This window comes from Eubalaena glacialis, chromosome 19 (genome assembly GCF_028564815.1).
Source record: "Eubalaena glacialis isolate mEubGla1 chromosome 19, mEubGla1.1.hap2.+ XY, whole genome shotgun sequence".
NCBI classification, from domain to species: Eukaryota; Metazoa; Chordata; class Mammalia; order Artiodactyla; family Balaenidae; genus Eubalaena; species Eubalaena glacialis.
Window position 1 is genome coordinate 38,202,270 of NC_083734.1, and position 60,948 is coordinate 38,263,217.

The window sequence follows — 60,948 nt, forward strand, 5'->3', positions numbered from 1 at the left end:
GCAGTTTTAAAATTGTATCTTTGTATATGTTATGGCAAGAGATTCCATAGCTTTTATCAGATTCTCGAAGGGTCTATGACCCTAACAAAGTTATTTTTTTAAAAAATAAAAAATAAAAATAAAAACCTGCTCTAAACCTGTCCCTTCAGGTAAGTCTTTGAGAAGGAGATAGACTGAAAAGTCAACTGAATCTTTCCAGTGAGCCAGAAGAGAGAGCTAGGCAGAGAAGGGGGGGATCCAGAGATTCAGATGATAGGACAACTGGATAGCTGGCCCCAGCCTAGAGGCTGGTCCACACTTTGAGCAGAGAGCAGGCTGGAAGCACCAGCTGTGTTCAGTCACCCCATGTAGTGTTCTGAGGTCCTGCCTCCCAGAAGCTCTTCCCTGGGGCCTCCTCTCTCAGCTGTGCCCCTGGCCTGCTGGAGGGGAGCATTCCAACCCAAACTAGAGTTGGGGACCATGACCACAGGTAGTCTTAGAGCCTACTCCCTACATGGGGATGGTGGTCAGCCTCCCAGCTGCTTTTACTCCAACTGAAGGAAGAAGGGCAGACCAGTGAGAGTCCTCTCTGCCTGGATGGAGGGATCCTCTGAAGGCCTCCGGGCTCCTTGTGACTTCCGGGCTCCCCTCCCGGGGCCCAGCCCTCCATGCGGCCCCATTCCTTCAGTGTGCCGGAGGTCGCAGTAGTGGTCTCCTCAGCATCCCCCCCTGGACTGGCCCCAGCCAGGGAAGGGTGCTGGGCATGCGCGCTCCCCTCCCATCCAGGTTTACTTGTTTGGAGGCCGGGTTGGTGGCGGTCTTGCATGTCTGCCTTTGTTTCTGTCGCCAGCTCTGCATGCTCTTGCCTCTCGCTCGCTCGCCTGCTGATTCCCCCTGCATTTCTACCCTCTTATCTTTCGTTTGGAAGGATATTTTCTCCTGTTTCAGTCTCAGCTCCTGGATCAGCTGCCTGCCCAGTGAGGAACAGTCATGTAGGTTAGGGATGGGCTGGGAATGTGGACACTCTCCTTGAGGGCAATGGGACGCCCTGCCCTGCCCACCTCATAGGGTGGAGTGGCGGGCTGCACCCCGCTCACCACACCCCACCTCTCTCCTCACTTCCCAGTAGGCCAGATCCCACAACTGGCAGGTGCTGGGAAGAAGGTCTGGGTAGGACGCTAAAGTTAGGGGCTCCCACGTTGGACCCCTTCATATGCTGGGCCTCTCTGGCCAATGATGTGACGGAAATAACTCAGTCACATGGCTCAGGAGACAGGGGTTCCAGAGCCTCTTCTGTGGTTATCTGCTGTACGATCCTTTTTCTGCTCCATGAAATGAGGTGGAGGGCGGGGAATGGACCGGATGGGATGAGCCCCTTCCGGCCCTTAGATTTGACACCTGCATGAATCCAGGAGGCAGCCCTGAGGGGCTGGGCATTCTGGAGTGGGGTGGGGGTGCCTGTCTCATGGGTGAGTTTCTAGAAACAGCCTCATATCCACTTAACAACATCCCACACCAAAGAATCTTACGATTCCTGGTCCTTGCGAGACCAAAGCAACTTCAAGGCTGCTCCAAGGTTACCCCGCAGGTCAAGCAAACCCCTCTTCCCCCAACACCCTGCTCCCCTAGGCCCAGGAGCCTTCCTACCGGGCATACACCTCCCGAGCCCTGGAGGCAACTGTATTCTGGAAGAGGGAGTTGTTGTCCTGGAAAAACTTCTCATACTTCTCCGAATTCACACTGGGATAAATCAGGCGGAAGCCTCCACAGTTTTCCTTTTCATACTTCTCAGTTTTCTCTAGAAGCATGGCCTGAAAGCCCTTGACTTCCTCCTTCCTGTTGGGAAGCAGAACACAGGGCTGCAGTTGGGGTTTCCTGGGACCAAGCTTGGAGAGGACATAGCCTTTCCAAGGACATGGATGTCACCTAGGGCCAGACGGAGGCCTCGCATGCCAACAGTGGTCAGTCAGCATTTCCTAAATAAATGAACGCATGAACGTTTCCCTGAAAGGAGATTCTAGCCCTCCCGGGACAGCAAGTGTCATAATGCACTGAGAGCTGGTTGGAACGGTCTTCCTGACAGCTCACCAAATTCTCTCCCATTACAAGTAGAGCCTATTTCCCTCTTGGCTTTGTTCTGACGAGGCAGACTGTCGCCATCTTCCCAATCACAGCCCCTGCTACCCTACTCTGGCGAACTGGCAGCTTGTGTTTTGCTAAATTTGAGGGCTTCATGGATGAGCTTGATGAGCTTTTATGAGCTGTGATGATCTCATTCTTCCTCACAGCCCCCCGGGGAGGTGGATGTCAGGGAGGGAGGAATGATAAGCCCCTTTTACAGCAGGGAAACTAGGAGCCCCTGAGCCACCCAGGGCCAAGTCATGACGAGGACACTGATCCAGAGGAGGGCCCTGGCCACCCCTTAGCTGACGCTGCCTCCTTCTCCAGGAGTTTAATGGAAGGCAGCCTGGAATGCCAGGCAGCCCACCCACCAGGCTCTGTGTCCAGACCTGCCACTTACCAGCGAGGTGACCTGTACAAGGCAGTTCCCCTTCCAGAGTCTTGGTCTTCTTAGCTCCAAAAACAGGACCATACAACACCCCATGCTACCACCTACCCATCCCCCTTCCAGGGAAGACAGTGCACATGAACACGCTCTGAGAAACACAGTGCCATCCAAACAGAGATGCCATGCCCCGGTTCCAGAAGCTCAGTCCCGAAGGATCAGGCTGGCTCTGCTCATGAGGAGGACAGCGGGCCACCGTGGGATCTCAAAAGCAACAAAGCCATCTCCTTGACCAGGCTCTGGGTCTTCCTTCTTGCTCTACAGAGGAAGGCCTCTGTTAAAAGGCAAATGCTACCCAGCAGGGAGCAGGGCGACACAGGCTCCCGCCAACACAGTGGCAAGGGGAGGATGGACAAATCTTCCTTTTTGTATAGATAAATGGTTTTACTTTTGAATTGGTAATCCCTGGATCTTCATATGATATTAATAAACTCATATCCATCACATGTATTTATGTCTATAACTTAATCTCCTATTTTTAGGAACAAAGGAATAGCCACAGTAAAACTGTTCAAACTGCCACATCCTGCCAATATATATTAATTTTCCACATAGGATTATCATTTGTTAGAATTGACCCATTACTGTACCTGGTCTCCCGAGAACGACACTGCTGCAGGAACCGTGCCCGTTGTCTCTCCTCCTCCAAGACTTTCTTTTTGTCACAGCTTCTCAGGTTGATCAGGACCAAAGTGTCATACAGCAGACTGTTCTTTACCTCTTTATCCAACCATGAGTCAGTGGAGAAGCTCGGAGAGTGGTTGACCTGTGAGGGCAAGACGGCAGCTGGGGAGGCTGGGCAGGGTGCAAGCAGGGCGTGAGGCGAAACGGCCCCTCCAGGGAACCACCCGAGCCCACCTCGGTCGGGGCCCTGGCTGCCAAGATGAGTGGAAAGGAGAGGGAGAGAGGGTCTAGACTGGAGCCACAGTGAAGAAAGGAGGAAGCAGAACCCCCTCCAGTTTAACTAGCTTTCATTTTAGTCCTGTCTTCCTGACAAGCATGGCAGGGGGCGGGGGGGCTGTCTTTGGTTCCCCCTCCACCGGGTGTGCGTGTGCCCCGTCCCGTGCACTGTGCATCCCAGAGAGCAGATGGAAGGGGACAGTCCAAAGGGCCAGGCTGGGAGGTGGGGAGGGGAAAGGAGTGATGCATTTGGGATCCTGACCGGGGTTGACGGGGAGACTGGTGGGAGGACGGAGAGGACTCATTTCTGCCCACAGAAGAGTCTATGTTGTTCAGAGGCACTGTGTGACATTTGAAGGTTTCCAGCAGTTTCTGAAGGCCTGCTCCTGGTGGCTTATTCTGCTCTTCGGGTGAGAGCTCCAAACGGCCATATTCTCCTTCCCACCCACACTTGGGAATAAGGGCTGGGAATGGAGGAAAGGCAAGGCCCCAGGAATCTGATCTGTAAATCTGGGTCTTGCGCTCTGAGGGCTGACTCTGTGTCACTGGCAGCTGTCACCATCACCTCTGACTTGTACCGCAGCCCCACTCCCGCCCCCACTCCCGGTGTGCACCCTGAATGGCCACGGGAAAGGGCTGCTTGCACAGGTCCAATCGGGAAGAGAAGAGGCCACCCAGGAGCTTCTCTTCCTCCTCTTCCCACCACCCCATGGGTCTGAGGGAGGCAAGAAACTCACTGAGTGGCTCCCCACCCATTCCCGTGCCCACAGACACCAGGCTGCTCTCCGTTGGTGCTTGGAACTGAGTGGTCCAGGCCCCTGAGAACCAAGCCTGGCGGCTCCTGTCTGATCTTGAGCATCCTCCACCCAGCTTTGGCGAAGAACCACCCCTTTCTGGGAGATGACTCTGTTATGAAAGGTAGAGCTGTCTTTAGAATCACTCTGGGCCTGAGATCAGAGCTTCTAAGTCTGTGTGGACCTCAAGAAGGCACAAGGAATTCTCTAATTCCCGGCCGTCTACCTCCCTCTGGTGGCCACTTTTCAGCAAAGGGAGAAGCCCCAGGCAGCAAGCGCCTCGGGGGACGGTGGCTTGGGAAGTGGATTACAACCTCCTGGCTGAGCAGGAGGGCGGAAGGATGGGCCCTGCTGGCTGACCCTGGTAACAGGCACCAGTTTCACCCCTCGCCCCAAGCCTGCACCTCCAGCAGCCAGGGCTTGAGTTTGTGATCCAGCAAAATGTCGAAGCCCAGGATTTCAAAGCAGGCGCTGTTGAGTGTGTGATTGGGGAAGCAGGTGTGGTAGTTATGCTTGATGATGGGGTGAGCCGAGATGAGCGTCTTGATGATGATGTCCTCGATATCTCTCCAGATCTGCCCCACGTTGTAGCCGTGGCTCTCCATGTACACGTTGAAGGTGGAGAGCTTCCTGGAAGGGAACCACGGGCCATGAGGCAGGGCAGCCCACCTCTGGTCATCTAAGGCCATGGCACGCTGGAAACCAGAAACTTCTGGAGAAGATAAGGCCCCAAAGCCAGTGGGGAGGGACACCCAGGAGCCAGGGTGATACCAGGGCTGTGTCGGCTCAGGAGGACCTTGCAGGAGCCACAGGGCCATACTGCTCAAGCCTCCACAGTCCTGGAGTGGGCAAAGATATACTGACATGTAAGCCCTGGCCTGGGCACTTTCACTGTAACATAGAAAGCACCTGTGGGCTGGGGCAGGGATTCGGTATCCCAGGTGGAAAGCGGAATGGATGAATAAAAAATCTTTTTAAAAAACACCCTACATCATGGTTTTGCTTTGGTGGTAATGGTTTCTCAGCCTGTGGTGTTCATTAGAAGCACTTAAGGAGCCTTTAAAGGCCACCGATACCTGGGTTCCACCTCAGCTATCTGAGGGGATATTCTGGGGACACTAAAGACTCAGAAATTTTGTTAATTTTGTTCATTGTTAACCCCCTAAAGGGCTGACCAGAGGGAAAAGGAAACCCCAGGGCATCTCCACAGATAGGGTTACCAACTGTCCCAGGGCAAACCAGACAGTCTGATTTTAGAGCTGAAAGTCCCACATCCCAGGAAACCCCTCAGTCACAGGCAAACCTAGATGGCTGGTCACCCTATCACAGAAATCAGAGGATATCTACCCTATGCGGAGAGGTTTGTGAGGAAACATCTGAGGAAATGCTCCAGTCAGCTCTGAGCTGGGCAGTACAGAGACAGGGCGAATCTGACAGGTCCAAAAGGCAATGGCGGGGACAGACACTCACCCCCTCACATGCACACATGTGTGCACAGAGAGCCAAAGTGGGAAGTGGAAATATTGGAGGAGGAAATACGGGCGATACAGGGGAATGAAGAACAAAGAGAAGAATGAGAAGACAGGAAACACGGCTCACCCAGGCCATCCAAAGAGCTAGATGGACTCCCGTCAATGGAGCCAATGCACATTTGCTAAGGGCCTGCTGTGTGTGCAAAACTCATGCAATGAGGGGATCCCAAGAAACCAGCACCTCTCTTGTGGGAAGCCTAAGGACCATTTGAGGAGTCAGCACACACGAGACAACCAAAGATGCATTTATATCACGACAGATAAACAGAGGCCACTCAATATAGAGGCACATATTTTCTACCTGCCATTGTGAAGGATGGAGTGTTGTGCGTACATGAATTTTCCAGATCGCTTGAAACCAACTCTTTCAAGTGCAAAAAAAAAAAAAAACTGTTTAATTTGCCTAACTGGGAAATAAATTTTCCCAAAGTAGATTATACACTCCTCTACCTTCTTATAACAGATGTTATGAATCATAACATAACCTCTTCTTGATGACTCAGGCACATCACAATGAATACACATAATTGTGCAATTTCATAACGTCCAGTGGCTAGTCCATTCAATTTAACACACCAGCTATGTGCCAGGCACCCTGAAAGACGAAGAGGACCCGGTATCTGCCCCAGAGGCCTGCCAGGTTTCCAGTTTTTCTTCTCCTTCATTGCTCCTACTGAGTTTGCAGCCTGGCGGGGATTTACTGCCGGTACAGCTGGCCTCAGGCTAGGGAGGGGGGAATTTGGGGTAGGGGAGGGACTCGTAGGAGAAGCAGATTGTCTCAAAAGATGGGGAGGAGGAAGATGAGGAAAGGTGAAAGCAAACAGGAGGGAGAAAAGGAAAGGACTCTGCCCTGCAACATGGGAGGCACCTAGAAGGCCAGGGCACCATTCTAACCATCAAGGAACTTAAGTACAATTGGGGACACAAGGAAAACAGGTGCCCCAAGCACAGAGAAGTTACGGGCTACAGCTGATGCTGACTGTGAGGGTGGTGGGAGTCCAGAGATAGAGCGGTTACTGTGGGTGGTTAGATGCAGATTCCATAGGCTTGTCCTTAGAGATGGAAGCCAATCCTCTCGTCTGACAGGTGAGGAATCAGAGGCCCACAGAGAAGACGGGTTTCACCCACACTGCAGTGGTTATATGGCTGAACCAGCACCTAGAACCAGGTCAGAGAAGGCAACATGGAAGCTTAGTTTGACCAAAGGGCCTTCAAGGATGTTCTCCCATGTTTTCAGTTGGAGCTGAGCAAAGGCAGAGAGGTGGGAATGAGCAAGGCCTGTGTATCAGAAATGAGCAAAAGAGTATCCTGGGAGAACACCGTGGAGAGGATGGCACAGGCAGTACCGCTAGTGGTTAAGGGCACAGACTCCAGAGTTAATTCCAGCTCTGCCACTTCCCAGCTGTGCGAACTTGGGCAAGTTTCTTAACCTTTTTACACCTGTTCCCCAATATGCAAAATCGGGGTGATAATAATCACACCAACTTTATAGTGTTGTTGTGAGGATTAAATAGGTTGAGGAATGTAAATTTCTTAGAGCAGTGCCTGGCAGGCAGGAAGCGCTCAACAAATAAAATGGTAACTATTAATGTAGTAACAATAATAGTGGGAAATGGGGTCTGGTCAAAGCATACAGCAAGCAGAGGAGTTTGAATTGGATGCTCTAGGCACCTGGGAGCCACACTGGTTACCTGAGAGCAGAAGTAATGAGTATACGGAATGTGTAATAATAACAGCACCCACTTGCATAGGGGGTATTGTTTTTGAGGCCTATTCATACACATCATCTCAATAGGTCCTTACGGCATATTTGCGAGGCTGGCCAGCCGGGATTCACGTTTATTGCGTCATTTAATTTATTTATTTATTTTTGGGCTGCGCTGTGCAGCTTGCGGGATCTTAGTTCCCCGACCAGGGATCAAACCCGGCCCCCCTGCAGTGGACGTGCAGAGTCCTAACCACTGGACTGCCTGGGAATTCCTTACTGCGTCATTTTAGAGAGGAGAAATCAGAGGTACAGAAAGGTTAAGCAGAGGTGGCTGGAGCTAAGAAGAGTGAGGAGGCCACGCAGCTGTTGAGGATGAGGCTGAAGCTAAGTCTGGTGGGAAGGAAGGGACGGAGGGACCTTTGAAGGAGGAAACTTCAGAATTCAATGACGTGCTGGAAAAGGAAACATCTAAGATGACACCAAACTCTCCAGTCCTGTGGGTTAGAAGTGAGAGAGGGGGAAGCTTGGACTGCTGAGGTGGAAGTGACGTGAGAGAACACGTGACATTGGGAAATGCTGAGCTGGAAGCAACGGGGAGAAATCCAGGTGCAGCTGAGGAGAGATGGGCCTGGAGCACTGCAGGGGGACAGGTGGGGGGTACTTCAGGGGCAGGGGAAGGGGGGGCAGGCGACAGCTCCAGCAGAGAGGGGGGATGGAGAAGAGCAGGGGGATGAGGCCAGGCCCGGGTGAGCTAGGCGAGGAGAAGGAAGGGGAAGGAGGGAGGGGGAACTAGGGTAGCAGAACAATACTCCACACCCGCACCTTAGCCCTGGCACCACATAACACTCCCCCATCACAGCCTGAGGGCCCAAAGCCTGTTAGTGGGGTGTCCATTCTCATAAGAGGAGGGAGATGAGGGCCCTTTGATGACATGTCTTTAGACGAAGGAGAAATCACAGTAACTACAAGCAATATCCGTGCTCTGTCACAGGTCACTTGAGTCTCAGAGTGAACCTACGAGGTGGGCAGGGCAGGGCGTCTCATTGTCCTATCCTACAGACCAAGAAATGGAAGCTCAGAGAGGTGAAGGGACTTGCTCCAGCTGACTCAGCTGGCGAGGGTCAGAGCGGGGCTGGAAGCCGGGCCTCACCGAGCCCCGATGTTCAACATGCAACTGTGCAGGAGGCCAGAGGGTGCCCACAGACCAGGTGGGCGAAGAGGAAGTGGGGGAGCCGTGGGTAAAGTCGGGTGGCCAGCGCCCTCCGACAAGGGGGAGATTGCCTCCTGCCAGCCCAACACGTCCCCTTCCAGCAGGCTTAACCTAGTGATTTTCCATTTGCTTTTTGGAACTCTGCTACCAAGGGAGTCGTGAAATTTCCTGTGCTTCTCTGATGCTCTGAAGCCAAACAGACTGCCTGTTTATCAGTCCTTTAAGTCTGATGCAAGAGAAAGAGCAGGGGTGTCGTGACACATCACTTGAGAACCTCTGTTGGAGCAACACCCCAGGGAACCGCAGGCCTGGCAGGTCCTTCTCCGGTGTCAGACCAGCAATCGAGAAATATCTGTTGGTCTAGAAATGTCAGAAGGGCCAACTGTAATAAGAGTATGTTTTGGTGTGTGCATGTGTGTATCCTGCTGAGGAAACAGTTCGTGTTTATCTCTCCTCCTCCCAACCTCCTAGGGTTTATGATGTGGCCTTCTTTTAATGATTAACAGCCAGAGGGCAGAGACTAAGGAGTCTCTTCTGGGCTTAGAGGCAAAGAAATATTTTCTGACACCGTGTGACCCAAGATGGAAACACTGATGGCGACTGACAGGGTTTGGATAGAATCTCAGAGAGCAGCTCGGAGCCCAGCAGGGAAAGAAAAGAGAAGGGAAGCCGCTTCCTTACCTCTTGCTGCCAGAGTGAGCATCTCGAAGGAAATTGGAACTGTGCTTATTAATGGAATAATTAGTCAGGTGCATGCAGATATCGTCCTGGGGAAAGAGACACAAGTCTGTGGGGTCAGGAGGAAGGGCAGCATTCCACTTCCTCTCTGTGCCCTTCCATGGCCCCTGGGGCTTAAAGAGATGGAAAAGAAAGGGGGCGTCTTAGGGCTTACTTACACTGGCAAAACAGAGGAAGTAAGAAGGGGTATCCTACAGCCTGGAGCATAAGAAACTCCCACTCCTCCTGAGGTTGGGAGGCGCACTGCTGAGGGGGGACTTCAGGAGCCCTGAGGGCCTGGGGATGTTGGGGGAGGGCTGGGGGCTTGCCCACATCCTTCTTTCCTTGAGCACCACGGAATTGTGGCTTTGCAGTCAGGCCACGAGTCCCCACCTCACCTCTTCCTAGTTCTGTGACCTTGGACAAGTCCCTTATAACTGGATTTTAATTTCCTTATCTGTAAACTGGAGATGATAATCCCTACCTCTGAGGGCTCTTGGGAGTGTTAAATGAAAGAAGAGATACAGCCTGGCACATAGTAAACCACAGTTCAGCAAGTGACAGCCACGTCCACCATGCCTTGAGAAGGTAGGTGTAACTAGGATTTTTTACCAGCTAAGAGAGGAGGGGGAGGCAGCGTGTCCCCCAGCTCACCAGGTTGTCTGGGCAGGGGTGGGAGTAGGAGGTGGTGGCAAAGCGCGCCAGTCCTTCGTTGTACACAAAAATCCTGAGAGGGTCACAGGATGTCATGAGCACGTAAATCCGCAGGTCAAACTTGAACCCGTCGATGATAAAGGGCTGGGAGGAGAGAACAGAAGCTACACGGCGTCAGAGGAGGAACCCAGACTTGAAGCCCATTAGCACCCTGTCTTGTTTTCGTGGCTTCAGCTCCAGTGTTACCTGCGTTACAGAGGCCAGGCTGGGCTGGGGTTGGGGAGGGGGACAAGGGGATTTAGGCCATGTGACCTTGTGGAAGTCACTAACCACACCAGGCCTCAGTTTCCTCATCTGTCAAATGGCATGAGTAACCACCTCCAAGAGCTTTCCTGGCAACAAGACAAAATAACATGAAAAAGTCCTGTGATGAAGGACATGTTGTCACCACTCAGGGCTTGCTACTGTCGCACTTCTGCCAGAGTTCTCCCTGCAGTTGCAGTATTGACTGCAATGCCAGCCAGGTCTCCTATGCACCTTCTAGAAGGCTCCCTCCCTGTAAAGGGCTATACCTCCAGTCATGGACAGCTGGTTACCATGATCTCTCCAGAGCTACTCCCCTCTCCCAAAGGAGGTGGGGCCTCCACAGACCCAAGGGGCTCTCCCAGCTGCCGTCTGTTAGAGGCAAGGGGCCAGCCTGGCAGCGCCAGACCAATCGACAAGAGTGCAAGGGCAAGGGCGCTCTGGCCCAGGCACATGTCACGTCTCTGGTCAGAAGGCTTGGTCGGACCAAGTCCAAGGCAGGACTTGGCTCCACCCCCACCCCACCCTCCCTTCCCTCTTTTCACAACCGGTCCAGTGGAGCTACAGCCTGAGGTTGCCATGGATGATAAATAAATAATCACGATGAGGAAGTACCTTTGAGATATAGAGTTGACAGATCATATCCTCCCCAGGTTTGATTTCTTTCACTGTCCGGGTGATGAATATACCTCTCCCCTGGCAGCCCGAATCCGGCTTACAGATGTACGTCTTGTTTTTTCTTGACCTGCTGTAGTTCTGCAAATCTCCCCAGCTACCAGAGCAGGAAGAGAATGAGATACACCTTTAGCAGGGGGATCAGTGAAAATGAAGGCTAGCTCTTTATTTAAAAAAAAGAAAAAAGTGACAAAAGCCCTGGAGTTGACAGACAGACACCCAGAGATCTGGTTATAGGAGAGATAGTCGAGCACACACGGCAGAGAGAGGATGGGCTCTGGAGGGAATTCAGACCTGGATTTAAACCCCGGCAACAGCACTCACCAGCGGTGTAGCCCTTTACCAGGACTTGACCTCTCTAAGCCTCAATTCCATCATCTACACAATGAGGACAATGACAGCTATCTCACACATGACATGATGCAGGCAAGGTGCTGGTCCATGCCGCACATCCCACAAAGGTAACCGTGATCCAAGCGGTTCGGCTTTCTGAGTTTGCAGATAAGAGGTGTGAAGCTCTGAATCTGACTCAGGCCCTGACAAATGATGTGACCTTGGATCCATCAGTCTCTTCCCCTGCTCTGGGCTTCAGATTTTCCTCTGTAACACCTCCACTCCAGCTAGAGTGTGAGAGGGCAAATACTATCTTGAACGTAGTTTGAAGAAAGTATATTCAGAAGAAAGAAACCAACTTAAAGGATCATAAATCTCAGTCTTGCTGTACTTCTTGTTTTGCATTTTAACTCAAAGGAGCATTGTCACCACTGGAGAAGTCACATGACTGCAATGTCCCTTAGTGGCCATGAAATCTGGAGGCGCCTGTCAACCCGATGGCAAACACATTTTCTTTGAAGTTGCTGCTAAGCTCTGCAAATTGTTCTAGACAAGCTAGGAAAGGCTGGGAACCCTGGGGCTCTTGGTTTGGGAAAGCACTGGGGGGAGATGGGAGAGTGGGATTCCTGGGGGGCCTTTGTGAGTAAGTATAATTCTGATGGCAATGCTTCCCTACTCCCCCACCTCATCCCAAACACCAGACTGTACCCAGGTCATGCTCACGTCATCTCACGTTCCTCCTGCTTCTTGTGGTGTGGTCCAGAGTATTTTATGTACCAGGAATGGATGTCCATTTTCCAGATGGATATAGTGAGACCAGAGATGGGAAAAGGCTGACTGCCATCCACGGCACTGCCATGGGTCAGAGGTCAGGCGTCCTTCCCTGCTCCTAACCTGGGTGCTAACCATTACCTCACTCCCTCCAGAAATGCTCGAGGGCCTTAAAAATTCAGAAACTGCACAGTGAAAAGGCTGGAACAAGTTCAAAATCAACAGCTTTCAAGGTCAGAACAAATTCTCATCCCAACTGCAGGCACAGGCTCCAAGGCACCCAGCCCCTAAATGTCATTTAATTTTATAGGCAGAGCCTTGTGTTTTCTCAACCTTGGACACACCCTTTATTCCTTCTCTTCCTGAAGAGGAGAGCGAGATGGGAGACCCTATGGGAAGGGAAAGTAGCAACCAGGGAATCGGGGGCAAGAGGAAAATGTAAACTGAGGGTGGGAAGTGGAGAAAGGGGCGCAGGTGGGCACTCACTCAGCAGGAAGACACCAGGTCCTAGGGAAAAAGTGGAAATCTTTTGGGAATATCTTTAACATGCGGCTCATATTCCTGGCCAGCAAGTCCTTGCGGCAGATTTCAGTCATCCCTGGGAAGTGATTGATTTTCTGCAAAGGAAGCCGGAAGCCGTGAACAAGGGAGCCCATGGGAGTACCCATGAGCTCTGCTTGGGACAGTCATAAGACTGGGGCTCCACGGGGTAGATGCCACGCTTACACAGAGGACCAGCTCTGACCCAGATACCTGGTAACTTTTGATTTCCATCACCCGCTCCAGCGACACCGAGTAGTCAGTCCAGTAGAGAGTCCAGTCGTCGTTTTCCCCTCCCTCTCGAAGGCCATACTGTTGGGCAGCCCTACGCACTGCCATGGCAGGTGGAGAAAGAAAGGCCCGTCAGCCGGGAAGTGGGGGAGGAGCACGTGGTGGGGAGGTTATGTTTCTAGGTGCTCCCAGACCGTACACTGAAGCCAGACAACTGGGCTCCTTGGGACTGGAAGCCATCTTGCCCCATCTGGACACACCGTTGCCGAGAAAGGAACACGGAGAGTGGAAAGCTCCTGGAGAACACAGCCTGTGCCCAGTGATCTCCACAGAAGGTTTTCTGGGGTGAATGTTTCACCCACCCTTGCCAGGAAGTAGGCCTCTGGCTTTCCTCCAAGCACTAGCACTGAATGTTCAGGGGATATAAACTAATCCTTAATGTCGGCCAGAGCCAAGCTTAATTAGCAAGGTAAATTGACAGAAAAAACTATGCAGTGTATTTCAAAACCACATACATGCTATCACGTCCTTCTTCCCCGGTCCCTATTAACCTTAATAACTGGGAGCTGACTCCAACACAAACTCAAATGCCTTCAAGAGCCTGGAAAGGAAGAAGTGCCTGCAGTGACCAGGAGAGTCAGGACCAAACTAAAGCACCCAAATTCGAAATGAAAATAGCGAACTTCCCTGGTGGTGCAGTGGTTAAGAATCTGCCTGCCAATGCAGGGGACACGGGTTCAAGCCCTGGTCCGAGAAGATCCCACATGCCCCGGAGCAACTAAGCCCGTGCGCCACAACGACTGAGCCTGCGCTCTACAGCCCACGAGCGTAGAGCCCGTGCTCCATAACAAGAGAAGCCACTGCAGTGAGAAGCCCGCGCACTGCAACAAAGAGTAGCCCCCACTCGCCGCAACTAGAGAAAGCCTGGGCGGCAACAAAGACCCAACGCAGTCAAAAAATAAATAATAAAAATAAAATAAATAATTTTTTTTTAAAAATCACCCTTCTAAAAAAAAAAAAAGAATATATGAGTGAGCCTTCCCAACTCTTTGGGGGAATCCAGTGTGTCCCCATGGTGGGTGCCTTGAATGCAGATGCTCACCACTCTCATATCGGCAGCTGGATAGATTGATCACCAATCATCTGGAAAAGAGAAAGGGGAAAGCACCAAGACAGAGACAGGCACACATGCCAGAACAAGTGACTGCACATAGAAACATCGTGTCCCACATGGAGCCGCCTGATACCTAAGTGGTCACACTAAGCCCGGTTTGACCATCCCTGTTACTGAGGACACAAATCCCGAGGGTTGCAGAGTGACAGAAAACATGGGTTCAGAGTACTGTTACTCTGCCCACGAGCTAGAGATTCTGTATTGTGATTATAGCTGATTTTGCTTGAAGCTTCATATTAACATCATCGCTTCCTCAATCCTTTTACTCCAGTGGCCCATCGGGAACAGGAAGTGAACATCTTTTTGGCCAGAATACTTCATGGTCTCCCTCCTCTTGCCCCCCCATTAAGGGAAGCTGTGAGTTAGAAAGCAGACAAACTTTCAGACATCAATCAGTCTGAGGAGTAATTCATTCCCCTCCAGAATGGAGCAAGGTATGGCAAAATATTAAATAAGAACTAGAATGAGGAAGCTGCAGTCAGATCCTAAGAAGTCAGCGTGATTCTGTTACATTTAAAGTGTACTAAATCCCCAGGACAATAAGTACTTTCTTAAAACAAGGAAATCAATTGTCTCTCCCCACACCATTTTTTAAAGGGATTCTAAACACAAATAGAATGAAGATTAGGACAGGAGTGGTTTTATATTACACACCATTATTTGATTCTATAAAACAGATTATCAAAAGTGGGTTCTTTTTATATGAACCAAAAGTGGTGTGATTTTTACTCCGCACGGTTTCTCCTTTACCCACTCCTTAGCAGCCGAGGCCCGCCCCCCTCCAGGTCCCTCCTGCTCTTACCAACATGGATCCCCATTCCTCATCTTTCAGTCCTAACCTCTTTTTCTTCCTCTTCTTCTTGCCTTGCTGCTGGGCATTCTGAAGCCCATTTTGAGCCCCAGTGTTCTCTCTCACAAAAGCCAGGGTGACGATTTCTTTTGAATCTTCTATGGAACTTTCCTCTCTCTCTTCTGAGTCTGTCCCTTCCTCTCCTTCCAAAAGCAGGCACTGGAGCATCTCCCCTGCCTGGAGGAAGCTCTGGGGAAACACTGGTCCTCCCCTGGAGAGAGGGCAAATGGAGTGGCAGTTACTCGGATCCACCTGCAGGGGGACCCCCTCCCTTGCTCTTGTGGGCGGTGGACCAGCGCTCAGAGACCAGACAACAGGTGGCAGTTTATAAAATGCCACCCCACCTCCACAGTTGGTGCAGGCTCCAGCAGGGAGCTGATTCCACCTTTTGCCATGACTATGACCTTGGGGACTCATTCAGCCAACACTGGCTTTGGTTTTTCCCTCCTGGGGTTTTCAGAAGCAAGCTGAGATGCTATGCATGGCACCACACCATAAACAATCTTATTATTAAAGTGAGTGTCTGGAGACAGCCTCAGAAGCAAGCCCTAAGCCTCCCTAGCTGAGGGAATTAGTCCCCGTGGGTACAGATGAGGTGCTTTGAGGAGGTCTGTTAACCATTTGGGCTCTGCACCAAACCTCCCTCCCACAATCTGCTGGCCTGAGAGTGAACACAACTGGTGCTCATGAGTGCAGGACTGACTCGTAGCTGGTTGAACAAGATGCAAGCCCGGGTCCAGACGCAGCCCTTCGGAGACCTCAACCACAGAAGAGGCTACAGTGTCTCCCTCACCATCCAATTCAAAATAAAAGCAAGACCAAATTGTAAAATACCTACAAGGAAGTCCGGCAAAGGTCCCATTCCACCCCCACCCCCGCCGCCCCCATGATGACTTCTGTGATGTTTGCTTGAAATTACAAATATCAAATTTTTTGACATGGTTTTTAATGCCCCTGCTTCACTAATCCTTAGGAATGTGCTTAGTCTGCCTTTGGGTACCCAGAACTGCCCAGGCCCAATTAACTGATTCATATCCTCTTCACATCTGAGGCTTCTATGACCATGAAGCCAAATTTCTGGTGCTTTCCCCTCCTTTCCTCACCTCCCCAAAGCCCGCCAACCGCCTCACTATTTCAGTCCCTCTCTCCTCTTGCTACTTACTCTGTTCTTTCCTCACAAACTCTTTGGCTTTTAAAAAAGATATTAATAATATCTTTATTATAATTTATTCTAATGTATTATTATCATTGAAATACTGTAACATTAAAGGAAGCTCAGAAAAGGGCAGTGTGGGAAATCACCCGTAGCTAACATAGCAACTTTGGCCCTTTTGTGTATTCTTTTCTATTCTAAATTTCTAAGCATAATTATTCTTATATAATTATAACCATAATAGATAAACAATTTTGTATCTGCTTTTTGCCCACTTACTATCATAACATAACCATCCTTTTGGTTGTGGCAAAGTTTACATAGCTCTAATTTTTAATGGTTGTGTAATAATATCCCATTGAAGGAATGTGTCTGAATTTAACCAACCATTGCCCTATTATTGGCAATGTAAGTTACTTTCAATCTTGCTATTATATAAATAGCTCTAAAATGCACACTTTCATGTACAGAAGAGCTTGTATTTCTTTAGCATTATATTCTTAAGATATTTATCCAGAACTAGAATTACTAAGTTAATGAATATGAAAATTATGTAGCCTCTGATATTTTATTTATTTATTTATATCACCATGTTATTTCCCAGAGGGATTCCAACAATTTCGACTACCACCAGCAACGTGCAATTATAGCAGGCTCACCAGAGTCACACAACCTCTTGGGAATCACCTCCCCTCTGTACCCAACCGTGCTAATTCCAGACAACTTTTATACCTTATGGCCAGGTTTTTCTTAACATTAATACACCCTGCCACCTCTCTCTGCTTCTTCCTCAAACCAAAATGGGGGAGGGGGCTCTAACTCAGAGGCTACCTATGAATAATTTCATAATAAGCCCTTACATGGGCATCATTCTTTAGGCTTTCCAAAGAATTGTCACATATACCATCTCACTGAATGCTTGTAGCCCCTTCTCAGAGGGAGAGCAGAGTTACTAGATGGCCAGGGATTGCCACTTGTTTCTCTCTCTTGCTGAAGAGGGCTGTCGCTTAACACCCAAGCCCTCTGTGGTGACACCGGAACAGGGGGAGAAAGGGTTGTGCTCAGCACAATTAACGATGAAACCTGGGCCTTGTGAGTCAGTTTTTCTTAGTGAACAGGCACATTCTTGGCAAAGTTCAAGAGGACTACAGTACATGAAATCTTGACCTTGGGCTGCTCCCTTCCTGCCAGGTAAGCGGCCAGCTCCCCTCCCGTGGCCTCCACAACAGCTCCTGTTTACCAAGCCCTCGAGGAGGAGTGGCTCCATTTACCTAAAGGTTAATGTTAACTTGAGGAGAGAAAACTGACCCTGAATTCGGCCTCTGGAGTTGTGAGTTGTCTTTGCCCTTTTTCGAATCCTTGCCCAAGTGGTAAAAACAAGTCGTGGCTGCTTATATTTGTCTGCCTCAAAGAGAAGAACAAAGAAACAGTCAAATTCTGTTTACTCTCGCACGAGAGAGCCTCAGGCACATAAGCAAGGAAGGGATGGAGCCCATGTATTGATACTTCTGCAGGAGCTGGTTCATCATGGCAGTCTTGCCCACCTTCCCCTGTAAACTAGGCTACCTATGACACGAGAGCCTCTTGGAAGGCACCCAAGACAGGTGCAAGATGGCAGACAACAGTCAGTGCCACGTGTAACTATTTTTGCTTTCTCTTTGGGGGCTTTCTCTTCTCCCAGCCCTCTCCTTCCTGTTTCATCCCCAAGGCTAAATCCTTCTGGCTTCTCTCCAACCCCTGAAAGAGAACGGCTCACTCAAAAGTTGCCTACCAGGGCTTGCGTCCTAAATCTAGCCTACAGAAATGTTTACTGGGCCATGATGGTGGTGGTGGTAGTTGTTATAGCTGTAAAATAGAAGTAGCTGCCAATAACTAGGAAATGTAGATTTCTCATAAAAACAGCTGCCAATAACTAGGAAATGTAGATGTCTCATAAAACAGCTGCCAATAACTAGGAAATGTAGATTTCTCATAAAAACAGCTGCCAATAACTAGGAAATGTAGATTTCTCATAAAAATCTAGATTTCCATTCCTTTTTGGAAAAGCAGGTCCTCATTGCTTCACGCCAGCAATCAACTAGAGCCGAGCAATGGCTCCCTCTTTAGCCATTTTCCAGCCTGTCCCAGTCCCTATCTTTCCCTATTGTCTCCCTGATTCAGGAGCCAAGTGACAGCTGCTCCTGTGCTATTATCTTCCATATAGTAGCATTAAGAGAGAGGGAACATTTTCATATGTCTCAGATCACTTCTCTCTCATTTAGGCTACACGCCTGACCCCAGACATCTGAATTTACCCATCCTCCACCTGCGCATCTCTACTTCTCTTTCCCAGTCTCAGCAACTACTCCCTGCTAACCTGGGGGGTTCCTCTCCTGCCTTAAAATTTGTTCAAAAGCAGTCTTGCAGCCTTGAGGAATCAAAAGAGGTGGGGCCACAGATTCAAAGGACAAGGCTAAGGAGAATACAAAAGAGGGAAGGCGGCTGCTGCTGGCATCCTGAGATACTATATCTATATCCCAGTTTAAGGGCCTCTGCAGTCAGGGATGTGGCTTTAAATCACTTGCTAAGAGGCAGCTGTAGTGAAGTGGCTAAGAACTCAAGATTCTGGAGTCTATCTGCCTGGATTTAAATCCCTGCTCTGCCACTTCCTAGTTGTGTGACCTCAGGCAATTTACTTATCATAACAGGACTCTGCCTGAGTTTCCTCATCTGTAAAATGGCCTGCCCCAGCCATGGGAATTAAATGAGGTAATTCATTTGAGTTAATACAATGTGCTTAGAACAGTGCCTGGCACATAGTAGGTGCTCACTAATTGCTACCTATCATTCTCAGCTGTGTGGCCCTGGACCATGAACTCCCTGATGGAAGAGGCTATGTCTAAATTCTCAGCTCCTACCACAGTGTCTGGCGCATAGCAGAGGTTTCTATGCTTCTTGAATGAATGGGCTGGAAGGATGAATAAATGCATGAACTAGTTTCACCTGACTAAGGTTCTTTGTCCCCATTTATATAATAGAAATGTTGCTGTGAGCATTTAAAGAAAAAAAATTAAAAAACACTTTTTAAAGCATCGACCTTGCATCCTTTCATATAGCAGGCACTTAAAACACTTAGTTTCATTCACTTATAATAGTAAATACAATTTACAACCTACTTACCAAGTAACAGGTATTAACTATACTAAAGCACTTTATATACATACTGTCTCATCTCATCCTCATAATATCATATCACAGATACTCTCTTCCCTCTATTACAGATGAGAAGGCTGAAACATGGAGAGGTTAAGAGGCAGAGCTGGGATTAGAAGCCATGTCCGTCTGACCCCACCACCTGTCTCTCCTCTATACTCCACGCACTGCCTTTTCCTCTCTGTTGATCACCTATAAATGATTGTGACCATAAAGAGAAGCAACTGACTTCTTAGCTCCCAGAAGCAGTCTTGGTGACTTTAGTCCCTTAAGAATCAGCTGGTCCCACATTGTTTTCCTTAAAGCCAAGTGCTTCTAAATTCCCACTTCCAACAAGGGGCCTAGGTCTCCTCAGGTTTGACATAATCTGGGACCAGCCCTATTGTTTCTACTTCATATTTATTTTCACTCTGTTTCTTTCCCTTCTTTTCACCAGTGTCCATGCTGTACCAGGGCTCTTATTTGGAGTGTAATTAGAACATTTTGTAGTGGAAGTCCTGAATATTACGGCTGGGAGGGACCTTGGAGAGTGTCTAGTTCAATCTGTTTGCTTTTTAGAGGTTTTGAAATCCCCCCTCCCAGCTACTGGAGGGGACATGCACAAAGCCGGAGAGAAGTCTGCAGAGCCAGGATCAAAGCCCCAGCTTCCTGCCCTTCTACATAGCTTTCCATTATGCCGGGTAGGTGGGCAGGCAACGTGGACCAAGGGATTTGGGGAGTTAAAAAAAGAACACTATGTTGTACAAATATATGTAGCAAACGTAGAAAATACCATCTTCAGTTTTTCTTGATGACACAAGACACATTCAATTCACCTTCCCAAGTAGGAGAGTTAAGACAGTGAAAAAACCCTGATGTTTCCTTCCATTTTGGTATGGGATTTGATCTTGGGATCTTGTAAGTCAGAGGCTGCCAACCAAAGCTGGGTTAGGCAGCATGAAAATGACCTTCATTGGCCACCAGGGGGAGGGGATGAGCACTGGGATGGCTCCATGCAAACAAACACTTTGCAGGTTACTTGGAGGGACTCGTTTCCACTTCTGAAGGACTATTCATGTTGACTACTCTTCTTGGCTCTAAAGGTATTGCAGAAGGGTGGGAAATGTTTAGTGCTTTCCTTTGCAAGGCTGAATATGGGTGTCCTGTAAATGGGAGGAAAGAATCATTTGGTAGTTAAGTGTTTCAAGTTTTAGCCAAGTTTTTTTACCCTGACCTTCACAGCCTAGACTTTTCTTTCAGTCTGTAGGAATTCATACGGCACTGAAGAGTTTTCCTACTGTGTCTGTGACTTTCCTTCTCTTCTCCCAAATAATAGGCTTTCCTGCACTCCCCTCCCCTTTTCATCTTTTGGTCCTCATTCCCCTCCTAGAAGCATCCTCTGAAGGCTTTCAGTCGCTAGCCCTTGGAAAAGGTCGAAGTAGATAGGGAAAAAAAAAAAAAGATGTGGAGGTAGGACCTCTGGATCTTGCTTTCAGCTTTGCATCTTTGACATAGTATGTCATAAGGAGCCAGTACTTATCTCCTTCCTCATTCCCTGTCTTCTCCATCATTACAGAATCACCAGGAAGATAAAAGCTTCATATCCAGAAAAGTGCATTGAGCTTTGAAGCAGGCAGGATAAAAGAAGATGCCTTCTATGGTCTTTGGCTTTTCATTCTAGCCACCCTTTGAATTTCAGCACAGGGCCTGAAGGGATCCTTAGCAAAACGTGGACTAACAAGGGAGGGGAGGGGGCACTCAAGTACTCAAGGGCTTTGCCAGTAAGTGCTGAGAATGACTGGCCACATTCCCTGGGAACAATAAGAATCTTGCTGACTCAGATGCCACCTTTTATTCTGCTAGAAACTGAGGAATTCTGCAAGACTGGAAGATGCAATTTTCAGGGCAGGCTCATGCCCAGCCTTTTTCTCCACAAAATGCAGTGCATAACTAACAAAGGCCGATGGTTCTGGATCTAAATCCCACCTCTACCACTTACTAGAAGGGCGACTGTGGGTGATTAACTGAGTTTCTTTGTACCTCAGTTCCCTCATAAGTAAAGTGAAGATAATAATATTCATCTCATGGGGTTGCTTTAAAGATTAAATGAGTTAATATTTCTAAAGCTCTTAAAGTAGTGCTTTGTTCAAAATAAGGGCTATATTGTAAAATGAAAATATAATGGTGGCATTGGTGTATAGAATAAATAACTTATTTAAGTGCCTGGCACATACCAGTGCTTAGTAAACTGTTAGCTCCCTTCCCGCGTCATCCCCAAATGGAAGTTACATTTTTCCCTAGGGTTCATATCCCAAAGAACTTTTCTCAAGCCTAGAAGAGTTTTCCTTCAGGAGGGTGAGAAATAACATCTGGAAATGAAAGAAAAAGAGGCTGGAAAGGGGGTAGGTTATTTGCAGAGGGCTGTGCTGCCAAGAAAAACAGCAGTGTCTTTCTGTAAGGATTCTCCAGACAAAGGAAGAAAGGTTATCAAGAGAAGGATCCAAAGATGGGGAAGGGGGAGGTGGAGAGAGTTGTGCGATTCCCAGGGATCTCTTGTATCTAAGGGACAGCTCCCTGGGGGCACCGGGTTTGGGAAATCGAGAGAGGTCAGGAAGTGAGGGTGCACACAAAGGGCGACCCGGGTTCGGGAGAAAAGCTAGGACAGGAGAGGAGTAAGGAGCTGGGAAAAGAAGGGTCGGTGTGAGAAAGGTCCTGGCATGGGGGTCTTGAGGATGAGAAAAGGGTGTGAGAATATTTTAGCAGTGAACTCAGTATGGGGCGTGGAAGAGGGTGAGCGATACCTAGACCTGCTGAGAAGCGGTGGGCTATGGAGCCGAGAGGAAGCGGGTGCGGTGCGGGTGGCTTTTGCCACCTGGTAGAACGCCACCAGGGAGGGCAGAGGGGGTAGCCCTGGGGAACTGGGCACCGTGGGGCACAAGGGGGACATGTAGAACCTGGTTTTCAGTGGGGAGGCACTAGAAAGCCGCGGCCTGGGGACAGCACCGAGCTTTGGGGCGCTCTTACCCGCGATTTTTACTCTCCCGTCTCGCCCCCGCTCTGCCGCCCGTACCGCTCGCAACCACACTGGTGGGTCCCCTGCTCGAAGGATTAAGGAGACACGCTCCCATTGGCTGCCAGACAACCCGTAACCCCAACCTGCGCCCCTCCTAACTTGGGGTCCGCCCAGCCCTCCTATTTGCATATAGGGCTTTCCAGGCCTTCGAATGGCCCCTGCGGTAGGCTGACATGCCCCCCCCTCCCGCTCCCCAATTAACCGCTCAGAGAAGGAAGCACCCGAGGTCGTCCCGGGAGACGCCAAGGACGCGGGGACGCCGGGCCGCGCTCCCAGCGCGCGATGCTCGACTACCGCTCACCCTACGCAGGTCCCCGCCCTCCCCGGTCTGCCCCGCCCCCGCGTCCGCGTCCGTCTGGGCCCGCGCCGTCGGGGCGTCGTGCGCAGGCGCGGCTGGAACGTCCGGGCAGACGCAGATCAGCAAGTCTAGCTCCGGAGCTTCGGCGGCGCGGGTGGCGCCGAGCTAGGGGCGCCTTGCCCTTCGGGCCTCTGCGGAGGATAAAAAGCCAAAACCGGGAGCAGAAGGCGCCGTGCGGAGAGCACTGGATTGAGACCTAAGTCAAGATGTCAGGTTGCTTGTGTAACCTCAGGCAGCTGACGTGACCTGAGGCCTCGCTTCTTTAGCAGTAAAATGGGTATCACAAACCTGTGATGAACAGCTCAGGCTTATTGAATCATGATTTCTCCTCAGAGTGTGGGGGGTCTTGGCCCTTGCACTGAACTGGCCAATAAGAGAGGGCCGCCGAGGGCTCAGGGGTCTTGGCTTCTCGAAGCAACACCTTGCCTGTCCTCAGGTGGAGAATCAGAGTAGTGACTGGATTCAAATAATTGTGGTTTCCTAACGTTTCCACCTGTCTAAACTCAAAGTCCTGCCTGCAAAGGATTGGCAGCCAGTAGGGCTGTTTCTGCCTGGGTTGATTCAGGATTGGTGAAAGATTGAACAAAGGATAGATTTTAAGGTCTTGAACCATAGTGATTTGGAGAAACTCCCTTATGGATTGAGCCGAGGAGTCTTGTTGCCTGTGTCATTCTTTTTTTTTTTTAAGTTAATTTTTTTTTAAATCAGATATTCATTTTTATTTATTTATTTATTTATTTATTTATTTATTTATTTTTGGCTGTGTTGGGTCTTCGTTTCTGTGCGAGGGCTTTCTCCAGTTGCGGCAAGCAGGGGCCACTCTTCATCGCGGTTCGCGGGCCTCTCACTATCGTGGCCTCTATTGTTGCGGAGCACAGGCTCCAGACGCGCAGGCTCAGTAGTTGTGGCTCACGGGCCTAGTTGCTCCGCGGCATGTGGGATCTTCCCAGACCAGGGCTTGAACCCGTGGCCCCTGCATTGGCAGGCAGATTCTCAACCACTGCGCCACCAGGGAAGCCCCCTCTTCATTCCTGAAATTTTTCCAGATGCTTAACTTGATGCCACTGAAATGTAACTGCTTCTGTAAAAAAAGATCATTTAGTCCCAAGGAGTAAGATTTATGTAAGATTTGATCATTACTCTCTACTGAGGGTAGAGCTCTTTTCCAGCAGTTGAGGGGAGACATGTAAAAAGGAGAAACAAGGCCATCTCAGAAAACCTGTAGTCGAAACAACTAAGGGAAGAGGCAAAATCCACATCTCTGATGTGAAGCGTGTTGGAGTTAGTCCAGGAGTGTTTCTTGGAGCATGTAAGCTTTTAGCAGATTCATTGGGAACATTCTGGTCAGTGACTATGCCCAGGACTTCATGCTACGCTGTGATAGGATATTGGAGAAACAGCAGGTGAAGGGACTAAAAAAACCCTTCAGGATGGTTTTTACTTTAAGGTGGAAACATTTGAGCTACAGCAGATGCAGAAAGAAATCTTATCTGAACTTCACTTATCTGAATAATGCAGAGGTTTACAAGAGCCAGCAGTTACAACCCAGCAACACCCCCACCCCTCCAGGGAGACCTCCAGTCAGGGAGGCACCATCCCGGGACACACGGATATTCCAAAAAAACTGTCTAAATAAGTCTCATCAGAGCCTTCCATCCTTTGAAGCCTTAAACAACCCCCCCCCCCCCCCCCCCCCGCCTTATTAAACTGATGTACAAACCTTAATTCCTAGCTATTGGGGGAGTTACTCACACTTGACTGCTCTCGTATGCATATGAACTGTTACCTTTCAGACCTAAATTGGTAGAGAAAAGATTTCCTGCCAACACAGGACACCGCCCCTTTACCTGCTGATCTGACCAGGCAGGAGGATAGAGGTAAAGGCATAGCTTAACCCGAAGCAGACACTGAAATCCTGCTATGTGGTACTTAAATTCACACTGGAGGGCCCGAGGTAGAAGCAGCAGCCCATCTGATGCTCTTCAAGAAAACTCTGCCATCCTGTCCTCTTCCCTCTTCCCTTTTCCCTCTTCCCTCCAGGTGGCCCTAGGCCATCTTGCCCTTCCCCCTCTCCAGGGCCTTGGGGACCCAGGAGGCCATCATCGACTGGTCACTCAGCAGATGCTTCCCTAAGACCAACTGTCCCAGCTTGGTTCCCCTCCCCCATCCTGCCTCTTTCTTTCCCCAGTGTCCTACCAATCTGCTCTGGCAAGCTCACACTTTGGTCTCTGGTTCCTCTGGAGTGATATTGTGATGGAAATGAGGGAGAGGATGCAGGAGGGAGCTGCAAAGATTTACAGCTTCCAGAGGGCTTCCATTAAAATCCCTGACAACGGGTTATTTATGAGAGGGTTGGCTGCAGTGGGAGCTAATAGGCCAGAGCCTGGCACTGCTGTCCTTTCAGGGGTGATGACAAGAACAAAGACAGGGTGAATAGTAGAGCTGCCCCCACTGTAGAACAAAGCAGGCTTCGACCCCATTGGGCATCCTCTCCAGGGCCAGAGAGTGACAGCCAGGAAATCAGAGAGCATCAACGATTTGTAGCAGACAAACCAGAAACAGAAAAATCCACATGACGAACACTGAGGGGTTTTCTGAGCCTGGGTGTGAAGGTTGAAGCAGTGTATTGGAGGGTCCTTCCAGTCGTTGCAAAATGTGAACTATGTCCCCTCCTCTTAGCTCCTACTCAGAGGAAAGAGTGTGTGAAAAAATACAGGTCTGAAACTTCTGTTTTCACTTTTTGTTCCTAAGGCACCCACCTGACTAAATAAATAGTAAGACAATAACAAAACCCTCAGAAGGTTGTTTACTCTACAGTTGACACACACTCTGTTTCTCAGTTTGAGATGCTTCCTTTAAGTAATTAATGAAAAAAGAGAGTCCTGCCTTTACTCCCCTGAACCAAGGTCCCGCCTAGAAGCCCTCTCTTCCTGTGCCAGTCAAAAGAAAGTCTTGGTATATGTACCAGGGATGAAGTAGGGAGTTGAAATGCTGCAATGTATTAGGGAATGTTATAGAACTGTGTCCAATCACAGAATCAGAAGTCTTGTTAAATCAGAAGAGATCTTAAACACCCTGGTATTTCTCTTGTTTTCAGATGAGGAAAGTGAGGCCCAGAAAAATATGGTGGCTTGGCCAAGGCCTTGCAGGGTTTCATAGAGAACTGCTCCTTCCTTCACACATTCTTAGTACTGTTATTGGTGAAATAGAAACAGAAATTGCTGTCCAGCACCTCTTTTGACGGCTCCCATTTTGGTACGTATCTGGTGGAGCTGAGAGAGCCCCTGGGAATGGGGCTACTTGACGAGGGCAATGGAGCTTCCAGGCTTCTGGGTTTTCTTTGTTTTTTTTGTTTTGTTTTTAAATTTATTTATTTTATTTATTTTTGGCTGTATTGGGCCTTTGTTGCTGCGCGGGCTTTCTCTAGTTGCTGCGAGCAGGAGCTGCTCTTTGTTGCGGTGCACGGGCTTCTCATCATGCTGGCTTCTCCTGTTGCAGAGCACGGGCTCTAGTTGCATGGGCTTCAGTAGTTGTGGCTCGTGGGCTCTAGAGCGCAGGCTCAGTAGTTGTGGTGCTCAGGCTTGCTCCGCAGCATGTGGGATCTTCCTGGACCAGGGCTTGAACCATGTCCCCTGCATTGGCAGGCGGATTCTTAACCACTGCGCCACCAGGGAAGCTCTCCAGGCTTCTGTTTTTATCTTGTCCTTCTTCATCTTCCCTCTGCCTTCTGGGGAAAACAGCTTTCCTTGAAAGGAGCTATTCATGGTTGTTTTTAGGGCACCCTTTTCTTGGCATAGATGCTCTTAGAAATAAGTTCCATAGAAAGTGCCCTGACTGCAGCTGAAATAACAGGCACATTACTTGAACAATTTCTATGTGCAAGGCAGTTTGCTGGGTGCCATGGGAGACACCCAGACACAGGCACTTATAAGTGCACTGCATGTAGCAAAGGATCCTCTGCAAAGTTGCCTTTTTATTTTTCTTCAGAGTGCTTGGAACACTCATTTCCCACCAACACTTCTTTTTGGTGGGCCAAACAATATTTGTGTGTGTGACATAGGTATATAGTATGGAGTCCTCTCACTTACACATTGGTATCATTTTATAGGGTAAAAATAGTAATGATAGTCAAATTCAAGAATTACAAAGCAGTTAAATAGATGCAGAATCTTTGCTTTTTAAAAGTTGTTTAGGGAATTCCCTGGCATTCCAGTGGCTAGGACTCTGTGCTTCCACTTGCAGGGGCATGGGTTCAACCCCTGGTCAGGGAACTAAGACTCCGCATGCTGCACAGCACAGCCAAAAAAGAATATAAATAAATAAATAAAGGTTGTTTAATGCATAACCGAAATATTCAATGGTTAGAGAATGGGGAAGTAAACCATGGTAGAATCACTTATGTAACAACAACAACAACAAAAAAAACAAAAACCAATCATTATGAAGTTTTACAGCAGTATAAAAGAGTTTTTTACCTAGTAGTAGTAAGTGAAAAGTAATTTTATAAAGGCTATGACTATAATTATGTCAAACATGTATTTGTATGCATTAAAATTTTGAAATACTAAGAGAATGTTCACCAAAAATGGTAAAACCAGGGCTTCCCTGGTGGCACAGTGGTTAAGAATCCGCCTGCCAATGCAGGGGATACGGGTTCGAGCCCTGGTCCGGGAAGATCCCACATGCCGCGGAGCAACTAAGCTTGTGCGCCACAACTACTGAGCCTGCGCTCTAGAGCCCGCGAGCCGCAACTCCTGAAGCCCGGGCGCCTAGAGCCAGTGCTCTGCAACAAGAGAAGCCACCGCAATGAGAAGCCTGCGCACTGCAACAAAGAGCAGCCCCCGCTTGCCGCAACTAGAGAAAGCCCACGCGTAGCAACAAAGATCCAATGCAGCCCAAAATAAGCAAAATAAATTAATTAAAAAACAAACAAACCAAAAAAATGGTAAAAGCATGACTCATACTGGTATAAAAGTGAATGCATGTTAAAGATGTTATTTAACTTATTCACTGAAGATAGTCAGATAGATCGTTCAGCTGGTTCAAAAAAAGCAGCACAATTTGTCTGATAAAAAGAATTTCCAACACAAATAATCAATAACCAAACTATAATAGGAATATAAAAGAGTTGTATTTGAGCCAACCAGGAGACAACCTCTCAGATAACTCTGAGGAACTGCTCTGGAGAAGCATGGTTTTCAGCACAGTTTTATATCTTGTCAGAACAAAGAACGTCAAACAAGTCAGGGATACATTCCTTCAAGGTTTCCAGGAAAAAAAAAAAACAGATCAACATGTACACAGCAAGTCAGTATGGCCTTGGCACCTGGGAAGGGAGTCTTATCATCAGAAGAGTACCAGCATTGGTGTCCCAGGAACTTTATTTTTAACATGGATATTCTTTACTTCTGGTCAATGTCCCCTTTTCTTTGATGAGTAAAGCAGATGCATAATGTATGTTTGATAGGCCACAAACAGTCTGTATTAGCATAAAATTCAACTTAAATCATCTATAAGCCAGAATGACTTCCCCATACCTCTATATGTGAAAATTTCTTCCATTATTTCCCCCTTTTGATCGTAAATCTTTTGATAGAAAGCACTGATGATCAAAATATTTGTCCCTCAATTCCGGGGCGGTTGCTGCCTGCCCTGGGTCCATCGTGTCCCTCAGTGCTAGGCCTGCTTTTTTGTTTGTTTGTTTATATATGTATAGAGATTTCCCTAGTTATCTACATTGGGGAGAAACTAAACAGACATAGTGAACAGAATAGAGGTAAATGCTGATGGGGAAACATTTTATAGGCTATCCATTTTATCAATTATATCAAATTGTCATACAGACATTGTTCATGTGCTTTTAGCAGTAGGCTTAAAGAAAGCAGTGATACATGCCATGAATAGCTTGATAGCTAGGAAAAGAATAATAATACATACTATGACAATGATTCAGATAATTGTCTATAAAGCAAAGTGGAAAAATTATCTGTTCCTAAGGGGAGCCAACTAGATAGATCATTTAAAAGGTCAGTTTTTCTTACATCTTATAACCATTTTGCCTTTTGGGAAATCTTTTCTAGGTATGTCTCTACTTCTCCAGAGGTATCAGTATAAGTGCAACAAGTGGTATGAGCAATAACACAAATACCTCCTTGGTCAGCCAGTAGAAAATCTAAGGCAACTCTGTTATCTAATGAGGTCAGCAATCCTTTCTATAGACCAGTCCAGTCCAGAAGCCCTTCTTAAGTGGGAAATATGAATTTAAGAGTAAATTCCCTTCATTTTCACTGCGTGTGAACTACTTAAGTATACCTGATAAGGGTCCTTCCAAATAAGTTGGAGGGAGACCTTTAAATGATGTCTTTTCCAGTATGCATAATCCCCTGGTTGCAGGACATGGAGCATCTGGTCTTCATCCAAAAAAAGTTTACTATGATCAGCTTCAGAAACAATCTTAGGGGCTTCCCTGGTGGTCCAGTGTTTTTTTTTACCAAACTGCTATAAGCCATACTTAGCTTAAGGGGAAAAGTTCCCTTATATCTGGAAAACAAAGATTAAAAGCCAGTAGTATTTCAGATAAAAAGTCACAAAAATCATAATCATATTTACCAATTAGTCAAATCCCATGTAGTTGATTTTTGTTCTGCTTGAGTTTAGTTTTTCCCTTAGTTTTGTTGACCATGCCTGGTGATTGAGGATGATAGTGACAGTAATAATTTTAAGAAGTTTGTAAGGTTTTTTTTAAGATTCCTATGATTGGGAATTCCCTAGAGGTCCAGTGGTTAGGGCTCCGTGCTTCCACTGCAGGGGGCACGGGTTCGATGCCTAGTCAGGGAACTAAGATCCCGCATGCTGTGTGGCACGGTCAAAAAATAAAAAAATAAAAAATTTTTATTTTTAAAAATAAAAGATTAAAAGAAGACTCCTATGATTTGCCCAGAGAAGTGGGTGCCTTGATCACTGGAGATTGTGGAAAGCATACCCCACATGGAAAATACATTTTCTAACAGTTTCTTTGTCCTTGGGAGGATGTCAGCTTTGCAGCAAGGGAAGGCTTTAACCCATCAAACAAAAAGGGGGTTGCCAGGGAGCCAGGAAGAGCCAAGCAGCTGTATTGTGTTTCCCGTAGCCCCAACTGTTTAATTTACAGCTATTGTTTACTCATCTTAATTTCTCTGATTTGGGAGCGGACTGTTGTCATGTTACAAAGACATCAAGATGGCAAAAGTCGGACAGCAAGGGGTTCATTTTTGCAAAAGCAGAATGGACTTTATCTACACGTGCCATAACCTTTACAGATTCTGTTGTTGTTGCCTTCATATGAAAGTCAGCTAGAGCATTTCCCTAATACTCCGCTTCAGTCCCTTTAGTGTGAGCCTCAATTTTGATGACAAATGACATTTTTATGTGAGGACATATAAGACTTCCAGGAGGGACTTCCCTGGTGGTCCAGTGGTAAAGAATCCACCTTCCAATGCAGGGGACACAGGTTCGATCCCTGGTCAGATTACTAAGATCCCACATGCCACAGGGCAACTAAGCCTGCCAGCCACAACTACTGAGCTTGTGCACCTCAACAAGAGAGCCCGCGTGCTGCAAACTACAAAGCCAACGCTCCCTGGAGCCCGCATGCCACAACTAGAGAGAGAAAACCCACACACCACAACTAGAGAGAAGCTCCCGCACCACAACGAAGACCCCACATGCCACAACTAAGACCTGAAGCAGCCAAAAAAAAAAAAAAAAAAAGACTTCCAGGAATTTCACATAATTTCTGGAATGTTTATAATATATATTTATATAGGCATAACATAAAGAAGGCTTAATGTTACCTTTTATTTGACAATGCTTCCCATGTAATTTAACATACCAAATAAGCCCAATTAGTTTAATATCTCTCTTTGAGACACTTTAGGACAAAATTACTTTCTTTTCCCTTAACAAAATTCATTTCCATTCCTCATACCATTTTTTTTTTGGCTGCATTGGGTCTTCGTTGCTGCACGCAGGCTTTCTCTAGTTGCGGCAAGCAGGGGCTACTCTTCATTGCGGTGTGCAGGCTTCTCATTGTGGTGGCTTCTCTTGTTGCAGAGCATGGGCTCTACGCATGCGGGCGTCAGTAGTTGCAGCACGTGGTCTCAGTAATAGTGGCACACGGGCTTGGTGGCTCTGTGGCATGCGGGATCTTCCCGGACCAGGGATCGAACCCATGTCCCCTGAATTGGCAGCTGGATTCTTAACCACTGCGCAACCAGGGAAGTCCCTCCTCATGCCTTCTTTTACTAAAAACACACACCTATTTTCCTTGTATACTGAAATGTTTCCCATATTATTTCTAGTAGCTTTAATTACATATGTATTATAATTTTTAGCCGTTAAAAAACCTTAGTTGCTAGATTAAGAAACCAAGAAGCAAGCAACTGTAAACTGTTTGTCATACCAACATTTCCTGATTGGCAAACTTATGAATATATTCCCAAACTTCTAGAAACATACATTTTCTCTTCCAATAAACCCAAACATCTAAGAAGACAAAGTAGGTAAACTTAGACTTGCATAGCAATTAATGTTTTAGTATTTTATCTTAATTGGAAATGATCTGGATATTCAATGAGTTCCATTATTTAAATTAATTTAGCAAAACCCAAAAATCTGGAGAACCTATTTTTAAGTAGACATACCAGGGAGATCCCTGGTGGTCCAGTGGTTAGGATTCTGGGCTTTCACTGCTGTGACCTGATCAGGGAACTGAGATCCTACAAACAGCATGGTGTGGCCAAAAAAAAAAAAAAAAAAAGACATACCATAAAATGTAATTATTCTCGGGACTTCCCTGGTGGCACAGTGGTTAAGAATCCACTTGCCAATGCAAGGGACACGGGTTTGAGCCCTGATCCAGGAAGATCCCACATGCCATGGAGCAACTAAGCCCATGTGCCACAACTACTGAGCCTGCATGCCACAACTACTGAAGCCTGTGTGCCTAGAGCCTGATCTCTGCAACAAGAGAAGCCACTGCAATGAGAAGCCCATCCACTGCAACAAAGAGTAGCCCCCACTCGCCGCAACTAGAGAAACCCCACGAGCAGCAACAAAGACCCAACGCAGCCAAAAATAAATAAATAAAAATTAAAAATTAATTCATTCATTCATTTAAAAAAATAAAATTTAATTATTCTTAATCACCTAAAAACTCTTATCCTATTTGTCTCTATTTTATTACTTACGAAAATATCATCATACCAAGTTAATTTTCTTGTTGACAAGTTTTATAACAGAGATAACATAAGTTTATTGACTTTCAGTAAACCCAGGCACACTAAAAGTATTATACTTAATGTTGATGACTCCAAAGACATGCCTGTATTAATAAAACCAACAACTTAAACTCGTTTTCATTCATTAAAGATTAATCTTAGATCATGTGATCCTTTAAAAATTGGGGTTAGTTTTTTGTTACATGTAGAAATATTTGATTTGTAAGTGCTTACTTTTAAGTCAATTAAATAGAGCTCTTTTACAAATTAATTTTGATAATATCATCTGGAGGTAGAAACATCATATTTATAACACACACACAAGACACACGTATATCCAGATAGACACACACAGAGATCTCATAGTCTTCTTGCTTGAGTTTAAAAGGCCTCTCCCCTCCCTTTCCCCCCACCTGCCCTTTTGTTTTCAATTTTAGTTTCCAGTAATTGAGCCAAGGCTGTAGTCTCAGGCAATATGGACTGTGTTTGCATTTCAAGGACATGATAAGAGTTATAACTTCAAGTTTTCTCCTAGGAGTAATTTGTTCTCTCAGGATAAGAATTTTGAAAAGATGTTTTATCAAGCCAAATTTCTTTAACGGCACATGCAAAAACCAGTTCTGGAATGTCAAAAGAGCTCCATCCTGGCCATTTTAGGGTTAGATAAGTACTTGCAAGTATTGGCTCCGTAATTGTACATGAAGCCAACAGTTCCAGTGGGTCGCTGTCTGTCTGGGAGCTGATAGGCTTTAGAAGCATAGTTTCCCACTTTTTTTTTTTAAGTTTAATTTTACTATAAAGTACACATCTTTCCAATTTTAAGCTACATTTTTCTAAAAAGGTCAGCCGACCTAGTTCACTCCAAAGTTCCTTCTAGGTCCCTTGCCTAGAAATTCTCCCTAGGTCCCTGCCTAGGAATTTCCCCCCAGGTCCTTTTGTCTAGGAATTCTCCCTAGGTTATTTTCACCTAGAAAATGAACTGTTACCCCCTTAAAACTACAAATCTTAAGATAACAGCTCAAATAAAAGTCGCGGACCATTACTTAATAAAAGGATATCCAGATATCAGGAAAAACTCACCAAAGCATCTGAAGAGTGCTGTGAAGCAGGGGTGGAGGGTGGGAGTCTCCTCATGGGGCTTGGTACCAAGCACCAGCACAAAGTAGCATCCACGTGACCTCAGGCCAGTTTTTCTGATATCCTGCCAATGACTCCAAGCATTGTCAATGTAAATAATTAATAACCAAACTATAATAGGAATAGAAAGGAGTTGTAGTTCAGCCAAACTGAGGACTATAGCATAGGACACAGCCCCTCAGATATCTCTGAGGAACTGCTCTGGAGAAGCATGGTTTTCAGCACAGTTTTATATCTTGTCAGAACAAAGAACATCAAACAAGTCAGGGATACATTCCTTCAAGGTTTTAAAAAAAACAACCAGATCAGCATGTACACAGCAAGCAGTATGGCCTTGACACCTGGGAAGGGAGTCTTATCATCAAAGGAGTACCAGCATTGGTGTCCCAGGAAGGGAGGCGTTTAATTTTTATTTTTAACATGGACATTTTTTACTTCTGGTCAATATAACCTTTTCTTTGATGAGTAAAACAGATGTATAGTATATGTTCGATAGGCCACAAACAGGCTGTTTTAGTTAGCATAAAATTCAAGTTCAATCATCTACAAGCCAGAATGATTTCCCCATACCACAATATGTGAAAATTTCTTCCATTAGAATATTGAAAGGAGGGACTTCTCTGATGGTCCAGTGGTTAAGAATCCGCCTTCCACTGCAGGGGATGCAGGTTCGATCCCTGGTCGGGGAACTAAGATCCCACACGCGCTGGGCAACTAAGCCTGCACGCCACAACTAGAGAGAAGCCCACACGCCGCAACGAAGAGCCCGTGCGCCGCAACTAAGACCCAATGCAGCCAAATAAATAAATAAATACTTTAAAATATATATATTGAAAGGAATTGCAAGCAGAGGTAAAACTGATTTTTTTCCACAAGGAGAGGAGGGAAAACAATCAAGCCTCTGTCAGACAAGTCAGAAATTACTTGTCCACAAATTACTTAAAATTTACAGAATTGTGAAATAATTCCCGTAAAATCAATTTGAATCAGCTAATTAAAGGAAGGGTGTGCAACACACACATTTTTCTCTACAGATGGCAGTCTTAAAAACATGGGTGGGATTATGGAAATTTTTTTTTAGTTTATTTAATGTAATTTTAAAAAACATATCCCTCCCCAATTTTTTTTTTTTAACATCTTTATTGCCAAATTTTTAACAGGACATTCCAAAGCACCTTTAAATATTAACACCCCCTGAAGTGCTTAGTAGGTGATTTAATTTGCCAGAACATTTTAGAAACACATGGTTAATTTGAGGCATACCTGGTTCCTGTTTCTCTTTTTTTTTTTTTAATGTTATTTATTTATCTGTTTGCGTGGGGTCTTAGTTGCGGCATGTGGGCTCCTTAGTTGTGGCATGCAAACTCTTAGTTGCAGCACGAGTGTGGGATCTCGTTCCCTGACCAGGGATCAAACCCAGGCCCCCTGCATTGGGAGCATGGAGTCTTATCCACTGCACCACCAGGGAAGTCCCTGGTTCCTCTTTCTCCTGAAGTTTATAAAATACCACACTTGACCTAATTAATAGTCTCCTTCTTCCCATTGATTACTCATTCCTTCTCTTTCTCAAACCTGGGCATACAAGCTATCTCTGCTTTGTAGGTCATCAAATTGCAGAGTCTCTAAATGGTTACAGAGACAGCAATCTTCAGGGATAAAAATTCCTCTCACCTTCCTTTTCCATGGAGTCGAGAGTCCAGAGGCCAGAGGAGCCATTGCTACTGTACAGGACTGGGCAGGGCTGGAGCTGAGGGCAAAGGTGAAAGTAGCAGCAGCTACTTGGAAACCTTCTCCAAGGTTGCCCCTGCTTCTCCTTCCCAAAGTCCACACCCCAGCCACCCAGATGCTGCAGATCTGCACTAGCCAGGACAATGATCACATAGACCTAGTTAAATTTACATTAAAAAAAAAATCCAGTTTCCAGTTGTAATAGCCATATTTCAAGTGTTCAGTACCCACATGTGGCGAGTGGCTACTGGATCAGATAGTGCAAGTAGCGAACATTTCCATCATCGCAGAGAATTCTACAGGACAGCACCACTGCAGATGACCACTCCCTCCCTCCATCTCAGATTTCTCTCCCATCACTTTTTCTGCCTGCCATGTTTGTTATTCAAATAAATCAAGCGTCTGACAAAGACTCTCTCTTTGACCAAACTCCAGTTAGGCGCCTCTGAGCACTTTTCTCAACTAGGTCTCAACCTTCGGCTTCTGTGTCTAATCCTTGCCAAGTCCAGTTTTAGCAAAAATCCTAAGTCAATTTAGAGGGAATCCTCCACCCCTGATATCTGATCCATCCCTAGCTTGCCCTCAGCAAAAATCCTATTTAGTCAGTTTAGCAAGAATCCCCACTACCCTTGGTGTGTCCTCTTGGTAATTTTTCATCTACTGACCCCCTCACTCTGCTTAATGGCTATAAATTCCTACTTGTCCTTATTGTATTTGGAGCTGAGCACAATCTCTCTCCCCTGTTTTAATGTTCCTATTGCAACAGTTCTGAATAAAGTCTTCCTTACCATTTAACAGGCTTCAGAATAATTTTTTCTTTAACACCTCTTCTATGAAACCTTCCTTCTTGCCCCTAGGAAAAATTAATTCTCTTCTATCTTAGCACCACGTCAATTCCTCTTCTAAAGCCAATATCGTGGTGTTAAACTCATTTATATGTTTGTCTTCCCTTATGGATTACTGAACTCTCATGAAGAGTATAGTGATTAAGAGTACACTTGAGTCAGAATGCTGGGTTCAAAGTCTTCTAATGGCACTTACTAGCTGTGTGAGCTTGGGCAAGTAACTTTATTTCTCTAAGCCTCAATTTTATCATCTGTAAAATGGGAATAATAAAAGTGCTTCTCTTGTAAGAATTAAATGAGATAACCCACTGTGTCAGGCACAGAGTAATTACCCCAATCCCCAGTCTTCGTTCGACTCCATACCTGGAAGTTGAAGATAAAAGTGGAAGATTTTCTCTGTAGGTCTGAATATAAATTCCCATTTCTTCAGTATTCAGTTATAAAGGGTTGTACTTGCAGGCTTCCCTTGACACTTCTACTGGAAATAAATAAATCAGACTAATTAACCTTTTTTTTTTTTTTTATTCTGTGCTGTCAAATTTAGCTCCCCAAGCTATCAACAAAACAACCTATTGATAAGACAGAAGTGTGTTTATTCTTACTGCAGTAAGGAAGACTAGTATCTTGACAGAGTTGTAGTAGTGGCCGACAGGTGGCAGGATAAAGTAGTAGTATTTATTGAGAATTTGAAGATTGGTTGGAGGCGGGGCGGGGGGGGCGGGAATCTTTCAATGCAGGTGTGGGGGCGCACGAGTTGATTAGAATTGGGCAAGGGTCATGATAAAATAGTTTAGGATTGGAGGACACAGCAAGGATTTTGAGGCCAGCGGTTCTAAGAGTCTTGGAGTGTACAGAATTGTCAAGTGATACTTCCTATTGAAAAGCTGATGGTTCTTTTAGGAAGTTCTTAAAATGAACAATGGATTTATTTGCATTTTTAACTTCCAGGCAAGAGTGTTAATAGTTGTCATATTAACATAGACAGTAAGCTGTGTGTGTGTAGGCGGTGTCAGTTCTCAGTGCTTTTAAGAAAGCTAATAAGTAAAATTAATGGAAATATATCCAAGATTCTAAAGTCACCCCTGTAGATAGAGGTTTTTTTTTTTTTTTTTTAATTTTTTTAAAATTTTTATTTTTTTTTGGCTGTGTTGGGTCTTCGCTGCTGCACGCGGGCTTTCTCTAGTTGCGGTGAGCAGGGGCTACTCTTCGTTGCAGTGCGCAGGCTTCTCATTGCGGTGGCTTCTCATTGCAGAGCACGGGCTCTAGGCGCGTGGGCTTCAGTAGTTGCGGCACATGGGCTCAGTAGTTGTGGCTCACGGGCTCTAGAGCACAGGCTCAGTAGTTGTGGCACATGGGCTTAGTTGCTCTGCGGCATGTGGGATCTTCCTGGACCAGGGATCGAACCCGTGTCCCCTGCATTGGCAGGCGGATTCTCAACCACTGCGCCACCAGGGAAGCCCTAGATAGAGTTTTAAATGGAAGAGTATTATTTTGGTAACTCAGAAGGTGATCTGAACTTTCAGTAGAAACCCCACTCCCAGGTTTACTCATCATTTCCCACCATCCTTTCATCTCAGTTGAGTGCCACCAGTCTTGTGAGAAGGCAGGATTAAGAATGCTCATTCTCCTGCCTGAAACCTCAAGTGGCTTCAGGGGCATAAATCCCTGGTTAGATGACATGGAAAACTTTCTTTCCAGATCTAGACAGATGCTACTCCTTGGAGAAGGGGCACTTCTGAATTTAACCTTCCATAGACAGCATGTTCAGTGTTAAGAAATAATTATCCTGGGCTTCCCTGGTGGCGCAGTGGTTAAGAATACGCCTGCCAATGCAGGGGACATGGGTTCAAGCCCTGGTCCGGGAATATCCCACATGCCGCAGAGCAGCTAAGCCTGTGTGCCACAGCTACTAAGCCTGCACTCTAGAGCCCGCGTGCCACAACTACTGAGCCCGTGCGCCACAACTACTAAAGCCCGCGCACCTAGAGCCCATGCTCTGCAACGGGAGAGGCCACCGCAATGAGAAGCCCTCACACCGCGACGAAGCCCGCGCACAGCAATGAAGACCTGACACAGCCAATAAATAAATAAGTAAAATAAATTTATAAAAAAAGAAAAAAGAATACGCCTGCCAATGCAGAGGACACGGCTTCAAGCCCTGGTCCGGGAAGATCCCACATGCCACGGAACAACTAAGCCCATGCACCACAACTACTGAGCCTGTGCTCTAGATCCCACGAGCCACAACTACTGAGCCCGCAAGCCACAACTACTGAATCCTGCACCTAGAGCCTGTGCTCCACAACAAAGGAAGCCACCACAATGAGAAGCCCGCACACCGCAACAAAGAGTAGCCCCCACTCGCTGCAACTAGAGAAAGCCCGTGCGCAGCAAAGAAGACCCAATGCAGCCAAAAATAAAAATAAATAAAATAAATATATTTTTTAAAAAAGAAATAATTATCCTGACATTTGATAAAACAGTAAAAGAGACTTTAACCAGGACTACTGCAATAGGGACATTACAATAGGGGAGAGAGATTGCACTCAACTCCAAATACAATGAGGACAAGTGGATAGAAAATTACTAAGAGGAGACATCAAGGGTGGGGGAACTGTTGCTAAACCTACTTACAGGATTCTTGCTGAAGGCAGGCCAGGGTTTGATCAGATATCAAGGGTGGGGAATTTTCTCTAAACTGACTTAGCAGGATTCTTGCTGAGTTTATTCTTACTCTGATTAGGAAGAGCACTACCTTAACAGAGTTAACACTAAAGAATAATTTATTTCTAGAGGGGTAATGATGAAACACAAACTGGGCTACCCAGGGAGGTTGCTGGGTCTCCTTTAGGGGCAAGTGGGACGCATGATTAAATGCCAAAGGGATTCTCATCTATAAGACTCTTAGTGAAGTATTACGTGGAGGCAGGAGAAAAATGAAGATGACCTCTCAATGGCCCTTCAAATGTATGGAGCTTTCTCTCAGAACTAAAAGAAAAAAAAAATTTTTTTTTTAAAGGAAGGTAAATGGCTCTTTCTAGGGGAAGAAGTAGGCTCCTTGGGATGTGATCTTTGCTCCGGACTGGGGAAAACCATACAGGGCTGCGGAGCAACCCTGGGGCCCAGTCACCTAAACACTACAAGTCCCCAAAAGCACCGCGGTGAGGGCGGGGCTTGCTGACCGTTATGACGTAGTGGGCGGGGTCAGACGGGACAGCTCTGACCTGGGTTTTCAGCCCCTCCCCTGTCCCTTTCCCCGCCCTGTTGCTGTGGCGCCGCCGCTGGCTGCAGCCCCTGGTGAGTCCCTGGAGTGAAGGTGGGCAATTAGGGACAGTTGGGCCCTCGGGTTCCCCGACTTCACACATCCAGTCCTGAGAAAGGGCCATGGGCGGGCAGTGGGGTGGCTGGTTTCGGTTTTCACCTCCTATCTTTCTAGGGTGACCGTAAGTGAAAGTGGCGTCATGGGGCCCCTGGAGCCCCTCCGCGGCCTTGGAGGGTTGAGGGCAGTTTTTTCCCCGAGGAGGGCAGGGCTTCAGTGCCCGGAGCCGGGTGGGCGGCTCCTGGGGCAGAAGGAACCCTCTGACCCGAGTGAGGGTCTTGAAGTCATGGCGTCATGCCCCCCCCCCTTCGCCGGCCGAGGTCGTGCTGGTTCCTTAATCCCCGTGCTTGACGTCATTGGTGGCTGTGGCCGAGGGCGGACCTTGCCCAGTCACCCTAGGCAAGTTACTTTCTCTTTGGGCCTCAATTTCCCAGTCTTGATCCCTCAAGCCCCCTTCCTTCAGTTGAGGCCGTTTGTAATTGGAGGAGATGTTCTAGAAGACCGAGAAGAAAGAGCACTTGGGGTGCGGTGACCTGCTTCTTTACCGTTGATCTCCGGTAGCCCCTCCCTCCCCACCATCCCTCCCCATCTCCCCCCCGCCAATTTAGTCTGGGGCTAATGTTCCCACTCTAATTTATTATGATTTCAACCCCTCCTGGACATTTAAACTTTTTTCTATCACTTGGATTCTTTGCTTCTGATGTAAGCCAACAAGTGGCCATGGTTGGAGCTGAGTAGAATAATACAAAAGCTATGTATTATAACATCTCCACTATTACAAAAACTGTTAAAAGCAAAAGACTTTTAATACAATAGGTCTTTGTAGATTATGTAGAGCACATGATTAAGGAATATCCAGGTGACTCACTTTCACAGATACTTTCAGAGGGCCTCTATTTGAAACTCTACCCTTTTGCAGAAATGACAGCTGTGGAGTGGAAAAGACCCTAAGAAAGGTAGTAAGAGTTACGTAACACAAGTCATGTGGTCTTTGGAGTCAGATAGTACAAATAGGGCTCTTTAAAATTTTTGACTGTGCTTATTAATATAATACCATGCTTCCTCATTTTCTTAGATGAAAAAATGGTTAAACTCTTTCATTTCCTTTTTCCTTCACTTGGGATCATCATTATAGCTGGAAAGTTTCTTAGAGATTTTCTTGCCTGATCCATGTGTTTTACGGATGAGGAAACTGAGGCCTAAAAAGAGGTAGTATGACTTGGCCAAGATCTCAGAGCTAGTTAGTGGCAGAACTAAGACAGGAACCCAGGTCCCTTGGCTCCTAGCTTAGTCCCCTTTCTACTACACTTCAAACACTGTCACTACCCATGTCACTTCAAGGGTTAGCAGAATCACCCTTTTCACAGAAAAAGTATAAAATCTCAGTAAAGTAAAATGGAATAGAATGGAGATTTAGTCCACAGCTTTGAGCTTTTCGCAGTTTCTCCTGGTTGCCCAGAACAGTTTTTCTGTTCTTCCCTAGTACTTTTGGCACTGTGGTGTTGTGGTATGTGGGATGAAGGCTGCTTAGAATAAGCCGGGCAACTAATCCAAACAGTTGTTAATGAATTAGGTATTAAAAGTCTCCTGGGAGTACAAAATTTACTTAAGGCACTAGAAAGATTTTAGGTAAGGAACTGGAATGAACTTGGAAAATTTGGATTAGAGCAAGTGGCTCTCATAATTTGAGGACCAGTGACTATGTGTCTTTGCTTTTGCTCCCCATCTCAGGGCCATCTACACATCCATAATATCTATTGTCAGTGTTCTCTAAAGGGTAGTTTTGTGGAAGCATCTATTCCAGGGCCAGGGGGAGTGGAAATCAAATCAGTTCATCCATTTTGCTAATTGCTAGTAGTTTAGAAACTTAAGTAAGCAGAAGGATGAAGGAATTAGGTTGAATGTGTGTTTAGTTTTTACTTATTTTTGTTTTTACTATTCCCAAATGAAGAACTGATTGGCATTTCTCTCTCGGCTGTGGATTCATTTGGTTTCCTTCTGTGAATTGATCCAGAGAAACTTATCTATAGTCTTCACTTCTCTTGAAAAATGTACCCACTGGTATAAAAGGCTAATGTAAAAATGTTGGGCATTCTTTGTGCTGGAATTTTAGTTTTTGTTGCTGTCGTTTTATAAGGTTATTCTTTGTGGTTCAGCATACATGAGGAAAAATCTTTAGGAAAATTGGTGAGTTGATTTGGTTGAATATTTGCACTGTTAGAACCTAAACCAGAAAGCTTAAAAAAAAAACAAACAGCTTAACATTTTTCAATTTTTCTGCTAAAAAGCATATCAGCGTAGTTTACAGATTCATTCAGAAAGAGCAGGAGTAGAACTGGCTGTTTGTTCCTTCAGGAGAATATAAGAGAATCTGTGCCCTCATGGAACAGTCCTGGGAGTACTGTATTAGACTTGAGAAGCTCATTAGATGAAAATGTGTCAGGTTTTCTTAGAAGCCAGGAGCCAGTTCAGGAGACTCATTTTAAAATATATTGCCTGTTATTGCCTGCTTCCTCTGAGGACCCTAATCATTTTGGAAACTGAGCTGAAAAAAAAAGAAAAAGTAACAACTGTGTCAGAGTCCAAGTAAAGTGCCTCTGACAGTTTGTGGAATCTCTGCATTATTTTCCCATGTTTGATGGTTTGTTTTTAAAATTTTCTATTTGTTTTCCCTGGTCACTCTTTATATGGCCAGTCTTTGATTTGAGGGTAGGAGTAAGGAATTAAGTGGAATACCATTCCATGACTTCTAGGGAGCCTAATTCATCCCACTGCTTTTTAATGACTCTAGGTTTCTAAATTTAACATTTGCTCTTTTTGTATTTCTTCTCTCTTCCTTGTCTCTGTGGATATTGCCAGAATTAGAAGTGGATGGTGGACAGGTTCTATAGTGGGAAGAGTGGTTAAAGGAGGGGAGCTGATGCTTAAATCATTCTTATTTTCCTTCCGCATCCTTCCTGCCCGCCCGCCCCCGCCACGAACAGTCATTTCTAGACTGCTTTGTCAGAAAGGCAATTTCCCAAGCCGTTGTTGGAGCCCATTTCTCCCAGGGAATTTTATCGCTGGGAGGAATTATAAGCTTTAAGGATCACTGACCTTAAAAATCAGTAGATAGCTTCCTTCCAGGAAAAGTTGAATGAGATACCTCCTCACTGATCCAGTTCAGATTGACATGGTTATGCTCTAGGTTTACCCATGGCCTTTTCTAAAAGTCGTCGGCTTTGGTAAGAAGCAGAAAAGCCACTATTGTTCTTCGCTCTACCTCCTCAAACCCTTCTGCAGTCTTGGCAGAAGAGTTTTTTATTTCAAGAATGATTGAGTTCCGAACACCCAGAGTGCCATTGGGTGCCCCCTGAGTCCTTCTGGGAATGTGATGAGATCTCTGAAATGGGAAACTTCATGGAGTCTGTTACATTTTTGATAAGCAAGGAACCAAGGCTGTTGACTTTTCCATACAGATGTTAGGTTTTCAGATGAATGACAAGAGATAGAGTTTCCATTGGCTGTACACTCAAGCCTCAGAATATGAGCTCTTTCATGTCATTTTGTGTATGTGTGCTGTCCTTTCTTCAGTGAGATTCTTTCAGGATCTCAGTTCCCCAACCAGAGGTTGAACCCGAACCACAGCAGTGAAAGCCCAGAATCCTAACCACTAGGCCACCAGGGAACTCCCTCCTCACCCTATTTTAGAAAAGAGAAAGCTGAGAAACAGCAGCTTCTCCAAAGGTACCCAACAAATTAAGAGCAGGGCTAAAGATAAGAATTAGCCCCACCATCATTCACACCATTGTTTACCTACAAAGCCCCTTCCTTTCACTTTTTGATGAATTGCATACATATCTTATTCATTCATTTATTCAATGAGTAAGTACTATGAGTACATAGCAATAATTGATTGCTATGGGCTAGGTGTTTTGTTGTGTATATAGTGGTGATAGTGTTATGAAGGAAGAGAACAGGGAGTATGATGGTATTTAGGTTATTGAGACACAGGCCCTGAATTCACTCCTACCTGAGTGTTCTCATGATCCACAGTAAAGGACAGATTAAGTCACATGCTCAGATAAAAGGTGCTCCAGGCTTAGGACAGAGGGGCTATGCTGGCCTCAGTGTGACTGAAGACCACTAGGAAAGACAGGGGTCTGCGAGCTGAGAAACCTCCCTGCCCAACCTCCCACAGCATCCAACAGATCAGTAGTCAACGGCTTATCATGAGGAACAAGTACTGGCCTAGACTGGAATGTGACCTCTTTCTTCCTTAGAAAAACTGATCTGAGGTTTGAGGTTGAGGATGTGGCCAAACTGTGTCACAAACCAGAAAGCTAGTACATTTCTTAGTTCCTTAGCTCAGTCAGAACAGACAGTTCAGTGCCTCAAAGTCCTCTTACCTTCTCTGTGAAAAAATTGACTTCTGGGGGAGCTGGAAGAGGAGGCCTGTTTGCTTAGAGTTCAAAATAAAACCAGGAAATTAGTGGGGTGGGGCAGAGCTAGAAGAGCTACTGTGTTTTTTTGGTTATTGTACTTACTATTTTTTTAAGGGGTGTGTGTGTGTGTATGTGTGTGTATGTGTGTACAGTCTTCCAACATGTTCTAACAGCTGAATTTGTAAGATACCAGGTAGTAGTATTTGCAAATGTACAGCTCTTTCTTCATCTGCTGTGTAGAGCTGCAGTATTGTTTTCATTTCCCAGTAGAACTCTGGGTTGAGAAACATAGACTCACTAAATGCATTTAGAAGACAGGGCATGTGGCTTTTGAGGGGCAGGAAGTATCAGGTCCTGACAATTCAAAAGACTTTGTTTCTTTTGTGTATTGTTTTTATCTACCCAATAGTTCCCATCCTTGATCACATTTTATCTGTACTATGACCTAGAAAGGTGAAATACAGCTTAATATCCCCATTTTATAGATAGGGATCCAAACTTGCTTGCTGTCCTCCAAACATGGGCTGCATTTTTCCGTTTCTTTGCTTTTATGCATGCTGCTTCATTCATCTGGAATTTCCTCACACCCCAAACACATTTGTCAGAATTCTAATCTTCCTTGAGGGCTTATCTAGGATTCTACTCACTCCTCGAAGCTTTTCTTCATTTTCCTAACCAGTTTCATCTCTCTCTGTTTTGAACCCAAGAGCATTTTGCACTTATTCTTATTTGGCAGTCACTTAAATTCTCATCTAACCTCCATATCGGATTGAGACTCTTTTGAGGGCAAAGACTGACAGAAAAGAAAAAAAACACAAATGTAATAGTCACTAACATCTGTTAAACCCTCTCTTTATCCAGACTTTGTGCAAGTGCTTTATTCTGTCACTCAGCCTTTACTTTGTGTGAATTGCCTACTCTATGGCAGGTACTGATTTAAGGACTAGACACTGTACATTGCAGGCATACCTATCTGCTTCACAGATAACTTTTTTTTTTTTTACAAAATTGAAAGTTTGTGGCAACCCTACCTTGAGCAAGTCTGTTGGCGCCATTTTTCTAACTGCATTTGCTCACTTCATGTGTCTGTGTCACATTTTGATAGTTCTCAAAATATTTCAGACTTTTTCATTATTATTATATTTGTTATGGTGCTCTGTGATCAGTGGTCTTTGATGTTACTTTTGGAAATTTTTGGCATTTTTTAGCAATAAAGTATTTTTTAATTAACGTATGTACTTTTTTTTAGACATAATGCCACTGCACACTTAATAGACTACAGTATAGTGTAAACATAACTTTCATATGCACTGGGAAACCAAAAAAATTGTGTGACTCGCTTTTTTGAGGTATGTGCTTTATTGAGATGGTCTGGAACTGAACTTGCAATGTCTCCGAGGTATGCCTGTGTTTCAATTAATGCTCACAAAAAAAAGAATGAGGTAGATGTTATTAGCCCCATTTTACAGATGAGGAACCATGCGCAGAGTCCAGTTAAGTAAATTACCCAAGGGCATGCGTTTAATAGGTGATGAAGCTGGAATTTGAACTCCAACAGTTTGATTTCTGAACCCATGCTCGTCACCACTGCATGTCAAATAATCTCCTTCTCTCATCCCTATCTTTCTTTCTGCACCCATCCCCAGCTCCTAGCAGAGTGCCTTAATATATAGAAGGACCCGATAATTACAGGATAAATGAAATTGAATAGAGAAGCTGAAATCTAGAGAAATTGACATTCCAAAAGTCACAGGGCTTGTTGGAATGAAAAATCTAGAATCTAAGTCTTAACAGTTCCCAGCTCAGGAACCTCTAGGCTGCCTTACTTAAGGCATTTAGAAGAAGGGGAGCAAACTAGCTGTGAGCAGAGAACAAGGGTATGTGAGGGTGGTGGTGCCTGTGGTGAAGAGGTCACAGAGACTCAGAAAATTCTTATAGCACAGGAAGTTATGAATGCAAAGTGGCTCATAGTGAAACCGAAAGCAAGTTGTGTGATCTCAATACTTGTCAGGCTTTTGCTTTTCCTGACTTGCCCCGAACTGAATGTTCCCTGGGTGAGAGCCCAGAAATTTCCAGCATTTCAGACAACCCTTTTTGAGCCTTATTCTATCCCATATCTCATAACAGGACCCCTACCATGGAAGAGACAATAGAAGATCCCCCCACATCAGCTGTCTTGCTGGACCATTGTCATTTCTCTCAGGTCATCTTTAACAGTGTGGAGAAGTTCTACGTCCCTGGAGGGGACATCACATGCTATTACACCCTCACCCAGCATTTCATTCCCCGTCGAAAGGATTGGATTGGCATCTTTAGAGTAAGTGGTTAATTTAGTACCAAGTGACTGGGAACTAGAGGTGAATCTTAGTTACCTGAGTGTGTGTCTGTCTCTGTATTATAAGCATTTTGCATGTATGTGTGGCCAATGTTAAAATCCTAAACTAAGCTCCCTAGCACTTCTCCCTACACACACCCGCATGTGCTGTAGGACTCAAATTTTAATTTCAGTCTTAAGCTAAAATAAGATAGCAAATAATACAATCCACAAGTTTTAGTATACTTTCAAAAACCAAATGTAAATGTTTTTTAAATTATCCTATTTTGAAATATTCACCTGTGACTTGACTGGGGTAGGTGGCCCCTTACATAATTTCTGTGAATTTAAACGTCACTTGCTTGCTTAGTACAGTGTTTAATTTGTTTTAATATAAGTATTACAAATCTGGAAAGGATGTTGAAAATTTACCTTGTCCTATATCTTGCATCCAAGAAGTTTGTTCCTGAATAAGCGTGTCTTGCTTCTTTGTGAAGATTTCCAAGAATGGAAAGTTTATGAGCTCCCTCGGTTTCCTCTTCCAGTGTCTAATCACCCTGTCAGTTCACGTACAGAAATGGTACTTTTTTTTTTTTTTTTTTTTTTTTATTTATTTTTTTTTGGCTGTGTTGGGTCTTCGTTTCTGTGCGAGGGCTTTCTCTAGTTGCAGCAAGCGGGGGCCACTCTTCATCGCGGTGCGCGGGTCTCTCACTATCGTGGCCTCTCTTGTTGCGGAGCACAGGCTCCAGACGCGCAGGCTCAGTAGTTGTGGCTCACGGGCCTAGTTGCTCTGTGGCATGTGGGATCTTCCCAGACCAGGGCTCGAACCCGTGTCCCCTGCATTGGCAGGCAGATTCTCAACCACTGCGCCACCAGGGAAGCCCAGAAATGGTACTTTTTATTATAGTTAACTTACTCTCTAGCTCCTCTTCTTTCGCCCTCTGTATCTCTGTCTCTGACATCCCCTCACACACAAACACACACTCTCGTTCACTCACTCACTCACACACCATAATGACAAATCGTCCTATTTACAGAGACAGAGATAAAGGTCAAACGTAAGTAACTTACACTGCTGAGTCCCAACATAAGTGACCTTTGTTTTGACACCTCAGTATGTCATGTGCTTGTTTACCAATGCTGTTCATCCTAAAATCAGACATCGTTCTTGAGTGCACTGTGTAGGAGCTGATGCTAATTCACATTTCCTCATCGAATTCCTTTTCCTTAATTGTTTGGAATTCCAAGCTAAGTGATAGAACGATGGAAGCTGGAGGTAACAAGGCTGGTGTTTAGAGGTGGGGGTAGTGGACAACCGGAGGGACAGCCGGAACAACTTCCAGTGAGGACTTCACTCTAAACCAAATGAGAGTCTTATGCTTTTTATTTATTTATTTTGTTTTTATAAATTTTTATTTATTTATTTGGCTGCGTTGGGTCTTCGTTGCTGCGCGAGGGCTTTCTCTAGTTGCGGCGAGCGGGTGCTACTTTTTGTTGCGGTGTGTGGGCTTCTCATTGCAGTGGCTTCTCTTGTTGCGGAGCATGGGCTCTAGGCACGCGGGCTTCAGTAGTTGTGGCGCGCGGGCTTCAGTAGTTGTGGCACGCAGACTCAATAGTTGTGGCTCCTCAGCTCTAGAGCGCAGGCTCAGCAGTTGTGGTGCACAGGCTTAGTTGCCCCGCGGCATGTGGGATCTTCCCGGACCAGGGCTTGAACCCCTGTCCCCTGCATTGGCAAGTGTATTCTTAACCACTGCCCCACCAGGGAAGTCCCGAAAGTCTTATTCTTTTTAAAAACAAATGTTTAAAAGCATTGTTTTTAAATGTATCTATACTTCATTCATTTCAGAGGTATTGCGTACCACAATAAGGAAATTGCGGTTAACCCAGAGGTTCATTGTCCACAAAGCTATTGATTTGAACACCTACCCTAAAGTGTGCAAGAAAAGTTTAAGACTAATAAAGAGAGAACACAAACTTTTTGAGAACATATGATGTGCTAGGTCTTTGATGAAGGGGGTGTGTGTGTGTGTTTTCTAATTTAATCCTTACAGCACAGCAGCCCCCTGAGGTAAGTAGTAGTATTGCTTGTGCACAGATGAATAAAGTGAATGTACTCAAGATGGTGACCTTTCCAAGGTCTCCTAGCAGTGAAGCAAGTTTTTTTGACTCCCAAACCTCTGCTTTTCTTCCTCTTTTCTGCTGAATTCCTTTGAACAACAGATGGTCAGTTAGAGAATTTAGGGCTGACTGTAAAGTTGTGTGCTTCCTAGCTCACTTCTAAAGTGCTCCTGGTGTTCTTGCAGTGTAGTCTTAATCATACCCCTCAACCCCTCATCTGCCCTAACACCACTGGTTCCCAGCACCAAGTAGGCACTCACAAAATGTTTCTGCACGTGCAATATGCTACATCTTCTCCGTAGAGTGAAAGCTACCACCAGTGATAAAGCCTAAAGTGGATGGGAGTTGTTAGCTTTTCTTCCTTCAATGTAGAGCCCTGTGCTCCATACTCTCCTTCACCCGGGCATTTATGCGATGTTCCAAGGCTTCAGGGAGGGGAAATGTCATACCACAAGAGGCAGGCTGGGACTAGGACTGCTCAGATGGAGGAGCCAAGGACAGAAATTGCAGGTGACTAGAAGTTGCTTCCTTGTTCCAAGGCAGCAGTAATTCTTAGGCCTTCCTAGATGATATTTTGGTCACAGTGCATTAAGAAACTCCAGGATGTGAATGAAGACTCCATAAAATTCCTGCTTCCTGTACCTCTGCAGGTGTCAGTGGCTCAGAGGTGCTTACAGCAACGGGGTGGGTGTTAATGAGACACTAAAACATGCCCTAGTATGTGTGATGCACTTACAGCCTTTTCAACCCTGCTCTGATTCCTTAGTATGTGAACATGGAATTTATTTTTAGTTCTTTTTCTTCCCACTGGGCTCAGGCAGGGTCACAATACGGCAATAAATGTAATTTTGCTTATTTGCTAAGTATTCTCCCCTTGAAGACACAAGGGCTCCTTTTCTATTCTCCGGTATACTCTTATCTTCCAGATAGGATTTGAGCCGTCTTTTACCCCTCTTCACATTTAGTGAGAATATTTTCCACTTAGCCAGCTTTCTGCTCTGAGGCATATTTTACAGTATCCTTATATCTTATGACTTACTGCATTCCATACCTAGAAGGGGCCTTTATGACTACCATATTGTTGTTGTTATCTTTATCACCAAAAAGCCTTCATTAAACATGCATTAAGAAAAACACTGAAGAAAGAAAACTCTACAGGTTGGACTCAGTTATCTGGTACCTCATAGTGTAAGAACTCTCTTGTCCATCCAACCCCAACACACATTATTTTTATTTTTATTTTATTTATTTTTTTTTTAAATAAATTTATTTATTTATTTATTCATTTTTGGCTGCGTTGGGTCTTTGTTGCTGCACGTGGGCTTTCTCTAGTTGGGGCGAGCGGGGGCTACTCTTCGTTGCAGTGCGCGGGCTTCGCATTGCGGTGGCTTCTCTTGTTGCGGAGCACGGGCTCTAGGCGCGCGGGCTCAGTAGTTGTGGCTCGCGGGCTCTAGAGCGCAGGCTCAGTAGTTGTGGCACACGGGCTTAGTTGCTCCGCGGCATGTGGGGTCTTCCCAGACCAGGGCTCGAACCCATGTCCCCTGCATTGGCAGGCGGATTCTTAACCACTGTGCCACCAGGGAAGTCCTCACACACATTATTTTTAAAATGCACTTTTAAACGCAGTGATATAATCGGGTTGGTATAGGTGACAAGACTGAATTGGACACAGGAGAGGACGAACCAGTGGAGAGGGCAGATCAGAAGTGCTTTCTGATTAAGAAGTTCCAAGAACACTGTTGTAGGAAAATAGCAGGATCAAGGTTCACAATCCCACAACTTTTTTCCCAATCACTCTCAGTTCTATGTCTGACTTGGAGATACAATATTTGGAACTCTTGTCCTGGGTGTTGAATGGCCAGTTTTTGTTTCCTTCTAAGACAAGTAATTTAGACGGTGTGTGTGCATACCAGTTTTTAATTGTATATAGAGTTATCATAAGTCAAAAAACAAGATTTGATCCATTGTGGGTAGATCTTATCATAATGAACTTACTCTATTGTAAAATCCACATAACAAAAAGTGCATTTTAAGAAGACATGGCCCAAATCTGAGCACTTTCAGATGCTGAACAAGAGCCTCTTGTCATTGCAGGTGGGATGGAAGACAACCCGTGAGTACTACACCTTCATGTGGGTTACTTTGCCCGTTGACCTAAACAGCAAATCTGCCAAACAGCAGGAGGTCCAATTCAAAGGTGAGAAAAATACTGGATCAAAGGTAGAAGACGGCTAGCAGCCAAGACTAATTAATTCCCTTGAGCTTGAGCTTTCTGGGGTAGATAAAAGACTTCCAGATTTTTAGTTTTCTGAATAGACCTTATTTTGGATTAAAAATCATGTTCTGTTTTCAGCTTATTACCTGCCCAAGGATGATGAGTATTACCAGTTTTGCTATGTGGATCAGGATGGTGTGGTCCGGGGGGCAAGTATCCCTTTCCAGTTCCGTGCAGAAAATGAGGAGGACATCCTGGTTGTTACCACTCAGGTCTGTAAGCATCTCATCGCAATCCCTTCCTGCCATTAAGAGGAGCAATTCCAGGATAGGGTAGAATTTCAGTCAGTAAGCCTTTATTGAATGTCTAACAGATAACTGTTGGGAAAATGTTATACAGTACCCATTCAAACCCACCATTCCTAAGGGAATGACTTAGGAATGTTAACAAGAATCATAACAATAAGTGATTTTTCCTTTCTCTAAAACTTATGTAACTCAGTTGACATTCAGTTATTTAACTTTCCCAGTTACTAATTTTTGTCATCTGCACATCTTATCACCATAGTAAATTTTATAAGCTCCTTTGAGGAGAGACACACCAAATAGTCTTCTTTGTATCTCTCAGTTTCTTTGCTTACTCAGTTATTTAACAGGACACCTACTTCCATCCAACACTCTGGTAGGCACTAGGGATGTAGTGAAGAATCAATTAAAACCCTGTCCCAGTCTCAAGGAGCTAAGTCTGAGAGGAGAGACAAACAATATTAAGTGTTTGCAAGAAAAAACTATGTTCTTTTGTCATTCCCCCTTTTAACTTTTTGTGGCCTTAATTTTTTTTATCTTTCTTTCTTGGTAATGGCAGCCTCAATGCTGCAATTATACAGACACACCTCTCTTACCCCCTTCCCTACATACTGAGGGGCTGCTTCCGTTTGGGGTACACAGATGTCAATACAGTGAGTGGGAATCAGCTAGACCCTAACCATCCCAGCCTATGGGAATTTTCTGCTAGAGGGACTTGAATATCCATTGAGCTGTAAAGGGCCAAATCTGAGTTTATGGAACGTTCTTTCGCAGGGCGAGGTGGAAGAGATCGAGCAGCACAACAAGGAGCTCTGCAAAGAAAACAAGCAGCTGAAGGACAGCTGTGTCGGCCTCCAGAAGCAGAACTCAGACACGCAGGCCGAGCTCCAAAGGAAGCAGGTACGGCTGCTGGTTAAAGGTGAACTGGGAGGATGGAGATCAGAATCATTTTCTGTTTTTCTTGTGATCTCACGCCCTGATACTAATACCCGGCACAGATTTTAGTATATTAGGTATTTCCTTTTTATTGTTTACATATTGAAATGATATTTTCATTTAATGGATTATATACTATTAGTAAAATAATTTCATCTATTTCTTTTTACTTTTTTTAATGTTGCTACTAAAATTTTTAAATTATGTATGTGGCTTTCATGAATTAATTGGACAGCACGTTTCTAGGAGAAAAAGCACCTTTATTTTGCCCACTGCTGTGTCTGCAGTGCCAGAACAGTGTCTGGTGTGTAATAGGCACTCATTAAATATTTGTTTAATGAATTAATGGACAAATATAAGCTCTACTAGAAGAGAAATTAGGTAGATGTATTTTTTCTTCCTTTTTTTAACTGAGTTGTAGTTGATTTACAACGTTGTGTTAGTTTCAGGTGTACAGCAAAGTGATTCAGTTATAGATATATATATATATTAGATACTTTTCCCTTATAGGTTATTACAAAATATTGAGTATTGTTCTTTTACTTGGATATTTCATTCACTGCTGTGTCATGCTATATGCCTGACATATAATAAGTGCTCCATAAATATTTGTTGGCTGCCTGAGATACTAAACACTGTCTTAGAAACGTTGTCCCTTTGATGTTTCCATCTACAGGAGGAGCTAGAAACCCTAAAGAGCATCAATAAGAAATTGGAACAGACGATGAAAGAGCAGAAGGACTGTTGGGAGACAGAGCTTCTTCAGTGAGCGCAACTCTTGAACGGGAGGAGCTGCTGTATCATAGACACCCTTAGGCAGGGTCCGATTAGATTTTAGAACAGTCTTCCTGTTATGACAGTGATAGGTATGATTCTCCCTCTTTGACTCAGGAGCTCTTTGATTCTAGGTTAGAGAATTAGTATCAGAATTGTAAGGACAAATGACCTGAATTCAAGTATTAACGTTAAGTATTGAACACTTGCAGTTTGAGGTCAGGAAGCCAAAATAGGACTGAAGAAGAGACTAGTGGATTTAAAAATAACTCTGCAGGCTTAGGGCCAAGGCAGCCTTAAATCGTTTAAGGTCTGGGGGAGCTGACCTAGAATCAGTATTTTTTTTCACTTAGTCATCTCCACTTCCACAGGCTGAAAGAACAAAATCAGAAGATGTCCTCAGAAAATGAGAAGATGGGAGTCAGAGTGGATCAGCTTCAGGTAGGTAATGCCAAACCTTTGCCAAAGTATATTTTCTTAGCCTTGCCACCGCTCCACTGTGGTGGCCCAGGAAGATGCAGCTCATTGTACTGAGTGCCTAGTGGTGGACCTCTCAGAGCATCACACTACAGTTTCAGGGTGTGTGTTTTCCGTTCTTGGCCCTCCACACCCTTTTTAACTTTTCTTTTAGCTACAAAATCTTTTCAAGCAAAATCTTACTAAAAAGCCTGGAATGTAAAGCAGGTAGCAGCAGAACTGCTCTCTTTTTTAGGAAGCTGTGCCTTAAAGAGGGGCTTTAAAGGGTGCTTTGTCAAATTTTACTCAGTTGAGTCTTAGATTCTTAGGTGTAAGGTAGAGCGGAAGAGTGAAGAAGTTCTTAGGGATATTTGGCAGTTGGGAGTTGCTGGGGAACACACATCTCTTTATGTTACTGTACATTTAAAAGCATTGTTCCTGTTTAGTTTTCCTTCTTTTTTATTTTGGTTATATTCACTATTTTTGCTTTAGGCCCAGCTGTCAACTCAAGAGAAAGAAATGGAGAAGCTTGTTCAGGGAGTTCAAGATAAAACAGAGCAGTTGGAGCACCTGAAAAAGGAAAATGGCCAGCTCTTTCTCAGTTTAACCGAACAGGTAGAGTCATGGGACAAAATATTTTTAGGCATTTGTGAAAAAATATATACATTGTTCTTCCTTGGCTCTATCATATACCTGGGTGTCACTGGCTGTGGGAAAGGTCTCAGGGGAAGCCATCTGAAATGAGGTATCTAACGGCTTTTCTCAGAAACTGATAAGAGAAGACTTGCTTTTCTTTCTGCACCCTGCTCGCTCATTAGCTCAGCAGGCCTTTCCCCAGTGTGTGCGCACATGTGCTTGTCCGTGTGCGTGTGTGTGTGTTTTCCCAGCAGTGGTACTGAAATCTGTTTTTGTGCAGAGGGAACATCAGAAGGAGCTCGAATGGACAGTGGAGGAGATGAAGCAGAAAGAAACTACTGCAGCGAAGAAACAACAGGAGTTAACGGCATGTCTGTCTTTGGATGGCTATGTGGGAGGGAGCCTAAAGAAAGGAAGGGATAGGGCCTATTTTCAGGGGATGGACAGGATAAATGACAGATTAGAACAGCATTTACCTCTGGACTTTCTTCTCTCTACCCAAAGGGACAGAGAATCTGCCATTTACAGACTGTTAGGAGAAGTGGGCATTTCTAATATGTGACGAGTGAAAAGGAATATTGGAAGTTAAACTTCATGAGAGGTTGTAGTAAATAGAGCCTTGGGCTAGGAATCACACAGAATAACCCCTATCCCCTTCTTAAAGAGTTTTTGTCGGGGCAGACAAATTAATGATTGTAAAATGAGCTCTACAATTAGAAGATATTATAGTAGTCAAACAAATTTTGTTATAATTAATATAATGTTAGCAATTATCATCATTATAAATTATTCTGAGCTATGTAATATAGTAATGAAAGCCTAATTAATAATTTCCTATAATATATTGTTGGAAACGAGGCCTCATGGTGATAACAAGTGCCTAGTAGCTCCATTTTCTGAACTGTTGTAAGGACATGAGAAATCCTGATGTGTGGAGAATATCCAGTTACTGGGAATGTAACTCATATCCTCTATGCATCATTCATTTATTCAATCATTATCCAATCAATTATTGAGTACCTACTGTATATAAGATACTGTGTATTTTAGCTTGATATAATAAAGAATAGATGCAACAAAGTTTGAAAGTCATCAACTCACAGGTTAAGTATAGCCCACAGGAATGTTTTATTTGTTCTAGATGGTGTTTTTTAAAAAACTGATTTGGTGACCAACACTTAAAAATGGGAACATTTCCCGTTAAAAGAAATTTGTATTTCCAGCTTTTTGAAAAATCATAGGCTCTGGCAACACATGAGCCGACACTCCCGCCCAGTAGCAGTATCTGGAGCTGAGTAGCCCTTTAGATGGGTCACGCGTTCCCCATGTGGCTGCAGTCCTCATTGTTTCGTTGCATCCCACTCCTTCATTCAGTTCCATTACTTGCCAGGCCCCTGTTGGCACTTTTGAGTTTGTGACCTCTGATGTAACAAAGAAATCTGCTTTAAATAATCTATAGCCATTCAAAGGTTTGAACCTCCTTGGTTTTCATGGAATACTTTTCAAGATCCAGGGGCTCCCCAGCTGTCTGATAGCAATTCTTTATTCCTCATGCATCCAAAAGGCCCCTAACTCTGAGGACTATGTATCTTAGGCTTCAGGAGCCTAGGAACAAGAAAACAGCAGTGGAGGAGCAGTTAGTACAAGAGGTGGAACCCCTAAAGGCAAAGGTAGAGGCCGGGAAAGCCTGTTTCTTAGAGAAGTACAGAGTGTCAACGGCTCCACAAACAGATCAGGCAACTCAGGGCTGCCGCACGGGTAGGTGACAGAGATGAGGGGCCCAGGAAGCAAAGGGTGTGAAGGTTTGTGGTTCCTGGACCAAGCCCAGAGGATTGTACACCCTCATTAAGGAGAATACACCCTCTGCTAAAAAGAGGGATGGAGTATGGGGCCAGAAACCAGCCTGGAGATCCCCAGAAATAGAGGCCCCAGCTCAGCCGTGGGTCTCAGGGAAGGTTTTTATAACCACTAAGCAGACAGACTGACAGTTTCTGTACAGACTCAGATAGTGCTCTCTTATTTCTGCCTTTTGAGGAAGTGAAGCAGGACCAGAAGAGCCAGCAGGAGCCAGTGGGGATGGGGAGCCAGGAGCCTGCAGTCAGCACTGTCGTCGGGTAGCCCCTTTCGCGTTACTACCTCAGGGTCAGCTAGAAGCGCACAGCAGTTTGGGCACCAGCATGCAAATAAAAAATCTTGAAAAACACCCCACAACTAGTAGGATTAGCTTAAAGTGTTTTTGTGAGGTATTCGCATGTGTATATATATAGGCAGGTGTCGGGAAGCGCTGAAGCCATGCCTATGAGTTTTGGCTCCATGAAACTAGTCAGGTGAACCCATCATACTGGGAAGCCCAGGACCCCAGTCTGGGTTCCTTGTAGCCTTGGATAAATGCCTTCCAGGGTTCCTTCTTCCTCAGTGTAACTTGAGTCCACATGCCTGTCTTCATACTGGGAGGGAGTCACACCAGCCTAACTCAGTGCTTCACGCTGGGTTGAGTGAGATGTTTATTCAAGACAAAGAAGATGATTGTTTCCATGGTTGCGTGGGGTTAAAAAAAGCTCAATTTATCCCTAATTCCATTAAGCCAGTCTTGAGGTTTCCCCCAAGCTAACTTTTTCTCTCTTTGGTCACTTACTCCCAGCTAAACCAAAAGAAACTGGCATCTTGATGCCAACCCAAGCCTTCACGCATTTTGTTAAGTCATTTTTCTGTAAGTCAGCATCACCTCCATGGTACCACTCCTCCCTACCCCCATTTCCTTCTCCACCACCTCAGTCCCACCACTTTGGAAAGCCAGATGCTCTATGATCTCCTTGTTTTACCCCACCTTGGATCCAGACTGCAATAGGTGGTCCTAATCCTAATTTTTTTTTTTTGACAGGACCAGAACTTTGACTTGTCAAAAAGACTGAGTGAGAACAAGATTATGTATAATGTTCTGCAGAAAGAGAAAGAGAGAATGGAAGAAGAAAATGATGTAAGTGTGTAAAAGAGTTTTAAAGGGAAGGAAAGAGTTTTAAAGGGAAGGAAGGAGAGTTTTAAAGGGTGACCCAGAGATGTGGTGATAACATAAAAAGTTAAACAAAAGAGCCCTTTCTGGGACGTTGGATGAGACATTTGCTCCCAAACAAAGAGTACATTTCATCTGGTTTCCTAATCTACCGCAAAACCCATTCTTTGTTCTGTAACTGAAGCTTGTTTGGCATGGCAGTAGTGACCTTGAAAGGAACAGCCTTGATGAAGATCTAACTTACTATTTTTGCTTTTAACTCCACAGCTATTGTAAGTAGTGTCTTTGGGGAGTAATATCCTACATCATTTTTATGCTAGCTGAGGGACCCTTTTCCTTCAGCACAACTTTTTTCTTTTTCTCTGCTGCCAAACCAGGAGCAGAAGTGGTGGTCTGTACCAGTGCTGGACCCATGGTAGGCCCCAGATAAATACTATGCATTCATTCATTCATCAGTTCATTCTTTCATCCAACCAGTATTTATTTTCTGCTGTATGCTAAACACATTATTATTGATTGATTGAGGATGATGGCAGCAAATAAAAAGGTTGAGCTTGAAGCCATTCTCACATTCTTGCTGGCATCAAAGAGCAGGTGTCCATGCATTCTGGCTGCTCCTCCGATCTACGCCTCCAGCCATTCTCCATCTCTACCCTCTCCATAACCCTTCTGGGCTCTGCCTTCAAGTGATCATTTCTACCTTTGATTATATCATTTATGCCAATGTGTTTCAATTTTGCAGAAAGACTTTGGGGTCTGTTTCTGGTCCTGTCATTCTCATCCTCTTGATTTAGTTAGCTGTACCTTGACTTTGAAATAGTCGATGGTGTGGGCTGGGGGTGGGGGAAGGGTGTGCAGAAGATGGGGAAGGAAGAATGCACGCAACTTGCAGCAAGAGAAAAAGATCTGATATTTGGAAGCTTTGTTAAGAACTAGAGTAAAACCCTCTTAAGATGTTAAGAGGAAATTTACTGATTTTCTTTTTTCTAAGAACTTTAAATGTTGCCTGTCCCCCTTGTGGCTTGATCTCTTACATTCTTTCTCTCTTGCATTCCCTCCCTCTCTTTTTTCCTCCCTCTCACTCTCTGTTGGCATATCCATTTGATGGGATAAAACATGAAGAGGGAAAATTATATCAGATGAATATTCACACTATGTAAGAAAATTGTTCTAGGAAGGAGACTAAAAGAACCATTCTGCTCTCAATAATGTGTAACAGTTTCAATTTTAATATAGCTCCCACCACCCTCACATATCCATACAACTTCTGTACCCCCTTCAGTTGGTGTGTATTTAAAGATTTTAAATTCCTTTTTGCATTCATTCTAAACAAAATACAATACATATTTAAATTCAGATATTAAGAACTCAGATCTTTGGAATACTGAGGCTGCTGCTTCCCCTTTTGAAGAATTATGGTTTATCATTTCTTGGGCTTCTCCAGTGCCACCTTGTTAATTGAGAACTACCTGTAATGGGCATCCCTGGCCAGTTCCTTGTGGCCATTTGTTGTTGTCTTTTAACATGTCTCTGTAAATACTCTATCCTTAGCTTTTGAAGATGGAGAACAGCACACTGCTGAGTTACATGGGTCTGAATTATGACTCTTTGCCTTATCAAGCGCCTACTTCGAATCAAGGAGGTGCAAGACAAAACCCAGGACTTGTCTATGGAAACCCATATTCTGGTAAGGCAACTTTGCCATTCGAGCTGGAGGCCCCTGCTTGCATCCCTTTTCTCCAATAAATTTTTTTTTATCTGAAATGCTAATTAAGACCAGCCTCATTGTTAAGACTTGTTGGGCAGAAGCTGAGTACCCAACAGAAAGACTGCCAGGCAAGAAGTGTTAATTGAGAAATAAATCTGAATCTAGAAGACACAAATCAGATCATTCGCCTAGAGGCAGCAGACACAAATTGAGTCCCGTGGCTATATTCCAAATATATAAATCAGAGAAATGTCTCTGTGTAGAAGATACATACATCTAAAGCTGAGGAAGCTAATTAAGATTTGGAACTGGAAGCACGAGAGGCGGACTGTGCCACCCAGGATGGGCTGTTAGGCAGCCACCCCCGTGGCCTGACCAAGGGTAGCAGGGATGTGCTCAACAGAGACTCCTGAGTGGTTTGGAGGACAGGAAATGGGGTGACAACCAGTCTTGTCATTGAAGGACCCGGGGTCAGATGTCTTTGCCAAACAGGGAACTTTCCTCCTTTTTTGTCTCCAAAAGCGATATGAGACCTCATTTGCTTTTTTGCGACAGTTTAAAGCAGTCCTGTTCTCTTAACAGTCACAATCTGATCTTTGCAACAGGCAGGGGTACAAGTTTATTTTTCCTTAAAAATATTTTTAAACATTTCATTTAAAAAATGACTGTGTGGATTTGGTCTTAAAATCTATTCTCAGACTATTTCCGTGTTAAATTGTTACTGTTTTCATTAAAATCTCATTTTCTCCACACTGGAAATAGGTTTATTGTTTTTTCTGATTATATAATGGCTACTGAAAATGCTACTTCATTATTTTTTCCTCTTTTCCCGCTATCCTTGACCTAGATCCCCTCTATCAAAGTAGATGGTATATATGAGAGCTAAAGAATCAGAAGGGGAACAATGAGGGCTACAAAAAACAGCTGCTGGAACACAGGTGGAGAATGCATTCTAGGGATGCATTTCATTGAATGAAATCTTTTTTATTACCTTCAGGTATCCAAGAAAGTTCTGCCCCCAGCCTGGTAAGTATTGGATTCATGAGATTGCCTACATGAGACCTTTGAGAAAATTTCCCTTCCTGCTCCATCCAGTTCATGGGAGAACCATAGGGAGACGGGTTCACTGTGATAACTCCAGAAGTCAGCAGGGTCAATTTGGCCAGTGCCGAAAGCTGAGAGAGCCTGTTAGGGCGGGGAGAAGAAAACACAGTTCATCCATCAGTGTTCCGCTGAAGATTTTCACCTGTGAATTGAGTTTGGTAGCAGGACTGGGGAGGAGATATGGACCAGGCAGGTAGCCAAACAAGGTATGTCCAGTGCCTCTTCCAGGCAATATTACATCCTTTCAATCCTGGGGTTAGAGAAATGCCCCAGTGAGTATCTCCAAATGTGAATTTGTTCATTCATCCTCTGTTTCTTGATCACCTACCATCTGTCAAGCATTATGCTAGGTGCTGAGGATATAGTAGAAAGTGAGACACAGTCTCTGCCACATATAGCTTACATTCGGACTGACCTCTTTGCTCTCCTCCCAGCTCGCCATCAAGAAATGCCCCACCTGCAAATCAGACTTTCCTGATGACTTGTTTGATCACACCTTGGAGCAGCACATGCAGACCCTTAGTTTGAATTGTCCTATTTGTGACAAGGCCTTCCCAGCAAAAGAGAAGCAGATCTTTGAAGACCATGTGTTCTGCCACACTCTCTAAGTGTCCCAGCCTCTTGGATCTATACTGTACCTGGATTTTATAGAGTAGAACCTATAGCTTCTACTATGAGTTATGACCCAAGATCCTGCCTAACCTGAATTATTAGGGATTTACTTAGTCCTGCTGCCCTATAGGTGGAGTCATGTTGATTATCTGAAGCGTAGTGTTAAGGGCTGTTACTTCCATCCTTGTGGGTTAGTACCTTTTAAGTCACATAACTCTAGCTGTGTCAGCCTCTCAACTAAAATGCCCATTCTTCCGAGGGTCTCCAGCATAAAGGCCCTAGGATGGAGCTGACCTGGCTATTCACAGCAGGCCTGACTCGAGTACTAAGTGAGTAGTTTTCCAGGTTGTCCCACTGCCATTCAAGGTCAGGCCTTGAGTGTGTTTGTACTCAGTCCTCAGTCCTAACCTTGGGACTGGCGACTGATCAGAGGTTGAGAATTTCTTCCTCCTCCTCAGGCCTCCTTCTCCAACTGATTTAGAATAGTCAAAAATGGCATGGCAGAGAACCCAGACATCCAGTTTGGATACCAAAGGTTTCTCATCTTGATTTCCCAGCTCCCAACAGAAGCATTCCTGAACTATGGACATGAAATATTATTTCACTCACAGAAAGTCTTTCTCTCTGGATACCTCTGACTGGCATTTTCTACTCTGGTTTTTTCCTGTGCACATAACTATTATTGTTGTAAGTCCTTTCTTAATGGTTAGTGGGACTTGTTAGAAACTGTATGGGTTTGCAACTTTCTGAGCAGGTGAGTTTGAATATGGATAAGTTAGAATGAGAACTATTGTTAATCGCTTTAATACTAAAAATAAACTAGTCCTCTACTTCAGGGACTTTGGTAATTTAAAATAAACCTTGAGTTCATGTTTTTTTATTTTTAAGCTTGTGGGGAAAGTATAATCAAAAGGATTGTCGGAATTATAGACCCCACCAAGGATTTCTCTTCACCTGTCTTAACTAGTCAACAAAAGAGTGTCCTGGCCATTATCTTGAGGTGGAGAGGGAGGTGACGAAGCATTAGTTTGAGAAATCTGGAGCCCTGACTTTCTTGTTCTAACTTGCTGTGCATTTTTGAAAGGGTGTGGATTTGGGCACCTTTTGTGAACTAACTTCAGTTCCCTCCATCCAGATCTGCCTAATTGAACTATAAGAAAGCAATTCCATTTTCTCCACCCCAGGGACTGAACAAATGGAAATGACTCCCAGGCAGTCAGCCAGCTGGTCACTGTAGAGACTTTAACAGAAACTTTTGAATGATGTGAAACATGATGTTGTGCATCAGGTTGATCCAACTATAGCTCTGCATTCCTTCTGGGGTTTTCCCTGACGTGACTGAAGTTAGGCCTTCGACT

At 45.2% G+C, this 60,948-nt stretch overlaps 2 protein-coding genes across 3 annotated transcripts in view; one reads left to right on the forward strand and one right to left on the reverse strand.

Annotated features, from left to right (window-relative positions):
- The window catches only part of TTLL6 (tubulin tyrosine ligase like 6), a 24,681-nt gene extending 11,551 nt beyond the window's left edge, over window positions 1-13,130 (reverse strand). Inside the window, exons 1-10 of the mRNA XM_061176006.1 lie at window positions 13,113-13,130; window positions 12,896-13,014; window positions 12,629-12,759; window positions 10,979-11,135; window positions 10,061-10,204; window positions 9,371-9,456; window positions 4,644-4,869; window positions 3,136-3,311; window positions 1,627-1,815; window positions 772-949 (exon numbers count right to left, since the gene is read on the reverse strand). Coding sequence (XP_061031989.1) covers window positions 772-949; window positions 1,627-1,815; window positions 3,136-3,311; window positions 4,644-4,869; window positions 9,371-9,456; window positions 10,061-10,204; window positions 10,979-11,135; window positions 12,629-12,759; window positions 12,896-12,916 — 1,308 coding nt within the window. The 5' untranslated portion in view covers window positions 12,917-13,014; window positions 13,113-13,130. The remainder of the gene's footprint in view (window positions 1-771; window positions 950-1,626; window positions 1,816-3,135; window positions 3,312-4,643; window positions 4,870-9,370; window positions 9,457-10,060; window positions 10,205-10,978; window positions 11,136-12,628; window positions 12,760-12,895; window positions 13,015-13,112) is intronic.
- A 25,737-nt stretch (window positions 13,131-38,867) lies between these two features.
- On the forward strand, window positions 38,868-60,449 carry CALCOCO2 (calcium binding and coiled-coil domain 2). 2 transcript variants are annotated; one of them, XM_061175333.1, is made up of 13 exons: window positions 38,868-38,956; window positions 45,530-45,719; window positions 49,929-50,031; window positions 50,188-50,321; window positions 51,129-51,254; window positions 51,967-52,055; window positions 52,436-52,505; window positions 53,013-53,135; window positions 53,437-53,523; window positions 56,038-56,133; window positions 57,718-57,853; window positions 58,872-58,900; window positions 59,413-60,449. In XM_061175333.1, exons 2-13 carry the CDS (start codon window positions 45,540-45,542, stop codon window positions 59,584-59,586), a joined length of 1,347 nt encoding a protein of 448 aa, XP_061031316.1. In that variant the 5' UTR covers window positions 38,868-38,956; window positions 45,530-45,539; the 3' UTR covers window positions 59,587-60,449. The 2 variants fall into 2 exon arrangements, with proteins under 2 accessions (XP_061031316.1, XP_061031317.1); XM_061175334.1 differs by having other exon boundaries at window positions 38,920-38,975.
- Window positions 60,450-60,948: the final 499 nt, after the last annotated feature.

Excerpts from the sequence above, each read along its gene's own strand:
- CALCOCO2 (XM_061175333.1), top strand. The coding sequence starts at position 45,540 with ATGGAAGAGACAATAGAAGATCCCCCCACATCAGCTGTCTTGCTGGAC. Across the intron at positions 50,032-50,187 it reads GCAGGAGGTCCAATTCAAAG|CTTATTACCTGCCCAAGGAT; the intron begins GTGAGAAAAATA and ends TTCTGTTTTCAG. Across the intron at positions 58,901-59,412 it reads AAAGTTCTGCCCCCAGCCTG|CTCGCCATCAAGAAATGCCC; the intron begins GTAAGTATTGGA and ends CTCTCCTCCCAG.